The sequence below is a fragment of the Manacus candei genome, unplaced genomic scaffold, assembly GCF_025592945.1.
Source record: "Manacus candei isolate 608988 ecotype Guabito, Panama unplaced genomic scaffold, ASM2559294v1 h1tg000056l, whole genome shotgun sequence".
NCBI classification, from domain to species: Eukaryota; Metazoa; Chordata; class Aves; order Passeriformes; family Pipridae; genus Manacus; species Manacus candei.
The window spans coordinates 9473380-9534327 of NW_026138104.1; the positions used below are offsets into that span (position 1 = coordinate 9473380).

Below are 60948 nucleotides of genomic sequence, written 5' to 3' on the forward strand. Positions count from 1 at the left end.
AATGGGGTGAAAAAAATCCACCGTTTTTTTAAGGATAAATTCTCACGATTCAAATTATTCCATAACTGTGTATTGCTGGACTTCTGGTACTTCCCATACATCACTAATTATTTGACATAGAAAGGCTTTCCTGTTGCCCCTGTGGCCACTTTCCTGGACAGAAAGAGTGTAGAAGAAGAAAGGAGTGAAGAAGCCTACCCCCAAGTGATGCAGAACTGGTCATGCTGTCTTTGTGGGGACCATCCCAGTGAGCTCCTACAGAAAATGGTCTTGTGGAACTCTGGCTTGACAGAGGTGAAAGTTCAGCTAAAACTCAACCTGGCCATGGCCTGTGAAAGATAATAAAAGGTGTTGTTTTAAATACATCAACAAAAAAGGAGGGCCAAGGAAAATCTTCATCCCTTATTGGACTTGGAGGAGAACATTGTCGCCAAGGATTAAGAAAAGGTTGATGTACTCAATGCTTTCTTTGCCTCAGTTTTTAACAGAAAGGCTGCTTATCCTCAAAGCAACCAGCCCTGTGAGCTGGTAGACAGGAATGGGGAGCAGAATCAACCCTCTGCAATCCAGGAGCAAGTAGTTAGTGACCTGTTGAGCCATTTAGGCACACACAAGTCTATGGGTCCGAATAGCACTCGCTCAAGGGTACAGAAGGAGCTGGCAAAGAGGTTGCCAAGTCACTCCTGATAATTTATCGTTAGTCCTGGTTAACTGTGGAGGTTCCAAACAGTTGGAAGTTAGCCAGTGTGGTGCTCATCTACCAGAAGGGTTGGAAGAAGGATCCAGGGATCTACAGGCCTGTCAGCCTGACTTCAGTGCCGTGGAAGGTTATGGAACAGATCATCTTGAGTGCCATCACATGGCACACACAGAACAACCCAGGGGATCATGCCCAGCCAGCACTGGTTTAGGAAAGGCAGGTCCTGCCTGACTGACCTGATCTCCTTTTATGACCAGGTGACCTGGCTAGCAGATGAGGGAAAGGCTGCGGATGTAGTCTACCTGGACTTAAATAAAGCCTTTGATGCTGTCTTGCACAGCATCCTGCTGGAGAAGCTGGTAGCCCATAGCTTGGACAGGTGCACTCTCTGCTGGGTAAAAGGCTGTCTGAATGGCCAGGCCCAGGGAGTCTTGGTGAATAGTGCCACATCCAGTTGGCAGCTGTCACCAGTGGTGTTCCAGAAGGCTCAATATTGGGGTCAGTCCTGTTTAATCAATGATCTGGATGAGGAGATCGAGTGCACTATGAGTCAGTTGGTGGAAGAGACTTAGTAGGGCAGGAGTATTGATTTCCTGGAGGGTAGGAAGGCTCTGCAAAGGTATCTGGACAAGCTGCATCAGTGGGCTGAGGCCACCAGTGTGAGGTTCAACAAGGCAAATTGCTGGACCCTGCACTTGGATCACAACAACCCCATGCAGCGCTACAGGCTGGAGGAACAGTGGCTGGAAAGCACAAAATAACCTGGCACTGCTGGTTGACAGCAGTTGAATGTGAACTGCCAGAGTGCCCAGGTAGCCAAGAAGGCCAATGGCATTCTGGTTTGTATTAGAAATATAGCATGGCCAGCAGGACTAGGGAAGGTGATTATCCCTTCTGTGATTTTCAGTCTGGAGAAAAGGACGCTGAGGGGAGACCTTATCACTCTTTACAACTACCTGAAAGGAGGTTGTAGCCAGGTGGGGGTCAACCTCTTCTTCCAGGCACCTAGTGACAGAACAAGAAGACGTGCCAGGGGAAGTTCAGATTGGACATCAGGAGGAATTTTTTCACTGCAAATGTTGTTAAGCATTGGAACGGGTTGCCCATGGAGGTGATGGAGTCACTATCCCTGCTAGTGTTCAAGAAATGATTGGATGTGGCACTTAATGCCATAATCTAGTTGACATGGTGGTTTTTGGTCAATGGTTGGACTCAATGATCTTGGAGGTCTTTTCCAACCTTAATGATTTTGTGATTCTGTGATCCCGTTGACTGCAGGCTCTCATGCGTGGGATGCTACCATGGAAAATTCTAATATGCACAAGGACCCAGCATACAAAGTTAAAATAACTCACCCAAAATCACATATCAAATCAAGGGGAAACCCCCAGGCCTCAGGAGATCCCTATCACCAAGTGTGTACTTCAGCCGGTGCCGCCTGTCTCCTGCCACGCAAACGCAGCTAAGAAGAAGGAGGGTGGCGCTGTGTGAGCTCTTTCCCTACGCATGTGATCAGATATGTCCCTTACCCCTCTCGGCCCGCTTCAAACAGCACGTCAAACACCCCTCCGCCTAGTGCCACCCCTCCCTGCCCAGGTCGTGTGCCCACATGTGGCAGAGAACCATCCGGGATTGAGAGAACCTCCTCCTCGCCCCGCGGCTCGTTTACAGCATCCTCACCGCCCGCGCCCCCCTCCCGCGGGGCCCGTCCTGTGTTCCGGGGGCAGAGCGGTCCCGACGGCCGGGAAAGCGCCGCCACCTGCCGACAGCCGGGAGCGCGGCCCCTCCCCAAAACACCCCGGCGACAGAGATTCCTGGCAAACCCGGCAGTCAGCGGGGAAAGGTTCTCCCGTCCCCAAAACCACCGCTTGGAAAAGTGCGGGGCAAAGGGAGGGCGATGGTGCCTAGGTGAGAGTAGAGCGATGCCCAGGAATCCCCAAGCAGAATATGAAGGGGAGGATGACCCCTGATAAGGGAACAGCGTGGTGGCATTCACAAAATGCAGAGAAGAAGCGCAAGGAGAAATGAGCCTGGTCAGGGCCGAAGTGCTGCAAAACCAGGAGCCAGGTCTGCCTCCCTCTGGGGCCTGACACCAGCTTACAAAGTTTCCTAATGCAGACCTGGAGATTATGGGGTGATTTCCAGCCTCTGGCAGCTTAAGGCACACAAACTTCATAGCAGTGGACATATCTTGCAGCCATCGGGACTAGACTATTTTTGATGAAAAGCAAAATTTTCATAAATATTTGCTGACTCCAAGAGTGTAAAAAATCCAAGCTATTGCATAATTTGGGGTAATCTTTAAACTTTAGTGTTGCAACAACATTAATAGAGAGGTATTGTTATTTAAAGAGAGAGGAAAGTTTTATTAAGTGTTTTAGGGGTGGGTTTAAATGTCTTTAAATATAACAACTAATTTCCCTGTCTGAGGATTTTCACCCTATAGTCACACCAGACAAAAAGTTTTGTGAAGATATGTATTAGGTCAGCAGACACTACATTTTGTTTTATCTCCCAAAGAAGTTAATTCATGTTAGAGATTTGTAAGCTTTGTAAGATTTTAATTTTTTAATGAAAGCATTATCAGTGTTTAGCTTTGTAAATGCTTTTGTATGGAAGTGACGCACAAGCGTCCTCGCTAAACCAGTTCCCAAACCCAGATTGCCTAGATGGCGAGCTCACCTATGCAGAAAATGTCAACATGATATTCCCACAAGATCCATCATGAAAACCACCACACAGCCTTCCAACCTCCCAGTGCCAGTTCATCCCCACTTCAACCCAAAACAAAAATCTTAATGGTAAATGTGTTATTTTCACTTAGTCCTAAATAGAAGTTAACCATTTCTGCTCAAATTACAAAAAAAACCCCTGACCACTTTCCCCCAAACCCCAGGAAATATCAGTACGAAAGATTCAGCAAGGTAGAATTGGTGAAAACTTACATGGATTTCAGAGCTGCTCCTAAAATCAGCTGCTAATGACAGACTTAGAGGCTCCTAAACCAACATAGCTATAAAAAATATGAATAGTGAAAAAAAATCAGAAACCTGCAAGTGACTGAGGACTTTTCAATGGAAACCACTGAAAGCTAAAGCTTTGCTAAGGGGTCAGTGGTAAGTGGTTTGTGTACAACTTTTATCGAGATACAAGTTCCAGGCTTATAGAAGAAAGGTCTGGTGGTTTATACTTTGAGGAAATGACGTTGTACACTGATGATTATTTTATAGGTCTTGTTGTTGCTATTGAAACATGAAAGCACTTATCTTTATGTAGTTTCCTCTATCAACTAGTTGTAAACTCTGTTTGATTTTCCAGATCCTTTTCAGTCAAATGTTATTTAATAAGGACTGTAGTGTATGCAGAGCAGAGCAGCCAAAGGGCAGTTTTTAATTTGCAGGCTGAAGGAGGTTGTATTATAGCCAGGCAGGGAGGAACTTCCTGGCCATTTTTTTATAAATTAATAAAGTTTTTTGAGAGAAGGCAGCTAATCTTCTTCTTACTGTATGATTTCTCTTCACTTGGAACATGAACCCTCTGCCAACAAAAGCAAAGCTGGTTGTAGAAAAAGGCTCTGCTCAGCCTTCCTGACTCTGTCTGCAGATAAAAGGGGGAAGTAGTAGAATATGTTGCATATATGTAAGTCCTTGCATCGTTGTCAAGGAAATGCTATGAGCTTCTGGGAAATCCATAGTTCCTCTTTAATATGTCAACAGGTTAACAGTGTTGTGCAGACTCTATCTGACTGTGCAAGCAAGATGACGTTCATATGGCTGGATAGTGGTAACAATGACTGGATGGGATAAGTTCTGATTCCTTCAGGAAATATCATCTTTCCATATGAGACGTAAGCACAGGTGTTGACTTAATTTACCCTTACTGGCACGCTTTTGTTACACAACACCAATTCATTCAGCAAATTCCACCTATAAGAGTGGAATGTCTTTGTATTTGCTCAAAACCCACACAGTCTTTTTCCTTCATAAGACATTTTGAGTTTGAGAACAAGTGCTCTTTTTAAAATCCTCTCGTTACCAAATGCTGGGGAAGTCTTTGAAAACTCGGAAGTTCCAAATGATGCAACATTTTTCCTCTTGTTTTCTGCTTGTGAAGAGCCACTTGGCTGCAGCACAGTATTGGGGGGAGCCTCTAGGAAGAGTTCTTGGGTGCTGCCCACCCTTCCACCACCCACACGTGGAGAGGGTGGTCTGTGCTGCACATCAAGGCCCCACTGCAGGGCAGGTACAGGCTGGGGACTGTACGGGCTACTAGTGAGAGAGGTCAGAATGACTTTCTGTGCTATTTTTTGTCCTTTCCGTCCCCTCCTATGAGGGCATGTGCTCTGAAAAACAGTTACATCACAGCACAAGAAAGTACTGCCACCCCGTGAGATGCCTGCATAGCTCAGGCCTTCTGCAAGCAGAAGGAATAACTTGATTATTTTTCAGTGCTAGGAGAGGAAAAGCCAAGGACAGCCCACGACAAGAACTGAATCAATACTCAAGAAGGATTCGGAAAATTATTTTTTCTGATCACAAATTTTTCAGAAGTAGCTAATTGATGAGGGATGGGTATTTTCTCATATCTTGAGGTTATTTGCCAAATGCTGAAGGAGGAATTCTGAATAATTTTTGGTCTGTAGGGTTTTTTCCTGTGTCGTTCACAATGAATACACCATGTCTAAGATTTTGATCTCTTTGGGCAAAACAACAACAGTCAACATTTATGTTTTGAGAAATTTCAGTGGGTTGTGGGTTTGGGGGTCACAGCTACCTTCTTACATTCCTTCTGCACTACTGGCTTAGAATGCACTGGAAATCCCCTCCACTTATTGGGTGTTATTTTGCCCATGAACACATTTCCTGAATACTACTTTGAAGTGGTGACACAAGCTAAGAACAATCCCAAAGACCTTGTTTTACAATTCTGACAAGGATTAAAGCATAAATAAATTAAACCAGTTCGTCTCTGGGAACTGTAAATAAGCTTTTTATTCCATTATCTATTTCTTTGTAGCTCTCCTTGTTTTCAAAGGTTTCTTCTTTCAGTTTATTTCTTTTTATGCCTGCTTTTGTGGTTTTGTCCCTTGCCTTCCATCATGAGTGACCTCACTAGAAAATCCAAGAAAGTCTCAACATAAAGTTTATGAGCTCTCCCAAGGCAAGAAACACCCCAACCTCCCACCCCCCCTTATTTTCCATTTGGTTTCATCAGTGTTCTTTCCACTGTTGACCCCAGGCACCAGAAATGTCCTGTGGCCAGTCTGATCTCAGCCTACAAGAGCAAATGCCTGCTTCCTCCTGTGCTGTGCGAAGAGGGAACCAACTGGGGCTGAGTCATGCCTGGTGAAACTCTGGGTGGTGTTATTCTAGGGCAAAAGTCATTTGGATGAAAGTGAGACCCAGAACCAAGGGGAGAAGTAGAACTGCTGCGTATCAGCAGAGGTGCAGAAAGTAGAAAGTACCAGGATTTGCACAGCAGTGTGGCGAATCAGTGGCATGGATGTGCCCAGCATGCCCAGAAACCTCTCGGTGCCACCCAGCCACCAGCACCAGTGAGCGCCCAGAGCTGCACTTGGGTATCTCATGGCGAAGTAGATGAGGGAGAAAACTGGAATGGAAGAAAAGAGGATTTGAAAGAAAATGGATTTGGGCTCCAAAATAGAATAAAAGCAAGCCACAGTTGTCAGGGTGTCCTTTCACAGCACTCTGAGACTGCAGGGTTGGGATCAGAGCAGAAAGCTCTCCAGTTCTCTATTCCTGCCTATTCACTCCCATATTTATTCAATTTTATTGTGACATCATTTTAAAATCAGTCCCAATCTCTAGCAGGAGTAAGAGACACATTCTGCATGGGGATGGGAACAAATGCCTGGGGCAGGGCCAAGAGATGTGCTCACGTAACTTCACCTGTGTGAACTGCACCAGCTGGTAGCAAGGAAGGACAGAGCAATAAGCTAGTCATACTTTTATTTGACTTTTTTTGTGTATCTATTTTTTTCATCTTGTGAACCTGGATCCTCCTGCTCCTACTGCACAAATATTTTGGGTCATCTCTTAAGAGTTTTCTGTTTCATAAAATTCAACTGTCTTGGATTAAGTTTACTTCACTGGTGAATTGACAAGTGCTTGCCATTTTCTAATGAACAGCTTAATGAGTTTATTTTTGCACAGAGGACATTTACGTGCTTCGTGGTTCATGTTTCTTCTCTGTGCCACATTAATTCTTGCATCTGAGGTTTGTCCTATATTTTGTAGCAGTAAGGCTGGACTGCACATAAAATGCTTGTAACACCAAATTATCAGGATATTTATATTTCTCATCTAACTCGTGAAACACAAGAGAGGTCATGCTGCACTTGAGGATTTAAACTGAGCACTGATCCTATGCTGCCCCTCGGCAGGTGACCGCTGGTTCGTGTTTCCTGGCTGCCACAGCCACGTGTCTGCTGCCGGCAGAGCAGAGGTGACAAGGTGGCAGCCACTGGCAGCACGTAACCCCTGTGCCCTCCCTGCAGGCTCAGCCACAGTTTAGACCCGTAGCATTGCCAGAGGAAAGCAGGGAGCTGGTGCAGTCGCGATCCAGCCCACCCGTCCCGCGGGGAGGCGGCTGTGGCTGCCCCGCTTCCAGCTGCCCTTTCCTCTCTCCCTTGGGAAATTCAGGGCTCCAGGGGAGCCCTCCAGCCGTGCAGCTCCCCAGCGTGTGATTCTCGCAGGGTCATCACTAGATGGCGACAGAAGTTTTCAAACTGAGTCTAGTCTCCCGAGGTTTGCACAAGACTAAGAGATGAGGTTCAGGCTTTAGCCGAATATTAAGAGGCAGGATCTACAGCTTGGGCTGCTGATGGGCCTCTTTAGCTCCAGCCATCATCCCCTTTCCCTCACAGAGAGACAAATAAGCCACATTATGCTACACTTACCTTTGTTTCAAGGTGAGAATCCAGAATGCTGGGCTGGAGATACAGAGGGGGCTGGAGGGCCTTTTGTCTGCCAGCAAGGCAATGCAAATAATCACCTCACATTGCACCTACTGCAGCTCCTGAACGTGGCTGAGTAACCTGAGCTTGGTCAACGGGCTGAAATAATAACACTGAGGTGTCAAGAGTGGCATTTGCCACATCATTCAGGAATAAAAGTCTTTGAAAGTCTTTGGGCTCACTCCCAGGCTGCAGCAGCAGTCATCCATCCCTCCAGCCCTGACCTGGCACATCTCTATGCTGTGCCCAGGCTCAGGCTTAATGTAATTCCATGCAAAAAGGGTGAGGGGGAAAAAAAAAGAGAGGCCAAGAAAAATTAAAATTAACTGCATATAAAATAAAAGTGTTCTGCGAGGAAGTCGCTTGCCGTTTTGGGTGTTAAGCTACTCCCTGGGGAAGATGTGGGAGGCATATCTCCTGATTATATGCTGTAAACATGATTAACTTGTTTTTCTGTATAAATGAACCCTGTGATTCATTGCTGTCAGACAACCTACAGGGTTTCAGTTCCAGCTGTTTTTAAAAACTGGGTTGAGCAAATTGTTGGTGTTTTCTGACCTGTGATGCAAAATTGTAAAGTCACAAAAGGGTTGATTATTGAAACTGCTTTGGAATATTACTTAAGTTATTATATTACTGCTGCTTGCTGTGCTCTGCTAGGGAAGCAGAAGTGGCATCCTGAAGTGATGACAGTTCACTGCCTCACAGCAGGGACAGCAGGACCTGTTGGGGTGATGAAACTTGCCCGCTGCTCTTCCAGTTCCTATCATCTTCAAAGTCATATTTGTGGGCTTACAGGGACATACTTTGACAGCTTTACGTGTACCCATTCCCCAGATTTCCCCAAAGAAACTCAGAAAACAACATATCTCCCTATGTGCAGGTTGTCTTCTCCCAGGAGTCAAGGTTGAATGTAGGCACAGGCAGGGTCTGGTGGTCTCTTTGCAGCATGGAAATGAGTCCTTTCAGTGCCAGGGTGAAATCCAGGACAAAAGCAATTTGCCATGGGCTGGACATTCTCATACCACATTCTAACTGCCAAGTCTATTTTACGTACATTGAAACCCCACATCACACAGTGAAGGTCTGGATGAAATTGGATAGAAAACATAGAAAGAAGAGGCCATGGGCTAGATGACAGTCTTTTGGTTTCTAACTGCTAAGTCTCAGCCAGAGAGTCCATCTGCACAGACTTCCAAGTTTTTATCTTCTCAATGGCTTTATGAGCAGGAAAGTGCAGATGGACACAGAGGCATTGGGAACAGGAGTGACCCACCAGCATCCTGGGAACCTACTGCAGAGAAGGGAGTTGCACCAGCCACTGAATCACCCTTTCAGTCCTGGTTGGGTCATTTTCAGGAAAAAGAGTCTCTTGGTGGTGCTGAGAACAGAGAAGATTCATTGCCCCAGCAAAAGTGGTTCGGCCGCTGCAAGGTTCAGTAGGCAGGACACTGCCCTGCAGCACCCTGGGAAATGCACTGGTGAACATCTCTCATGCTGGGGAGAGAACCTGGCACGTGCCATTATTACCAGCTTGGTATCAGCATGGCTTTGAGTAAGGATGGTGCTCACAGGTGACAGTCCCAGTAGTTGCTCTGTTTTTCCCCAAAAGTGGAAACCCAAACCACAACCCCCCCTACCTTCCATCGCTGTTCATAATCCAGGTGTTTCTTAGAAAACATGCTGTTGAACTGTTCAAGAGAATTTTAGGTGGGTTTCTGATACTGTTTCTCATCTTTTGTGGCAATCCAAGTGTGTTAGTACCCACCAAGAATCTAACTGCGCTGTGGAAGTGTTGGAAATCCTGGAATATCACAAAAGCCATTCAAACCCATTTCTGTGTTTCTAAGGTGATTTATAGAAAGAGGATGAAACTGTGTTGTGTCATTCCTGACACACTGCTTAAACTGGTAAAAGGAGCTGAAAGGCAGGAGCAACATGAGAAGTGGACAAGAAGAGGCACAGTCCAGTGTTGTGAGGGCTGGATGCAGGAGAGGAGCCATTGGTGGGGGAGCACTGAGGAGACAGACGGCAAAACCCTTAGGAAACATCTGGTGTGGCTGCAAGAGCAGAAGGTTACTTCACTTCTTAGGAAGAAATTTTTTACGGAGAGAGTAATCAGATATGGAATGGGCTGCCCAGGGAGGTGGTGGATTTTCTGTCCCTGGAGGTTTATAAGATGACATTGGATGTGGCACTTAGTGCCATGGTCTGGTAACCACGGGTGTTGCATCAAGGGTTGGACTTGATGATCTTGGAGGTATTTTCCAACTTGATTGAGTCTATGATTCTATAATTCTATGATTTAAAAGGCTGGGGAAAGCTCATCTACTTTCTGGGATGGGTTCCTGCCACAGACAAGTGTGCTGCTGGGCACTTCCCATGGTTCTAGAGGGTTGTCTGAAGGAAGGTCAGAATTGCACCTCATGCTTTTAATACAGGTAGAAACTGCTCACAACCCTCTACTGACCCTGACAGGACTCAGGCTGACCTAGCAAGCAGTGTTCTACCAAAACAAGGGGATTGGGATCAAATGCCCGCTTCTTGGTGCCAAATCAAGATCCTGGGAATTCCTCCCTGAAGGACATGTGTACCTGGAAAAGGGAAAAGTCCTTCAAGATCCAAAGCTGTGGTTTTGCCACTCACAGTCAGTGTCAGTGATTCAGATTTAATCCCTGCATCTGGGTGGGCAATCGCCAGCCAGGCTGCAGGCAAATAACCTGGCCCTGTACCCTGGTACAAATAACTGCAGTCACAACAGCCGCCTCCCTTCAGGCTCCACTGAAAGTTCAGACCAATCTGGGAAGTTTTAGCTTTTTTTCCCACTGGTAGTTAAAAGGAGTGAATGTAATTCTCTTTCTCCCACCACTACTGTTTTCGTATGCACTGGAGCTTCTGGTTTCCAGTTACCACCGAAAGCAGAAGTGAAAAGCAGCAAGAAAAGCTGTTCTCAGGGTATTTTAAGTTCATGCAACGTCAGGAGATTTTTGGAAACAAAACAGGGGCACTATGAGATAATTTGGCTTGTACTTAGCTAAAGGTAAGTCAAACTTTGACACCTGCCTATCCCTATGAACCAGTCACATACTTTCTCCTCCCTCTCAAATACCTGTTTGATATCAGCATCCACAGCTCAGTCCCAGTTTTGCCTAGCAGAAAGTGTTTATGAATAATAATGTTTTGCTGTTGAGTCAAAACTCATGTCTGAAAGCTTCAAAATAACTGCAAAATTTAAATTTTGCCAAAGTAAGAGCTGAGTAACAACAGATTTTCAGAAAACAAGGCCTTACCCTATTCGCCCAAACTTATGCTCCATTTCTGGGATAGAGTCCTACTATCTTGTTTCCTTAAGTAGGAAATATTTCTTCACATTTTTCTTCATAGAGTAGGCACGTTTTAATACATGTAGTAACTATCTCTTTTTCACAGTCACTCTTTTGTACTGATTTGGTGTTACCCAGGGAGGCAGTGACAGAGCTGAAAAAAATATTGGAGGGTCTTAGCCAGGGGCACAGTTGTGCTTCAGCAGTTCACCCAGCTGTCCTCCCAGCTGTCCTCCTACTATGGACCAAGGATGAATGGGAAGGACCAAGTCTTGCTACAGCCACTGATTCCGTCAGTCACTCAGATATCATGAGAAGTGTTGGAATAGATCCAAGAGAAAGGCTCTGATGTTTGCTGTTGGTCTTAATCAGCACTGTGTACGATGCTGCCATGTAGTGAAGATGGTCAGGACCTGGAAACCAAAGATGAATAAAGAGGTCTCAGAAAACAAACAAACAAACAAACAAACAAAAAACTGGTTAGGATGGAGACATGGGATTCAGATTAATTTATCTGCCTGTGCACTTCTTATGAGGGAGGTTGAAAAGTTTCTCTGCAGAGCAAACATTTGCCAAGAGCAATGACAACAAGTGAAGATTTGAAAGTGCAACGATCATCTGAGAGCAGTGAAAGCCTGCGGGTTTTCTTTGTTAGACCAAATGACTGTGAGCAATTCATAGTGGAGTAGGCAATGGAAGATGCTCAGTGAAGAAGTTTAGGTGACGTCCCGTGGACTTTTCCGGCCACAGAAAGACTGTGAAGCCCTGATTGCAGAGTGAAAACAAAGAGTTGTTTCAAGACTTCATGCTCTAAGGACACTTTGGGAATGTGAGGACTTAAATGACATTCACAACATGAAATCTATGTAGCTGAAAGACTAGACTTTAGGGGCTGTATCTGACCCAGTGCATCCTAGTTGATACTTCAGGTTTAAAAAAAAAAAAAAAAAAGAAGAAAACTTTGAAACTTAGATCTGGGCAGGGAATTGTTCTTGCAGCCTATGACGTATTGTCAAAGCACTTCCCATTTAGCTCCAACTTTCAACTGTGATAAAGCTTTGTTTGCTGTGCCTACTTCTACTAGACAGGAAAAGAAAAGTAAGAAAGAGTCAGATATACAAGAGGGCAGGGGAATATGCATCAAGGAGAAAGGAAGTAGTCGTGCTGATAAGGACAGCTATTAAGGAAATGTTACAGTAAAAGAGAGAACTGTGTCTCTTTCCATTAAGAAATATGGAGAGGAAAGAAAGAAGGAAGGGGAGAAAGCAGGAAGGAGAGAAAGAGAGAAGGAAGGAAAGAGAAAGAATGAGGAAGAGAAAAGAAAGAAAGAAAAGGAAAAATGGAAGGAAGAAAGAAAGAAAGAAAGAGAGAAAGAAAGAATGAAAAAGAAAGAAAGAAAAAAGAAATAAATAAAGAAAGAAAGAAAGAAAGAAAGAAAAAGAAAGAAAGAAGGAAAGAAAGAAAGAAAGAAAGAAAGAAAGAATGAAAAAGAAAGAAAGAAAAAAGAAAGAAAGAAAGAAAGAAAGAAAGAAAGAAAGAATGAAAAAGAAAGAAAGAAAAAAGAAAGAAAGAAAGAAAGAAAGAAAGAAAGAAAGAAAAAGAAAGAAAGAAAGAAAGAAAGAAAAAGAATCATAGAAAAATGCAGGCAGCCAAGGTAACAAAATAGAAGAGTATCTTGATATTCCAAAGAAAGACATGAAATCAGCTATAACAGCAGCAGGAATCTCACTTAGGGTTGTAGGGTCAATATAGAGCAGGGAAGAGAATAGTACTAGAAGAGGGGATGGAATGCTTTCCTCACTTTGGGAATGAGAAAGAAAGTAGTTTTGCTGTGGGTAAAAATTGATTTGTTGAACCAGTCATAAAGAAGTTCTAACAGGGTAATGTTGGAAGGTCAAATTTGCATTGTGATCCACTCTCCAGACAGGGGGCAACAGTGACAATTTTGGAGGTCAGCAGTTTTTCTTTCCCTTGTGGACTTGATGTGCCAAGGTGCAGGGCCCGTGTGTGATGTCCTTCCCTGCTGCAGAACCAGACATGTCCCTGCCACACTTGCCCACATCTTCCAGATGTGTGGATGGGCAGCTGTTGCATGCCCAAGAGATCTCTGTTTGGTTGCATAACAGATGCTCACAGGTCACGTAGGAGATCAAAAACACAAAGGCCTTGGTAGACAGAGCGGCAGGCAATGGGCCGAGGGCTGGCAGGGCAAATCCAGGAGTAAGTGTTGACAACCTTCTGGGCTATATGCTATCCTAATGTCAACCAAGCAAAAGATGCTTGAGATGTTTGAAGAAACACCTCTTCAGAAAAATAAGAAGGTGTGGAAAGGCTCCAGCCCTAATGGAATGAGTCAGTAGTTGAGTGAGGGTTTCAGGTGTAGAGCAGGGGCCTACAGAGATGAGGAAAAGACACGGAGCAGACGAGTTCATGAGTGCAAGGGGAAAGTAAAGTTGTCATGAGACACATAAAATCAATCAAAGGACATTAAAACAAACTACAGAGTATGGGTTAAATTAAGCGGAAAAAGAACTCAACAGCTGGAACTCTTCCTCTTTTATGCAAGGGCTGCTTTATGATGCAGCAGTGCCAGGGGTGTTGCAAAAACCAGCACTATTGTACAGACATTTTCCCTGACAGTATTTTTACTACATCCTCTTAGTTTTTCGGTAGTTCTAGATTTCCTCCATTTTCTAGGGAAGTCTGGGCATAAAGAAAAAATAGGCAACCTTTAGACAGGATCAAGGGTCGGCATCAGCTGATCAGGTGCTGGACATCATTTCCTATGTCCTTTTTAGGGTCTAGTTCCAGGCACCTTCCTCCTTAAAGCTCTCAGGAAATCCCCAAGCTAGAAGGGCTGAAAATAAAACTAGCCTACATTTGCCAGAGTTCAGAAAGGCACCTGAAAATATAGCAGAAAAAGAAGTTTTCACTGCATTCAGCTAAGTCTGAAAGTGGTTCTTAAAGCAAACTTTCCTCACTGTCAACTCATTTCTGCACTGACCTCATTCATAATGGAACATCAGTCTGAGACAGACTTTTCCAAGAAAGTGGTCAAGGGGGTGCAAAATGGAAGCAGCTCCTTGCTGAGGGGTCACCTCCCTTTCCCCTTTCATATAGGTTCTCGTTGACCAAGGAAGGTCGGTGGTCAGAGAGGGTGAGTCACAGGGAAGTTGGGCAGGGGAATACCAACATTTTGGTTCCAGTGACTGCTCATGCAGCTGCTGGGAGAGCACCAAAAACCACTGGGGCACCAAGTAGCAGCCTGAGAGAGAAGGAGGCAAAGCCTAGGGCTCATCGGTCTGTACAGAAGGATGAGAGTGGAGCAGGTCTGGGATTGCAAAAACGTGAAGACACTGGATGAGACGGTAAGCACAGGCAGGGATGTGGCTCCTAGGGTGGCTAGCAGTAAGCTAGGGGCATGGAATGGACTAGAGACAGTAGCCAGTTCCTGTATCCTTCTGACATAACACTTCCATTGCCATCAGCAGAGGCAGGAGAGGACCTTCTGTTGCAGGTGCCCCATCCCAGGGATGTTTGCAGTGCCCACACTGCCCAGCCCTGCTCAGGCATCCTGCTGCACTGCTCTGCTTGCAACAGAAATGCACACAGCTCATGTCCATCAGGCCAGTTTTCACAGCTGGTATCCCTCAGCCGTGGCATTTGGGTCTTCTTGTATTTCTAAAGTAGTTCATCCACTGCTCTCTATCCCTCCTGCTCCAGGGGAAGGGCAGGGCAGAGGAGTTTGAGTTTCTGCAACGAGTTTCCTTTAGCTTGTGATATGCAAAAGGCTGGACAAAATGATAATTATCCCTTTCACTTTTTAGGGTTCTGAACCATTTCTTGTCTCTATCTCACACATCTGCTCTGTTCATTTTGTCCCACGATAGAGCTTTCTCCTCTGTCCAAGCTGGTTTGCAGCAAAGTCTGATCCCCGAGACATTTCCACCACCTGACAGGAACTCCACAAAACCTCTCTTTGGAAAGCACCTCGAAGGCTGGGGAACCACACCAGAGGGAGGGGAAGACAGGGAACATACCATTGCTGAAATGCCTAGCCCAAACTGGAGGGAAATGCAATCCTTCTCAGGTCCTGAGGGCCACAGCTTTCCTCTCAGGGAGTGAGGCTGTGAGCGCTGCCTTGCTTGGGGCACATGGACACACTGCTCTACAGACACGAGCCTTTCCTTCCCACACCCTGTGAAAGGTGAGACAGGCTCCAGGCACAAATAAATAAACATTGTACCGTACTTGGCTCTCAACAGCAAGGAAATAAGATGAGGGCTCCAGTGTACATGGCTGAGAAAACATTTACCATCCAGGACAAATGCAGAAAGGTATCCCGTCCCTGGCAGTGTGCCCGTACAGTCAGCGGCGTGACACGGGGAGTCAGCTACACACCAGGAGTGAGTCCATGGGAGTTGTGGAAGTTGTGAATAATCCTGCATGCACCACTCTGGGATGGAAAGCTGTGTGAAACTCATCACTAGCAGCAATATAACTCCTTAAGTATATGTGGCTGCCTGTTGACCCAACAGACGCAAAACAGGTGGGCTCTGTATGGGGTATCTGAGGTGCATGCCCAGGACTGTGCTACTGGCTGCCAGGGAAGAGATATTTGTAAGGATGGTGCTGCAAATGAGTGGCTCAGAGCTCAAGAGTCTGAGTGACAGGAGACAGCTCAGCTGCCATGGCTGGGCTGGGGTAGGAGCCAGGCTCACTGAATGCAGGCAGCTTGCCTGTTTTGCTGGCTAGAGAGCTCCATACAGGCTGCTTGGGATGTGGCCAGATGCAAGGCAAGGGGCATGGAAGCATCACCCTAGCAAAGATGTAAGTGTCTTACTGTACCTGAGGGCAGGGTGGCACAAACTGCACTGTTACTTTTCTCAGAAGAGGGATTTAAAGTCAGAAACACCAGCCTGCTCAGTGCAATGCAGAAGGAGTGCTGCTAGTGTCCTGCAAAATGTGTGGTGCTAGATAAACACCTGAAAAAGTCTTATTTGAAACAAAAGAGAAACTTGTGTGGATGCTACGGGTAAATGCACTAAGCAAATTAACAGTCAGACTATATAGCTTATCTCAGGACAGCTTCTGCATCCCTGTTCCCTTTTGTGTTTGACTCACAAGTTGGCAGTGGAACAGCTTTGGATGTACTGTCTCATGTCCTGAGAGGAGACAAGGTGGAGGCACTGACATTGCTTGGAAAGTGGAAATAATCTTTAATCATTCTGCTCTGTATTACAGCAATATCCTGGTGCTCCTGCAGGAGAACCAGCTCCTGCTGGGAACCATACTCAGCATACCAGCTGGTGGGTAGCACAGGACCTGATCCCGCAGCAATCGGCTTCCCAAATTCCCTGACATCTGAGCCAGCCCAGCACTGACAGCGCACTGGCTTAGGGCAAGCACAGTGTACAGGCCACCTCTTCTCTTCAGTGTGTTTTGGTGCAAATGCAAATATTGTACCTATACTAAAGGATTATGTCCTTCCAGGGAAGCATAGGGGGACAAAGCCTCAGAACATGTCAAAAGTTGCCTGGATGGGATAAACAAATCTTCTTCTGTAGCTTCATCCAGGTACAAGGAATAACCTGGGAGAGCTACAGGGAGAAGGAGTAAAAGACTGTGTCATGAGAAGGTGGAATTTATAAAAGCCATTCCTGAGATCTTGCAAGACTGAGAAGGAAGGTGAGGCAACAAAACACAGGAAGAGGAAGATCCCAGTGCTGTGGGACATCAAACGGAGATGAGATTCCAGGCAGATGCTCAAGGAAAACAAGGTTTGCCTTGCGTCTGCCTTTTTGGCAGACTTCTACTTTGTATCCAAAACATGGGTCAGTGTGACTCAGCTTTCTCCTGCTGCCTCTCAACATTCAGATCCACATGGATCAGGAGGTATCTCTAGTCCAACTCCACACAGGACAGATTGCAAAGTCACACTCATTTGGGCTATCCCATTCAAGCTTTGAAAACATATCCCCATGTCTGTAAAAACAACAGTTTACAAACTTATAAAGCTACTGACCTTATAAATTAGACTTGAAATTGTTCATGCAATCTTATATGCACCCAGGTGGTTGCTTGTATTTTCAAAACTCTGGTCTGAAACTGTTATGTCACTGTCAGTGCATGACTTCAGCTGAAGGACTTGGGACAGAAGCACCCAGCCAGGAGTGTTACTGAGACGAGTCATACTCAACAGGCCCGTATTTAATAGCTGGACATGTTTCCCTGGTGTCTAACCTCTGCCTCATTTCTTAATCCTTCAGGGGCAGAGGTGATGGTACCTGGGACTTTTGCAAATACAACACCGTCAGTATCATTTCTGAGAAGATGATCTGTCTTGATGGCTTCTGGAACTAATTACTCCTATGAGAATCTTGACTCTGACGTGATGTCTTTTCATATAGAAGCACTGTCCAGTTCACTAAAACAACCTCATAGATATAAATAAGACCTTTTCTGATTAAAAAGGCCCAATGAGTTACTGTAACCACCACTATTGCATAACCCAGAATAGTATCTGCTGAAATATGAAGGCTGAGCATGCAAAACATTTAAGTCTAAGGGAAGGCAAAATTCCAGCATACAGCCGCTGGAGTTAGCTGAGGTTTGCAAGGAGCTGAAGTTTGGAAGGAAAACCATATTTCCTTGAGTAAATCCAGAATTTTTCTCCTTTCCCCAGGCAGCTGAATGATGAGAGGTCTCTGTTGCTGCTCATCTCCAGCATCCTTCTTACCATGCTGGTTTGATTTCCCATGTGTCCTAACAAGTGATCTGGAGGGGAAAAAAATAACAAACAAAAAAAGTGGCTCTTGCCCAAGACCTGCCTATGGAGAGGTTTGCTGTGTGGTCCCTCCTGTGCTCTGGTATGGCAGAACACAGCATGTACAGGGACAGGCACAGACATTAATTCTGGCTTCAGGTGTCTGAATGTGCAACTCTGCTCAAGCAATCACCTGATAAATTAGCTCCGAAGTCATTCCCCCTTCACCATGGAAGAAGGAATGGTTCTGGCTCAGTTTATGAATTTCATGGGGTGCAGGAGGAAATACCACACCTCTCTTTGAGATATGTGTGCTCAGAGACACACCTTGAGGCCTCCTCCTTTCAGGTGATTTCTGACTTGTTATCAAATCTGCACCTGTCCACAAGCACTACAGAGAAGACCAAGAGAAGATGACACAGTTAATACTGGAGTCTTGCTGCAAGGCTGGAAAATACAACCTAACTGGGGTATTAGTTGCATAAAACAGCGCGGAAAGGGAGATGGACCTTCCCGAACATTTTAACATATTTGGGTTATTTCCCTTCCCTGAAATGTTGCTCTTTTGGCAAAATGAGTTGTTGATATGTTGCTGCCAAGGATGGTTTCATATTTCTGAGGAAAAGCCAGCTTAACTTCAAAGTGTACTTTTTGCTTAGGATCTTTCAACGATCCTTTTTTTACACAGAAAATGGTTTTTCCTGAAGACAACCCAGTGCTATGTGGAAATGGTGTCTGGCTAACTCTGCCTAAGGCAGCAAAGCCTGGTCTTCCGTTCTTTCAAAACCACCTACACTCAAACCCACATGGATGCAGCATACGTGTCCCTCCTCAGCAAGTCTGCAGGGTGAGCAGGGAGCCAGTTAGACCAGTCATTTTTATAGGGGGTTTTAGACCCTATTTCAAGCATATCCCTTAGTGGAAGTCTTTGCTGGCTTCCCAGGTCTTACCATCTCTGTATGCCAGAAAGCACAGCCATGGTCCTCACAGTGCCCAGCCCCATAGCTCCCAGGGATCCAGATTGTCCTTGGGCCATCGGCATCTTGGGGATGGGAGCACAGTGCCACTGGGCTGTTGTCATCCCCAGGGCATGGCCATGCTCCTGGCCCTGCTCAGGACAGCAGTTGAAAACCACTCCCTCCTGCCCAGGAGCTCAATGAGCGAGCGGTCCCCAAACACCTCCACCTGTGCCACTACTGACAGAGGACATCCCAGTGCCGGGGCACAGCCATAGTGTCAGCCTCCTGTAAAGTCCCCCTGCATCTGTACCAGAGGGCCACCAGGCTGGCTGGTACTGTGGGATATGCTGGGCAGACAGGGACTCATGGGGACCAGATAGTGTTGCAGAGCGAGGGCAGATACTGTGAGGTAGGAGGGAAGCTGTTCATGGGAAGCTATATGGGGACACCAGGTCAGGCTTGGAAACTACTATCATTATGCACAAAAATGAGGCACAACAGCTCAATGGCTGGAGGGGATTTTTATTCCACAGGTGAATAAAGGCTCCTGAAGGATCATCCACAGTGACACTGTGATACAGGCACAGGCTGTGCTCAAAGTCAGCTCTGCCATGAGCTTACATGTACCCAGATCATACACAGCAGCTCCTGTTCACTTGCAATTTAAAAAGGCAAGAGAAGAGTTGACAAAAGGAAAAGACTAACACTGGAAATTCACGCACTAATTTTGCAGATTTCCTCTTTGGGCAAACAGTGTTTTGTTTTCTTCTTTTCAGGGGGAAGGTATCCTGGTTTCAGCTGGGATAATGTTAGTTTTCTTCTTAGTAGCTGGTACAGTGCTGTGTTTTGGATTTAGAATGAGAATGATGTTGATAACACACTGATGTTTTGGTTGTTGCTAAGTAGTGCTTACACTCAGTCAAGGACTTCCCAGTGCCTCATGCTCTGCCAGTGAGGAGGTGCACAAAATGCTAGGAGGGAGCATAACCAGGAGAGCTCGCTCTAAGTGGGCCAAGGGATGTTCTACACCGTAGAAAATCAAGCTTAATATATGAACTGGGGGGTGTTGTTCAGAAGGGGTCAATTGCTTCTTGCTGGTGGGCTGGGCAGCAGTCAGCATGTGTGCGTCAGACTTACGGGTGAGCGTGAGGCTGCCATTGCATGTAGCTTTGATGAGGGTCAGCCACGTGCATCCTTTTTCTCTGTACACCTCACTCAGGGAGCATCCCTGGCTCTCCTCCCTCTGACAGCTTCTCTCCAGACAAACCCACCTTCTTCTGAACTGATGCTGTGGCCATTCCTCCCCACTGCTCAGGTGGCACATGCTGCTGCCTCGCCAGGAGGTTGCATAAAACCTTGCAGGTGAGCAAAGGCGCGTGGTTGTCACAGCAGTTCACCTCCTTCCTGGTGAGTCACCATGTCCCAGTATCTGTCAGCATGGCTGTATCTGGTGACCAGCCTGAAGCAGCACGAGTGTGCCCATGGGACTATAATGAGCCACTCCCAAGGTCCAGCTGGAATTTTTTGGGCGTTGCTGAGTTTGGTCAGCACACACTGTTTATAAAGGACTTGTTTTCCCTTTGCCCAAATGATTAGCTATGGATGGTGACAGTTTTAGAAATGGACCTTGCTGGGCCTTTCCTGTAAGGAAAGAAAAGGTTGCTCAGGCTCCAGACAGTGCTTTGGTGCTCCCTTACTGGGAATTTGCAAAGTCCCTGTGTATGGGATGCAAAGCGAAGCACAGGAAGCAAAGTCTTTCTCCATGGTATCTGAGCCTGCCTTGGAAGCAGCTAGTGTAGCCCTAAGGGAAGCTATTTCCAGCCTTCCCAATTTTGGCCATACACAGCACCATGCAGCTCCCTACATCCCAGGCCGTCCAATCAACCAGTGTGGTCTTCCCAGCTGCAGCAGGGTCACGTCTCCAGTGACTCTTCCTCAACTGCTTCTTTGCTCCTGCCATTTAGCCAGAAGAGCAACACACTTCTTTCCCCAATGTCCCAACAAAGGGACTAATTCTTGGCCAAGGGCCACACATTTGTATTTTCCTTTGCAGTTAGTCTGACTCTCAGTATTCCCCCAAGAGAAAATGAAACTACACACCAGAAATCAACACGAACAGAGGCAAACCATTTGCAAAATCGAGCTCAGTGCTGACCAGCCATTCCCCTAGGGCTTATGCCGGCAGGGTTTTCTCACCACCCATTTTCATTCCCTCCTCTTCACCTCCAGACTCCGTTGCTCCAAGTACACAGCTGCTCAGGCAACCAGATTAGAGAAATAATCTTTCCCCTCCCAGGATATTTCTAACCCAGTTCATTTCCCTGACCTCATTCCCCAGGTGTTGGCACAAACAGGTGAACCTACACAACACAGGGATCAACCACTGTGGGATACGCTTGAGGGATGTGATATGCTTGGGATATGACATACTGCTCCAGAGAGAAATCCCTGCTTAGCTGCAGCCTGAGGCTCACCTGAAAAACAGTCCTCAGCTATTAAAAAGATCACAGAGCTGAGAGCAATGCTTGGTGTTTGGTGTGCCTAAACAGCTACTTGTTGATTGTGTGGCAGTTCTCTGAAGTGATATTTATCATGAAGCTCTCACACTTTTTAGGCATGTGGATGTGTCTATAAAGAGCTATTGATTCACTCAGCCAAACCTTATCATTTATGTCTGGCAATACATAAACTGTAATTATTTTGGATAATCTGATTAGTTATTACTTTCTTACTGAGCAGATATATAACAGCAATATACTAATGCAAATATTAAATAGTGTCTATATTAAATAGTGTCCCCATAGACAGATTTCTATGGTAAATCATTTAACTTTGTGGGGGAAAGGAGAATGGCATAACAGAAAACAATAAGAGGAAAAATCAGTGTAAGGTTTTTTAAGCAAAGGTAGAAGTCCCCTGTAGCAGCCTGTAATTTTGACATGGATCTCATTGTTGAAGTATACAGGCACTTGATAAGCATTTGCGAAACACCCATGCATTATTTACTGAGAATAAATACCTGAGTTTTATTGAAGGGAAACTGGGGAAGAGATCATAAACCCATCTCCAGTTACCTGAAAAACTGCTTCCTACTAATTTTATGAATCTCCTTAAAGGTCAAAAGCTATCAGCAAAAGATCCAAAAATTGAAACCAGGTCTCTCAAAGCACAGGTGAGCATCCAAACCACTAGATCATGTTTTCTTTAAGTCAGCTGCACTGAAAATCTGATCCCTGAATATCCTGATCACTACAGTTAGTATAAATACTAAGCAGCTAGTCATCTAGAGAATTTGCACAAAGCACTGGAGCAAGTGGGTTATTCCCAGGAGAAATTTTTGCAGCAATTAACATCAGGACTGAATCACTGCATGTTGTACACAACCACTGTGCAACATCCAGGCAGTCCATAAGGATCACTGGGGTGTGAGAATAAGATTTTATCAGAAACACTTATCATCTATTACCAGACATCCAAACATCCATCAACAATCACCTTCACCCAACTTGCCAATACATGGAATGATGCCTGTAGTGTACCTGGACCACAGCAGGGGAGATTGGCCCAAGTATAGTCACAGCCCCACACTGTTTTCAAAGATGAAGGAACAGAGTGACTATGTCTCAAGCCACTGAGCTGGATTTATTCATATGACAATATCAGTATCAAACTAGAAATCATCTGTTTAAGATCATGTATTAGACAGGAACAGCATTAAATAACAGACATATGAAAAAGAGACCGTGCTTCAGAACAGATTCAGTGTACAACATACACAGTATGCCATTAAACACAAATGCTTATAAAGAGTCATCCTAAGCATCAAAGAGAGTTTTATAAAAGTTTACGTTCTCATCCCATGGGATGTACAGAACTATGCAGTTTACATAGTTTTACTATCATCCAAAACATCATGTTTCAAATGTATGAGGCACAGCAAAAACAATATAATTCCATTTCCATAGGAACATAAACACCGTTTGTCACTAATGACACGCTTTCCAAACTGTAGCACTCACAGCAATTATACATGTGTACAATTTTAAAGTATTAAAAAGCAAGAGTGTGGAGCCTGCCCATTGTTACTGTGCAATAGGGAATAACATTTGATCTACCCTTGAAAACTATCATAAATATCCTTGCAGTAGCTGTAACAGAGGAAGCAGGTGGAATCACTGCCACGTTTTGCCAGGGCCAGCTTGCTGTGCTACTCCCAAAGCTAGCCAATACAGCCAGTGAAGGATTCCCTCCACCCACAGAGAAATGGACAGCAACCTGCTTAGCTCCGCAGCCCAGGGAAGATGCAAAGTTCACACAAATCTGTAACCAAGTGATGCTTTGACTCCAGAGACAGCTGGTAGAAATTAGCTCAGCTTAAGGGATGCCCTGATTTCCAACAAGAATGACCAGAGATGGCCAAATCTTAAAGAGAGAACAAGACTGAACCAGTCTTTGACCGGCTAAATCAAAGATTATTTTTTTTTTGGGGTGGGGGAGGGTTTACTCTAAGGACAGCTCAGAGAGACTGAATCTTATAGCCCACATGTTCAATTATTATTATATTTTTTCATGACATTATTTGCAAGCATATATTATAAGTTTTATAAAAGTGCAAGGCCCAGCACAGGAAGATATCCTGGATTAAGACATTCCTAGCAGTGTTCTTTTTGCCATCTTCTTGTCGGTCAACCAGCAGCCGCACAAGTACCGTTGCTTGGGATCAGCTTATCAGAGCCCCTAAGGGTTTAGCTTAATCATCTGTGCAATTAAACACTATTCACATTTGACAGCCTACAATGGCAATAGTTTTATGTACAAATTTGAAAATCAAGTCTTAAAATCAAATTTTAAGAGGTAGAGGTCCATTTCTGACCCGTCAACATAAAATGCTACCGAGTCAGTCATATTCTAAGGCTGGTGGTCCCCTAACAATATTGAAGTAACCAGCTAGAGCTCCAAGGTCTATGTAGAGTGATCTTTGCCTCTTTAGCAGGTCTGACTCTTCCATGCTCCCGTTACACAATGAGGAATCTAAAAAGGAAAAAGAGAAAGCACGTCATTATTGCACAAATAGCTACAGCAGTTTATTTTCGTGACTGTAGGTATTACTGGAATAATTGGCCTATTATTTGATTTTACTAATCTGTGGTTTAGAAAATTTCATTTTTAAGGACAACATAAATCAAACCTCACGAAGTATAACAAATCAACTCTAGGGTAAAGAGAGGTAAGCAGTTAGCAAGTGAAAACAGCAAGTGCGTTCAACTATTTCAAAAAAAGCCTCCATCAGCTGGGACAGCTTCCTCATCCACGGAGCTATAGTGATAAAGGAGAGTGTGGTACAAAGAAAAAACCTGCTAACTTTCTGCCAGCTGAAAATTCTGCTTCATCATAGGGCAATTTTCATCTAAACAGATGACATCATCTTTGTCTGGGTGTGACAATACAGAACGAATATGGGACTGTCAGTCTCAGTTTCTTTAGGTCTTTTAAGTCAAGGTCTGAAGAAACCAGACCTGGTTTGCAATAGCAGAATTCCCCTGAATACTTGTATAATGAGTATCTTGGAATCTCAAGTACCTACACTAAAGTTCTAGTTTAATGGTCAAATATTTTTTTCGTGTTCAAAACAATTGATTCAGATGGTCTGAGCCTGTCAAAGGATTATGCAACCTCAAGGCAAAATCCAGAAGGTACAATGCCATTCTAAATTCAAAGACTATGATTGATTTAAATGTTAAGTAAATTTGTTGCAACAATCATGCATTACAGCACCCAAAACTTTGCATAGATATCTTTTCAAATACTTATCCCAATTAAATAAACCCCTTATCTGGGGTGACTCTTTTCATGTCTTTTGTCAGAACCCTCCTAATGTATTTTATAAGTAGAAGAAAATAATTTTGAAGCCTGTTCACAGGTTGCTGGCACTAAATCTCCCTTGGTCTTGATACAATCCAAGGGCACACTGAGTTTCCTACCTGGTTCGTGTATTATCCTCATAAACCACTTACTAATGCACAAGGGCAACTGTGTTCTATCCTACAGTCATTTTTGTTTTTAAAACAAAGGGCTTGTACTGCTGATGCTCAGCAACCTTAGTATGGCTTTGCGTGCATCTTTCTCCTCAAGGAGGCAAAAAGATTTGGTGGTGGTGTCTGTTGGACTTTGCTGTTGTTGACAAATCACTAGTATCTATAAAACATCTCTAGTACTGTGGCAAATTAAGGCAATTTGGGACAACCATCTATACTTCATGAAGTGCCTTGAATGATTGCCAGGGTTTTTTCAAGAGCCAGTCCTTCCGGAGCTGCAGAATTCAGGCTGAGTTCCTACCCATTGAAGTCAATGGGCGTTTTACAGATCACTTAATGACCTCTGGGTCTGATCTCATCCGATTGGGATTTTCACTGGTCTCTTTCCAGACGCGTTTTGAGTTTCGTTGGCTTCTTAACACTCACTCAAATCAAGATTTGACGCGAAGTAAAATCTAAACGTGCAAGGTAAGCAAGCCTGATACCATTACCTGTAATGTTTTCTGGCAACTGCAGCTCCTTCCTCGCAAGTAGTCTTTTCCTTTCAAACAATGCCGAGTCCAGACTCTGGCACCGTGGCTGCTCCTCTGGGGGTGGGTGCAAGGCTTCGTGTTTCAGTAAGTCGGCTGCAGACAGCCTGTGATTAGGATTCCTTTCCAGAGCTGCTTCTAGCAACTCTCTCATGGAAGTGCTGCAGTCTTCAGCAATGTCCTCTAAGGGGGGAGCTTGCTTGTGTATCTGTTGGAATGCAAAAAAGACCACTGAAACAGTTATTCCAAAAACAATGGAAGAGGAAGTCACAGATAATCACATGAGTGGTCTGGGAATTCCCCAATTACAACTCATCACCTCCCTAAGTTGAGCTGATCAATTAGAAAAGAACATGCAACTGCACAAAATCCACCTTCATAAAATCAGATTTTATAATGAATTTAAAAACTCCAAGAAACTTCAAGCAGCCTAAAATCCAGTGCAATGCAGAATCACCAGGTTTCTGTGCCACACTGGAAGAACCAGAGATCAAATTTTGCCAGGCTCCAGTTTTTAACTGCAACTTCTAAGCAAAACAGACAAGTAAAAGACAGATGGGCTTGTTTCAATCAAGTCTCACACTGTTCTAACCCTGTCCTTGCAGTAAACCCACGGTCTGTAAATTGCAACACAAATCACAGAGATGACTCCAGCTCAGCCTCTATTTTCCCCTAAATGATCAAAACCCACCTCTTCCCTCCCTCCCCCGAAGCAAAAAAGATGATATCATCTCTCTGACAAATATTTTGGTAGTTTTTATATGACTGGAGTTTTCCCAACACGAGTACAGGAAACTCTTCAACTGAAACTGAGCTACGGTTTTGCTAAGGACACTTACAATGTAGAGGTAGGATGGATATGCAGAACGAGGATATCTGTTCACCCAGGGTGGGATTCCCGTTTGCATATGAATGATTGTAGCTCCCATGCTGTAGATGTCTGCTTTTGTTGTGTGGCCTCTGCAGAGGATAACTTCAGGGCTCATGTAAATCTGTGGAGAACAGTAAAAACAAAGATTAGTCATTAAGGGAAAACAACAAGCAAAGATTAATTGTGACATTTTGTGATCCGAGAAACCCCCCTCTAAATGGATGCATGCCAATAGTACCTGAAGCCTAAAGACCAAGCACCATCTGGGGAATGAGATTTTTGTGCTCTGCACAATACCACAGTCAAAGATATAGCACCTGGACAAACTCATATTCCAAGTCTGCCCTCCCCAGACAGACCACAGCTCAGCAGCTATGGGACTTGGCTGAGCTGCTCAAGCCATGGCTCTGCTTCTTTCAGCTGGGCAGCAGAAACCTCGTCCCTCCACAGCAAAAGGAGTGCCAGTTTGGTTTGTGGGGCACTGCTGGCATTGCTCCATTCTACATGAACAACATGGGTGTGCACTTGGCTAAAGAGAGAGGGAGACCTGCACTGACAGCTATTGAGGTGTGGGTAGGAGTCCACTCTTCAAATCCCTGTTACACTGGATACCATACAACTCTTATAAACAGAACTGACAGATAAACAGCCTCCCGACTTCCTTACTCATCTTCTTATCCAATAACCTGCATATTGAAGCATTATCCTAAGAAATGGGATAATGAGGAACAAGCCAGGTCTAGGCAAAGTATAAATTAAAAGTCAGGTCCCTTAAGCCCTGTTGCATGCCCTTTCCACCAGATTACCCCCCAGAGCACCTGGCACAAGAATCCATCTTCTATCCTTTTTTCAAACCAAAAATTTGAATCTTGTCTAAACCAAAATACAGTTTTCATTCAAACATTTCACTGAAACATTCGAATTTGTCAAGACTGAAGAAGGACCTGCTGGGAAGCTCCTGCCAGCTCCAAGCAGTTCGGAGTGCTGCTGGAGGAGAACCAGACAGACAGGATGCAGGAGGCACACCCCATGGCTGGCAGGAGCTGCCTGCACATTTCTGCCACCGCCACTGGATCGGGGAGCAGATTTCAACACAACGTGGGCACAGCCCATGGCACACTAGGTTAGCAAGCCACAGTATTTGCTTCTGGTTTCTACTTTTCCCTCAGCCAATTTCCCTCTAAAGGAGTCAAACAAACTTTAATTAGTTCAAGTCATCCTGTCACAAAGAATCACATTAAAAGTCATTAACTGACACAAGGGCAGGAAGTTAAGTCATCACCACATGGTTCAACTACTTATTAGCACAGATCGAGAACAGCTGCAGGGCTCACGCAAATTCCAAGGAATATTTCCCAGTAAATCACATACCAAATCTGCAAACAGAACTTCTGATTGGGATTGTGTGCAAAGGTTCAACAAGAGTCTGCAGCTGCTACTGACTCTTATCCACTGCTTTCCTCAGGGCTAAGACAGAATCTCAGTGTGACTGCACCTCTACCTTTAAGTCTCATAAGGAGCAAAGGACAGAATTTCTCATCTCGTAAAAAAAAGTCTTTGGCAAATACAGCACAACTTGAGTGAAATCTATATAAACAAAAAGCAGCTGCCTTTATGAGGGGAAAAAGGATGCTGGTACAAGATCCTGTCTGCAGTTAAAGTGTGAAAATGGTCAGGATGCACCTGGATTGCACAGGGACAAAATGCAGAAATGATATGGGCACCCAAGCTCTGATTTCAGACTGATCTAAGACTCTGTTGTCACCAAAGCAGACAGCCCAAGCCATGGATACCTTCCCATTTTCATTCCTTCTGAATGCTGGGCTGGCACTTGCCTGCCAGTCAGACCAAGACACAGCCCAGCTAAAAACCAGTCCTTTCTTCATGCTGGGCTAGTTTTGGTTTAGCATTCCTAAAAATGAATCACACCTTCCACACTCAAACTTTAGCAGACAACTTTTTTCTCCCCTCAAATAGTGATAAACTGAAGCTTACATCTTTTAACAAAGTGACAGAGGCATAACAGAAAGTGTAGCAACTGCCTAGCAAAAGTATTTCCTGCAGAGCTTCATCACAACCACAGTTTATTGTGCTGTATGACTTGTACACAAAAGCAGAAATACCAGGTTTTTCAAAATACACAAACTAAACAAAATTTAACTACCTTTCAATCATTTTGGCCCAAACTGTAACTACTCATTTTCACAAACACAATGAAGATTCACTATATTCAGACTTCCTTTGCTATAGAAATGAACAAAGATCCTAACTCCCAGAGGAGAACACACACAGAAGAAAGATAACTCCACCTGCTGCTTCCCTCAAGGACACAACTCCCTGCCAATACAGATGTAAAAGAAAACAGCCAGCTCTCAGGCACGATGCTGCATGGCAGTGACAGTCCTAATCACAACTGTATGAAGAAACAGCACTCTTGAACAACTGCATCACTTCTTAAGGTTGCATAATAGAGGTATGCAAAATGTGGGAGGACTTTGGAGAGTCAAGACCTTACTTTGAAAAAAAAAATAAAATCAAGAAATCCAGACTACAGAAGGCATTTATGGGGGACTGGACTAGGCACTGTGGAGAGGAAGTTGCCTAGAAGGAAGACTGTGAGCAGAAAAGCCTATAGGAACATCATGAATCCTAGTCTATAAGTCTTTGATTGGTATCTGAAAATCCCCTTTCCCAGTGCTCTCTCTCCAACCTCACTTCCAACCTGCAGTGCTGTGGCAGGATTGCTGCTTCCAAGGACTAGCTACTGCTCCTGAGACACTAAACACCAAACACAGCCATATTTCAGGGTTGTGGGGATTATCAGCTTTCTGTGGACATGACTGCAGTTGCTCGACTGTGCAGAATCATTTTCCTCCTGCTAAATGAAAGGCTAAGTGTCACTTGGTAAAGTGAAAACAGTGAAGTGTTTTTCACTTTTCATTTGTTCTTACCACCATGAACTTCACCTGCCCTCCAAGACCCAGGAATTGATCATCACCAGTCTGCTCCACAAAACTGGAAATTTCCTGTTTACACAAATCTCCATCCTTGGGAAATACCCTACCAGGGCTTCCAACACATTGTTCTTATTTTCATTAACAGCACCCAAAATCCCCTTAAACAAACAAAAACCCCAAACCAAACCAAAGTAAAAAACCAACAAAGCATACACATTAAACATCAGAAAGCGTGCTGCTTCCAGTTCAGTAAGCATTTTAAGCTCTTACCTCCCCTGACTAGAAGGCCAGTGAAAAAAAACATTCAAGTGCTTCCTCAATTATCTTAAAAATAAACAAGCCTGACCTTCTGTGAAATCTTAATTTATCCTACTCTTCCAAGGAGCAAAATGCTCTTTGTCGGTTACACAAGTATCTCCTCTTGACACATGTGGTAGACTATCAAAGTGGTTAAGTGCCAACATTTCAGCTGAGGTTTCCTGTAAACAATCTCCTCCAGCAACAGAGAGCACGCGAAGCCACATCTGCAGCAGCTATCCAACCTAATTCTTGCTGCTTGGTTGTTTGTTAAAGCTCCAGCCCTGGAAACACTTTGGCATGAATGCAGCCCAAGTGGTGTGCAGGACCTCTGTGCACACTCAAAGTCACTGAGAACATTTAAAAGGCCCCCACCTCCATCAGTGTTATGCCTAAAAGCAAATTTATCAGCTAATAATCAACTGTGCCACACATAACCCTCAAAGAACCAAAGAGCTTAGAAATGCTAAAAGATGAAACACAGATATGTGTAATTTCTGCAGACTTGATGGAGGAGTCAAAGCACTGTGTTGAGTAGGTCACCCCAGTCCATAGTGGATATCTCAGAAGAAATCTTTGCTAGAGCAAAGAACAAATTCCTGTTTGAAGTGTCTCTGACCAGCAGCAAACAACCCTCCCCAGAGTACTGTTTGACTTCAGTGAATAACTGCTAACAAACGGGACTGCAGAGAAAGGGATATGCCTTTCAAAGCCTAACACTTGGTTCTCCATTCAGCAAGTTGAAAAGAAGAATATAATTGAGACCATATTAATGTTTGTAACTTTTCTGTAAATTTTATAATAACTCTTTTATGCACACTTCTAACCCTCAAGCTTCGAATACGAGCCTAAGTATCACAACCACAAGAGTAATACAAGGTAAGAGCTTCTCTCCCTCCAGCTTCTTACCTCTGTTCCCCTAAGGTCTTTGGGATAGTAAACATCTTCAGTCATTTGAACACTTAGGCCAAAATCCACCAAAACAGCCTTAGTTGACATAAAGACAATGTTGCTTGCTAAAAGAAAAACAAAATTGACAACATTTAATTTCTAGCACTGGCATTTATTTCACAACATGCCTGTTTCATTCAGATGCTGGCCTGAAAAGGAAGAGAGATTAGCACAACCAGTCTCTACAGCCAATAGCCCTTCTAGCCAAAACAGATCAGGTAGTCATTTGGTCCAATTTTAAATCATATCTTCAAATCAAACTGGACTGCTTTATGTAAAAGAAGAATCAACAGTCATTTTCCTAGCTTAAAATAAAAAAAAGGAAAAAAGAGAGGGAGAAAAAGCTGAGGGTAAAGGAGGAAAGTGGAAGACTGGTAGGCATCTCAGCACAGTACTCTCAAAATACTTAATGGTCTCCAAGGTGGAGGGCATGCTGTGCAGGTCTGGCTATGAACAGCACAGCTGTTGGTCACTAAGAGGTGTCTCTACACTACCAATTTAAGTGAAGACAGAAACAGAATAACTCAGGCCCCTCCACAGCAGCCACACCAGTCTCCTGCACTGGTCAGTGAGAGCAGCTCAGTGTGACAGTGGAGAACAGACTATGGCTGCAAAAATAATGAAAGACCAAATGTTCCCAACTCCCACTGAACTGCAGCAGTATCTGCTTAATTCACTTTCCTTCACAGAACTCTGCCTAAGGCACAGATTTGTACTCCGAGGTTTTGTTTGTAGCTTTATTTCTGATCAAATATTTATGAATGTAGTGCTCTGTGAGAGCCTGGAGAAATTCCTGTTTGCTGTTTCAGAAGATGTGGTAAAAAAAGGTCTCCAAATTACACAACAGAAACACATTTTCTCCCAGAGGAAACTGTGGGCCATTTTCCATCTTGACAGTGCCCACCATGACCATCCAGTGGGAAGACACAAGTTTAATTTCTGCAGTACCAACTCCTGAAGCAATGCTTACCAGTGCTACAAAACTACCTAAGTCTGTAGTTTTAGGGATACCTTTGAAGACATGGATTTTAAACATCCCATAACAGACAGTGCAGAGGGCCACACTGCCACAGCACAGCAGGCTCTGCTGCCTGCCTGGGATTCAACCCAGCCCTAGTTTGTTTTGGACTGAAACAGTCCAAACAGCCTCACAGTTTAACTGCTCTCCAACCAAGGGTTAAAATGAGTGGCAGCACTGAACACCTCCCAAGAGTCAGAATGTCCTTCTCCCTTTCTTGGCTCAGGGCAGTTTTTCCTCTCAATAAAATCCCCACCTCCTTCTGTATCACTGGGACAGACTCAATAGCAGCTCAATAGCAGCAGATGGAGTGAGGAAGAAATGAGAGGTGTTTGGGAAACAGCCTTTTCTATTGATTCCACCTGGCAAGGGAAAACACCTCCGCTCCCTTGCCAGGCAGTGGGCATGGCTGCCATTTCAGGCCCAGGCTTCCCAGTTCACCCTCAGGCACTTGGCAACCATCAGCCCTGGAGGACCTCTGCCTCAGCACCTGCCCTGCATTCAGCAACACAGGAAAAGGCTGAGAAAATAGAAACACACTCATATCCATTGCATTCAAAATGGACTGGTTCTCCTATCTACTATCTAGGTGCAGTAGGCTTTGGACTGGTTTGTTTTTTAGACCTTTTAATTAATGTCATTGTTACTGCCAATTACAATAAACCCATGGGAAAGATTCTTACTATAAGTGAGAAGAATAATTAAGGGAAAAATTAAGCAGTTTTATAGTTGTAAGCCTCTGAGGTTGTGACATCTAAAGTACTGACCTATATTAAATTTTAAAAAAAGTGCAAAACCGAAATAAAAATCTAGCAATTCCTGATAATCATCTTCTGTCAACTATCTATTATAATGCTTCAGTTTGAATATTTCTATTTCAAACCCTCAAGTTTAAGTAAATAAACTCACAGAGATACATCTTTATTAGAGGCACTGTTACTAGAAATACCTGTCTTTAGAGTGAGGTTGTGCTGGGAGAAACAGCATTTAGTATTAAGTTAAATGTAATGAATTAAAATGTAATTTTTAAGCAATTTAATATTAGTGTATTTAATTTAGATTTAAATATGTTTAAATATTTTTTATTAAATATATATATTTTAAAAGCAAATATATACTAAAATTTCCTGTAATTGTTGAAAGAAAAAAAAAAACAGCACAAATTATGTATTTAGTTCCAAAGTGGCACAAACTGAGGAACAGCCATGTAGAAATGTAAAACTTAAAAGAAGATGCAAGCCAAAGGTGAGCATGGAAACACTCAGGATGAATATACATGGAAAGCTGGAAACCTCTGTCTTAACACAGACTGATAATTTCAGTCTTTAGGTTTTTATTTAAATTGAGTTTCTCACAAACAGCAAAGTATCTATGACATTCTAATTATCCTCCCCACTGAAGTGAATTAATAAATAATGTAAATAACTATTACCTCCGGAACCTGATCTTACCACTTGTTCAGCATTATCCATCCCTCCCTCCCAGAGACATGAAGCTATGTGCCCCAGCTTAGTCCCAGGCTCTCCCTCAGGGTCCCAGCCCAGCCTGGACCCAAAAGTACCCCAAGGAATCACACAGACGTACGTTTGATATCATGGTGGATAATCCTCTTGGAGTGGAGAAAGTCAAGTCCTTTCAGAATATGCTTTGTCACCCAAATGATTTCAAACTCTCTCATAGGACCACAACTTTCCAGCTTTTCCATGACAGATCCTCCTTCTCCGGCTTCCATAAAGAGATGGATTGTCTCATCCCACAAAATAGCGCCGTATAATTCAGCAATGTTTTCGTGACGGAAACATGCCTGTATTTCAACATCTGATGGTTTGAACTGTTCCACTGGCACCTAGGACATTGAAACAAAACCACAGAAGAGCAGTTCAAAAAACAAGTTATCCATACTAACACTAGTTATGCTACTGATTAATATGAAAGAAAGTAGCAAAGCACTCCTATCCACTTGTTAAAATACAGAGCTTTACTTTGATCCTGTGACTTGTTCTTCCTTTGCAGTTGACAGACATCCTGTTAAAAGCTGAGAGAGATTTTGGAATCATGCCCAAATAAAAAGTGCAATCTTCCAGAAAAAGCAATGTAGCAAGAGTTATTCCCGTCAAAATCCAGTGGTTATGCAAAAGCTTTATGCAAACTTCCCGGTGAAGGAGATAAAATTCCCACTGCTTTCTCCATTAGCTTTGTTCAGTCTCATCTGCTCTACCAGAACTATACACCCACCTGACAGGTGGATCAGTGCTTGCCATGCTCAGCATAGTCTGCAGACTAACCCTGCTCAGGACCATTACTGACCTCAATTCAGTCCTTATCAGCACTGTTTTATGGCTTGTGAGAAATCAAACCTGCTTTAAAGTGAGCACCCAGCAGCACTTTATTTCTTCAAAAAGTACTGATGGCAGATTGCTAAGACAATGAAAGCAGTGTTTGCTTACACGCAGAAAACCTACTACCACCCTTTTTATTCTCCTTCCCTCAGACTCATGTCTGTGAACCGAGTAAGAGTTTTTTATTTCAAAGCAAAATATTGTTTGTGTTTTCAGAAACATTATGATGCTTTAATTCTGCAGTGGGTTATGCGGGAGCAACAAACTCAGTCTGTCCTCAAATGGACACACTGGCTGCAAGAGAAGGACACACAACTGCCTCCCCAACTCTTCCACACAAAAGTAATACAAGTACTTATTCATGAGCTGGGGGACACAGAGCAATGACCTAGCTGAGCTTTTACGGCCCTGAATATTTACTGCTCCATTCAGAATAGTATGCTAAAAGGCAAAGCTGAAAGAAAATGTTGGCTTGCATAAAAGTAGGGCAGTGCTCAGCAGTTTTCTTGAGACATGTCTCAACCTTAACTCAGTGCCCAAAACACAGTAAGAGTTGCGTGTACTGAGCTCTCAGGGACTTTAATGGCACTGGAGTAAAGAAAATCTTAGTTAAAGGACAAGAGCGTAAAACCATCTGCAGCAACAGGGTTTTGCTATCACCTTCAGCAGGGACTTGATCTCACACTGATATTTTACCATGTGAGTACAGTAGAACAAGCAGAAAATTTACTCCCACACTACAGCCCATGTGTCAGTTACATATACTTAGAGATACTTTCAAAACTCAGAAACTTTTGCAGTCTCAGAGCCAAAAAATTAAAACAAGTTAACAGTTAAAAATGTGCATTTTTCCTACCTTGTGTAGGCCAACAAAACCAAGATGATCATCAGCCAACAGTGGAATTTGATGCAGACATATTTGAAAATATACTCTATGCATTACATCGTACAATATTTGCTCAGAGATAAAATTACCGAACTAACATACCAGTTTGCATGCCATTCGTTTCTTGGTTTCTCTGTCTTGGGCTAAGTACACCTTCCCAAAAGCTCCCCGAGGAATAAAATCAGAGCCAATGTTCCTGTAAGTCAGCTTCCATGGAAACAGGAGCACATCTGAGTCAATCTGATAGCGCCCATTCTTGGGTGTGATCTGTGGAGTTAAATAAATAATTAAAAAATCACAATGAAGTTAAAACTACTTCAAACCTAATTAATTTTATACATGTAGTCAGAAAAAAAAATTAATATATCACTTATATATTTGCATGACTGCTCAGCAGTCTTTATTTAGAAACATCAAATGGGAACAGCATGTGAGGTGTGGCACTCATTCACAGAGCAGGCATCCACGTTTCTCTCCAGTGACTAACTTTCAAAGTGTAAGTTGCAATTAATTGTCTTGAAACAACAACAACAGCAGCTGGGTTAATGAAATTACCCACCTCTTGTTATTAGATTTACCTGCACATGTTTGTCCTTCCTGTAATCTGTTAACTTGTTGTGCCACATACCTGTTACTCACAACTTATCTTATACAATGTGAGCAAGAGTTTCAGCATTTCCTAATATCACATGTACTGCTAGGGGAGCTCATTTTAATTTTCCATCTTGTATCAGAGTTTCTGCTGGTTAGTAGAAGGTTGAAGAAGCCTGCCGTGATTTTACCAGCCACCTTCCTCTAGTTTTATACCATAGTTTAAAGAAAAAGAAAAAAAAAAAAGCAGGAGTGACACTGCTTTATGTGGGTAATGCTGGGAGCTTTTGCTCTTTTGTATCATCAACTAGGCAAGGAGGGTTTCTCCAGGAAGCAATTCAGGGCACCTAAGTCAGTATCTCGCTCTAAATCTTTCTTCCAGTCAGCTCCCTCACTCTGCATGTGACAGAGAGAGGGACCAAACACCTAACTACAGCCATGTGAGTACTGCCTGAGGTCTGATGTTATTTCTTCAGTCTCTTAATCTCTCAGCTAAAGAATTAATAATGTTTTCCATGAATATTCTTCTAATTAATTCAGAGGTATATGGTATTGTCAGTATTTGGAATGTCATTAACCTGTTTACTGCTACTTTATCAAGATTCTTGAAGAGATATAAAACCAGATCAAGGATATTTATCACTTCATGTCTGTCACATGGCCTCATATTCAGCTCTTCAGTTACCCTTTTTAAGATAACAGCATATTAAGATTATTAAGATTATTTGGTTTAGATTTCTTTTTCAGATTTAACACACACAGTCTTTCATGCTTAACCTACCTTCATGTTTTTCAATTAGGAAAGTATTTTCTTGACTCCTAAAATTGTCATTTGTGATTAGTATCTACATGAAATAAATTAATTCTTTGAAGTTCCTAAATTTGGGGAGGATAAGTTCTTAACCTTTGGCAGCAGGGGGGATGTCTTTTAATAAACAGTATTTTGCTTAGGATATAGAGAATGAGCCCTCCTTGTACTTATTGTGAAGCAATCCGTACACCTCTAGCAATCTGTACATCTTGCTTGCCTTCTGCATTTCAAGGGATTGAGACTTTCTAATCCACCATGGGTTACACCTTATCCTGGAAGGGATAGTAGTCTGAGTAGAGTGGATTTGCAGAGCTAGAAAGCAACAACCCCGACACTATTCACATTTCCAGGAGGCTTTCAGGACTAGTTCCCAGCCGGGCCCTGTGAATGTTACTTAGTGGCTGCAATGCATCCTTCAGTTTAGTTTCAACTCAAAGAAATTCAGCTTGTGCACTTTAAGACCCTTTGTGATGTGAGCCACGGATGCAGTCAGTGAGGGTCACCAGGCAATCAGAAACATTCCTGATCCTAACTAAAATGCTATAGGTATTTACAATGTAGATGCCCCTGCTGAAATGCATGCAGCCTGCCTCCAGCCCTCAGTTGCTTAATGGGATCACGTGGACCTAATAGTACTTGGTTCATACCAATTGTATGCATCTGCAGAAACAATGTACAAGCAAAACAACCATGAGTATGTAGAACAGTGTCTACCCTAAGTATAGGAAACATTTAATATTACTAAGTGTCATTTCAATGGTACAGAGTTGAAAAGTGATTGTTTTGCAACACTGCAATACTCCCTCCAAATCGGAATAAAGTAATAATACCCTGTGCTATTTTACACCTGAGCAACCAGTAAGCCTCAGCAACCAGTGTTCACATATAAAACATAATACATACAAGATATTTAAGATGACAGAAGTGGAACATCTTAAGAAAATGTAGCAGCAGCACAACCATATATGAACAAACTTCCATTTCATAATTGATTGTTTCTAGAGCAACTGATCTTAAACAGAAGTCAAATGATACTAATATCCAAAGATGCTTGTAGAGCACAAATAATTTTAGGGAAAAAGTGAACACATCTCAAAACAACACATCTATACTTGAATTTACTAGCGTGAGATATTACATAATATTGTAATTCTTAAAACCACATTTGATACTATGTGCTTTTTCTCATTATGTTACTATTATTAACATTTTATGCAGATAGAGTGAATTTAGTAATGATATCAATAGATCCTAGATCTTTATTTTTGGGAGTTTGCATAATGAACTCTTTTTACTGCATGAACACAAGGCACTGGAAGACCCTTACTGTCTCCCAAACCTGTAAAACATCATAGTTCACAGAATCATAAAAAAGGCTTGGTTTGGAAAAGACCTTTAAGGTCATCTAGTTCCAACTCCCCTGCCATGGGCAGGGGATGCCACACACTAGATCAAGTTGCTCAGAGCCCCATCCTACCTGGCCTTGAACACTTCCAGGGATGGGGCATCCACAACTTCTCTGGGTAGTCTGTTCCAGTGCCTTACCACCCTCGGAGTAAAGAATTTCTCCCTAACATCTAATCTAAATCTCTCCTCCTTTAGTTCAAAACCATTCCTCCTCATCCAGTCACTACATGCCCTTGTAAAAAGTCACTCTCCCTCTTTTTTATATGAGTTGTGAATTTTATAAGCCCCCTTTAAGTACTGAAAGCACAGTGAGTTGTGTATTTTGCCTTTTTACTGCTGGTCTCAAGTTTGTATTCAATACTGGGAGATATCTTCTAATCTCCAAGAATAACCAAGAGGTAACATAAAGTGGATCCTCCTGAAGAACAGATCTTTCTCCATAGCTCCCTGAGACTGCAGGGGCTAGGCTTGGTGGTCTCAGAGCTTCCTCCAGCCCCAGGATTGCATAAGAAACCACAGCCTGACTTTTATCCCTGGGACTGGGGTGATCTTTATTTACACTCATTAAAACCTTCTAATTCCTTAGTTCTACTAAATGTCAAGTAAAAAGAAAATGGACATACCACATTCAAAAGGATTCCAGATTCTTGTTGTCTGCATCCTTTAAATTGTTTTGCAGTGTTAGACACCTGATTTGCAAAAGCCAGCAGGTCTTCCACAGTCCCGTATTTGACAGAGGACATAAAAGAAACCTCCCTTTCACAAAACAGTAAAGATTCTGAACGTTCATCATTTTGATTTGCCTCTTCACACATTGTTAATAAGCTGTCTTCATAGACTGCGATGTCTTCAAGGTTTTCCATGATGTCTATCACCTTAGACATATTTAGATCAGTCAGCAAAAAGTCAATTTCCTCTTTGCTATCACTGCCTGTGCTCATATACTCCATTACTGTCCACTTTGTAAAACCACTCCTGAAAAAAAAAAAAAAGAAACAAACCTGAAAACACTTTTCACATAAATTTGTTTTACGAAACTAAGAATGAAAAGAAGTGATGAGGGTGATCAACAGCTCATCATTATACAGTTAGATTTAAAATTAATCAAGAAAATTAAATTATTAAATTAAAATTATGAAGAAAATCATAACTAGTGGCCTGAGTGAAGAAAAAATGGAAATCACTTTGCTAGTGAAATGTATTTAGAAGTTATTAGTGAACCTCCCCTATCATTCATTCTTGTAATTTATTATGATAAAGCTTTTCATTAGAGGAACTGGTACAGTAAGGATACACCACTGTGATGGATATGCATCCCTTAATACAAATGAAGGAATTCACTGTTTGGAAAGGAATGATAGAGATATTAACATTCTCAATTAGTTTATGTCCAACTTTTTACTGGCAATTCATGTGATGTATCCAGAAAGAAGGGAAGGTCATGGAGCATCTGTTAATATCATTGTACAAAGCACAAGTAAGCCCCCACCTAAGATACACAACCTATATTGTTTTTGTAAATAACTGATCAGAACTAGACTCAAACTAAAATTTTCACCAGTTTCAGAAGAAAGTCAGAAATTGAGTAATCATAAAAGCAATGAGCTTTTGAAGCAGTGTCCAGTAGTTTGTTCTGCTCCCACTAGTCATAAAAATAACTTTTTAGGTTACTATTACAACTATTTTGCTGAAGTTGATTTATAGTTTAGGTTACTATTACAACTATTTTGCTGAAGTGGATTTATAGGAAACTGGGTTTGTTATCCCAAAAAGTCCCCTCCTATCCCAGATTTCTACTTTATGTCTGAGAGAGTTACTTCTTCAAATTAAAAATGTATGCATAGTCAGTCATTAAAATACTGACACAAACAGTTTTCAACACATAAATGTCTAGAGCACTTACCCCGTATTTAACCTGGTTACATCACTCAAAACCATTAAAAACGTCTCAATATAATCCCTGAAGTCGTCATGGTTTTTGAACTCGTATTTACCTCCGATGATAATTTCGCAGCGTTCTGTGTCAGTCTATTAAAAAAGCAAAACAAATAAAGACATCGCATACCAGCTCAAGCAGAAGGACTGGTTTGTACTTACATAGATCATTTGCTTCACGGAAAGAAAAACTAGTAATCACAAGGCTGAGATAACAGGGGATTTTTCTGCAGAAAAAGATGACAGCTCAAAAAAGAATCAAGCTACTGCATGATCATCCAGATTTCCAAGTAGTAGTGAAAAATAGTTTTTCCATGGTTAGGTCCCGAGTTTTATTCTCTCTGCCTCATGCTTGTTTATAGCAAAGAGAGAAGAATCTCCTTTTCCTTTAGCAGAACTAAGCAGAGCATGGCCTCTTCAGAGAGCTCTCATTTCCCTTTTTCATAATCCACTGCAACCATCTATTTTGGGCAAGAGATAACAACCAGACTAAAAGACACTTAAAAAGTAAGAAGAAAAAAAAGGAAAAAAGAAAAGCAGCAAACACAACCTTATCTCAAGGACAAGCAGCAGACTCGGTCCCCTGAGGCCATGAAGCAATGCCATTTACCCAGGTACAGTTTCTGGTTATGATCACTATCTTTCTTACCCGCACCGCAAGGAGGTGGAAGCTTTGTGGCGCATATTTCTCATGGGTTAGAGTATTTACGTCAGCTCTAATGTGAGGGAAACCAAGTAAAATGACGTGTCTGACTTGGCAAAGAATTCAGACCACGTGCCGAAAATTCAAAAGGCAGGACAGGACAGCAGATGCAGCGTCAGAAAAGGCAAGAAGAGTGTTTGTTCCTTTTCCAACTCAGACCCAAACCCTGAGAGTGACAGCGGCAGAGTAGTACTGTGCCCCCCCATTGCCCCAAGATGGACAGAGTGACTTTCACCAGCACTCTACACCAGTTCACCCAGACTCCAGTCAACCTGCACCCTCAGCATTAGGGCAGCCAGGTTGGAAACCTTGTGGTCACTAGCACTAGTCAATCAGAAAGGACACAGGCTTTGTATCCGGGATGCTCAGAGAGATAAGGTTTTCCAACCTACACAAAAAGTAAAAGATGATATGGGTGTTTCTTAACCCCTATCACCCCATCTTCCTGCTCCATGACCAAGCTATAGGCTGTTAACAAAGCCTGAAAATGATTACTCTTCATTATAAAGGAGATTTCTACTTTTCCCCACTGCATGACTTCTATTCGTTGTGCTTTTTCGGTGCTGAATTAGCAGGGGTGGAAAGAAAAGAAACGGTGCAGTCATAAAAGGAACTGAGAGGCAACATGTGTAAAGTCAGGTAAAGCTACAAACTAGTCCTGAGGGACTTCCTGAAGAAAAACATGAGCCTCTAGATGCTCTGGTCTTTTGTGGATAAAGTCAAGTACATACCACAATTAAACTAATTTACTCTGATAGCATTTCCATGTACATGGCAACTGTACAGATTAGACCAAATGTAACTTTCTGTAAGTGCCAGCTCTGCTCTGTTCCTCAAAATATCCCCAAACTACAGCAAAATACTACTAATATTCTTGGCAGTTTCACTACTACCCAAAAAGCTCTGAATAACTAGAAAAAGTGACTACAACCTGCATATTCTCAGTTCTGTGCTTTTAGTGCTTGAGAAAAGCTGCAAACCCTTCACCTTCACAACTACCTGAAAGGAAGCGGTAGAGAGGTGGAGGTCAGTCTCTTCTCCCAAATAACAAATGATGGGACATGGGGAAATTGTCGCAAGTTGTGCCAGGAGCAATTTACACTGGATATTAGGAAAAATTTCTTTACTGAAAGGGTTGTCAAACACTGAAACAGGCTGCCCAGGGAAGTGGTGGAGTCACCATCCCTGGGGGGATTTAAAAGACAGGTAGACATAATTGCACTTTGGGACATGGTTTAGTGGTAGGCTCGGTGGTGCCAGGTTAAGGGTTGGACTCAACAATCTTACAGGTCTTTTCCAACCTAAACGATTTTATGATTCTATTTGTCCCTATATCTAGCAAATTCTAAACACTAAATGTTTACATAATGAAAGCACTATCTAGACTATAAAAGCTGATTTTTTAAATTATGCAGCAATTTAGTATTATATTTCCACCACTGGCAAAAAAGGTGTCAATTTACCAACACAGAATTCACTCCTCCTTTTATCCCTAAAATTCTGTACTAGTATCAGTGGTGAGCACTCACATAATATTTTAACCATTCTATATAACCCAGGTTCATGAAGAAATTACATCACTAAGTAGGTTTTACTTAGATTCTCAGCTAAAAAACTGGTCTTACCTGCACTAGAAAAATAAAACTATATGCAAGCACTTAAGTCAGTTGCTAAAGCAAAAGACTCTTTCTCCAGTTCTGCCAATATTTCAACATCATCACATGAGTAATTTGCAAGCCAAAGGTTTATTTCTCTATTTATCATGCACAGCTTTTCAACCCCTTTTGCCTGAGAAGTGTGCTGCCTGAGAGCATACTTATATCCATCATATTAAATAAGAGTAATTGGATACCAGAATTCTGAGCCTCTGTGGGACTTTCTGGGTGTCAAGGATCAACAAAGCAAAAAATTTAAAAAAACTACAATAAAAATAAAATTAAAAAAACCACAAACAAACGGACAAAAACCCCCAAAACCCAAAATGAAAAAAACTAGCCAAAAACTGCATAGACTGGCTCAACACAATCATACACCCATAATAAAGATCTCTCCTGCTGCTTTTAGGGAATAATGTTTTGATCTAAGTGACAAGTCATTTCCCATCAGCGATGAAAAAAGTCCTTATGTGCCTTTAAGAAAACTTATCGACAGACTTCGAAAAGCACAATCCCACTGGAAGAAAAGTTCTACTGCTAAGGAACACGAAATGTCAACAACCTCAATTTCGACAGCACTGAACATGTTCACTTGGAAGAAGAAAATCCCCAACTCCCCCAGCGCTGCCAGCGGCAGAGCCCAGCTCCAGCTCCAGCCCCTTCCTGCCCTGCAGCCCCCGGGGACAGCGCAGGTGCCGCAGACCCAGTGACCCCCGCGGACACACGGCGGGGCTCGGGAGGCCGAGGGCGGACAGAGACCGACCCCAGGACAGCACTGCAGCCCCAGCCCTCTGTCCGCCGGCCGAGCTGGGGGCGAGCGCAGTGGGACCCGACCACCTCCGCCCCGGCAGCGCAGCCCCGTCCCGTCCCGCTCCATCCCGCCAGGGATCCCGGCGCCTCTCCCAGCGCTGCCCCCTCCCGTCTCGACCCCCACAGCCCCGTCCCCGCTCACCCTCGGGCCGCCAGGAGCGCGCTCGCCGCCGGTCCGCCCGCTCCCAGCGCCGCTCGGCCGCGTCCCGCGGGAAACTCCCGGGGGCGGGGAAGGGCGCAGGTAGCACCGCCCGCCCCTCGCCGAGGGCGGGGGACCGGGGCGGCCCCGGTCGCAGTTTCTATTTCGGTTTCCCGGCAGAGGACGGCCAGCGCCGCCCTGCCCCGGCCTGGCCGTAACCCCGGCCAGCGCTCGTCTCCTGCCCCGGCGGGGGCATCGCTGAACCCCTCTCCTACAGCCCCTCGCGTTCCCGTGTGCACATAGAAGGGATCCCTCAGCTGCACGCATTCATCAAGTTTAAGCATTATCTGAATCAAACCAGCTGACGCTCGGGTGGAATTTAGGACAACAATTTTAAGAATTTGTTACTGGCAGTAGGATTAAAACACTGCAGGACACGGTAGTGTGAATTTGGCAATTGCTAAAATTGGGCAGGACTACTTTTTATTTCTCATCCAAAAGGCAGTAACTGTTGCAGAACTGTGCTGCACAGTAGCTCCTCTTCAGTCCGTTTTTAGAGACAAGTAGCACCTTTACGAAAGCCAGCTGCCACAGCATTAGAAGCTGATGAGTTGAACTTGTCTCAAGGTGTCAAGAGACAAGATGCATTTTTTGTTTATTATCTGCAGTGTAATGACTATCTGCTTACTGAAGTCAGTGGCAAAACTTTCATTATAAAGTTTCAGGACAAACATTCACCTTAGGCTTCAGTGTTTACTAGTTTATACAAATCCTTTTCTGTTGATATGATCCAGACACACTGACTCCCTTGTTTAAAGGTTTTATGTTTGCTACCTCTCCTATGTTGTACAAAATGGTCCAAAGTATGTCACAAATGACATTCTGAAATGTGCAGGGACTTGGACTCACTACAGGACTTCCTTTTCCTTAGCATCATAATTATGTATGTGGAACACTGCTAGCAGGGTTAACCTTTGCTCACACACAGTGTCTTCTCCAGACTATACAGATGATAGATACATTGGCAAGCCTCCACAAAAAAATACGTGCGTTGTTTGTTGTTCAACTCAGTGCATCTGCTAAAAAATGGCTGTGAGAAAAAGGTAAGAAAGCCGAAGATTATTAAAGAAAGACAAAAGAGAGGAAGAAAATTAAGGGAACTGAGGAAGAAGTTAAGCTATAGGAGAGGCCAGGCCAAGGAAAGGGCGGAATTGGCAGCACCTTGAAAGTGGGAGGTTAAGGAGGCTGAGTAACACATCCTTAACGTGCAGCACCTCTCACGCTAGGGTACTTGAGGTATCCTCTTTCAGGAACTTGCTTGTGCTATTAGTTTCCCCAAACCTACAATTAATTTTAATTAAACCATTTTCTTTTTTTAGACCAACTTCAAAGGGGGAAAGAGGAGGAGTTTCTCTTTCCACATCAATGAATTTAGGCAGGACAAGTCATAGGATTCCAGAGGAAACTCACCAGAGAGAGAGAGGGAGGAAACACAAGTTTCTGCTCCATGGTGTGCATATGTAGGATATAAATTGAATGGCTGTATTTTAGGTCAATCTACTCTGTCTTAATGATCATCCTGGGATACAAACCCAAGATCATTAGAGCACAGCAATTATTTACAGATCCTGACTTACTAGGAGGCTACCAAGAGTATATAGAGCTCTGCAGTGAAGACCTACTAACACACAAAGTAGCCACATGGTCCCTAACATAGACTACAGATGCACCCACATGTTTTATATAGATGCCTGTTATTAAATACTAAAGAAAATGACTTTTTCTTCAGTCCATACCGGGGGAACCATGCTGCAGGCCAATAACTACTTGCTGGGCACCCTGCAGCTCTCTGCCCCAACCACTGCATTTTTGATCCCACAGAACATGTCCTGGCATGGGACTAGACAAACAGAATCACAGAATCAATTAAGTTGGAAAAGACCTCTGAGATCATCAAGACCAACCTATGACTGAACACTGAGTGCCACATCCAGTCTTTCCTTAAACACCTCCAGGAACAGTGATTCCATTCCCTCTCTGGGTAGCCTGTTCCAATGTCTAATCACCCTTTCTGTGAATAAATTCCTCCTAATGTCCAATCTAAACCTCCTCTGGCTCTTAAGACTATATCCTGTCATCCTGTTGCTAGTTGCCTGGGAGAAAAGGCTGACCTCCACCTGGCTCCAACCTCCTTTCAGGTAGTTGTAGAGTGTGATAAGGTCACTCCTGAGCCTCCTCTTTAGGCTAAATACCCCCAGCTCCCTCAGCCACTCCTCAATGGATTTGGGCTCTATACCCTTCCCCAGCTTTGTTGCCCTTCTCTAGACTCACTTCAACATCTCAATGTCCTTCCTGAACTGAGGGACCCAGAACTGGACACAGTACTTGAGGTGTGGCCTCACCAGTGCCAAGTACTGATGGAGAATCACTTCCCTAGTCCTGCTGGCCACACTATTCCTGGTAAGACCAAATGGTTTACATCCCCTTTTCAAGTAGCCAGTCTGCCAAAACCTACATTAGGTCTCCATCACCTTGGCCATGCAACCCTTTGGGTTCACCTCCATGCCCCCTCTCACTCTCCTGCCCTTGGCTGGTAGGGCTCATGCAAGGGGTCAAAGCCGGCCCTGGCCTGGGCTGTGGGTGCTTCCTCACACAGGTCAGGCAGCTGCCCACAGCCCACACCTCAGGCCTGGCTTGGGAAGCTCACAGAGTATCTTGAATTGGAAGGAACCCACAAGGATCATGGAAGTCCATCTCCTGGCCCTGCACAGGACAGCCCAGAGAGTCACACCGTGTGCCTGAGAGCATTGTCCAAACACTTCTTCAACTCTGTCAGGCTTGGTGCTGTGACCCCTTTCCCGGGGAGCCTGTTCCAGTGCCAAACCACCCTCTGGGTGGAGAACACTTTCCTAATATCCAACCTTAATTCTCTCCTGACACAGGTTCATGCCACTCCCTCAGGTTCTGTCAGCAGTCACCACAGAGAAGAGATCAGTGTCTGCCCCTCTTCATCCCTCACGAGGAAGTTGTAAGTGCAGTGAGGTCTCCCCTCAGTCTCTTCAGCTGAACAGACCAAGTGCCCTCAGCCGCTCCTCGTACGGCTTCATCTCCAGGCCCTTCACCGTCCTTGTTACCCTCCTTAGGACGTTCTCTAATAGCTTAATGTCTTTTTTATACTGTGGTGCCCAAAACTGCACACAATATTCAAGGTGAGGCCGCGCCAGTGCAGAGCAAAGCGGGACAATCCCCCACCTGGACCGGCTGTCGATGCCCCCCAGGACACGGTTGGCCCTTCTGGCTGCCAGGTCACACTGCCGACAGCTCAGTTTGTTCCCTCTGCGTGCAGCAGGCAGCTGTCCGCACCCTGGGGCTGGCTGCGTAGGTCTGCTCCCTGCTGCCGGAGCTCTGCACGCCTCGGGCAGCAGCAGCACCAGCCACAACAAGATCCCTTTCCCCCCCCGCCGCCGGCGCTGCGGGGCCGCTCCGCGCCCGACGGAACCGGGCTGAGCCTCGGCGGCCGCCGTGGAAAGCGGCGCCTGCGCAGAGCGGCGCGGCCGTGCGGGCCATGGCGCTGTGGCTGCTGCGGCGACGCCTGCGCCTCCCCGGGCCCGGCGGCCGCGGGCACGCCCGGCTCGGCCCCTCCGGCGCCGCCGCCGCCCAGCCCGCTGCCGAGGAGCCGGCCGAAGGTACGGAGGGGCTGCCGCGGGGCCGTGCGGGGCCGGGCAGCATGGCGGGCGCTGCCGGGGCGCGTGGGGACGGGAGCGGCCGCATGTCCCGCATGTCCCGCATGTTCCGCCTGTCCCGCTCGGCCCCGAGAGAGGCGCCGGGGCAGTGCCGGTGTCCCGGGCGGGAGGAGCTCTCAGGGCCCGGGCAGACCGGCCGGGCTGTGCCTTCCCGGATGTAGCCCGAGGGGCAGAGTCCGCTGTCAGTGCCCGGGGCTCGGTTTATTTACCTCAGCTAGGGGTAAATCAGGTGACAGAGGTTGTCCTGGGAGACCCCCTCTGAAAGGCATAGGAAAGGCGTGACTGACGTGGTGCCTTTGATGCAAGCCAAAAACTGGTGAGAAGTGTCCATCGCTGCTGTGCTGTAGCAGTCCATGTGGGTGTGAGCCTGAGGCCTGTGCTCGTGTTCATGTTTCACAGCTTGAAAACGTGAGGTAGCAAGCGTTTCTTGAGGAGAGGAGACGATGAGGCAGTATTATCACAGCTTCTCAAAGCCAACAAGTCTTTTGCTGTTTATATCCTTGTACTTGCAGATGTGCAGCAAAGTGGATTAAGAAACAACTCCAGATTACAGTTAATCATTCTTGTTTTGCTGCATAACTTTGATCATTAGTCTCATTTGGTTTGCTGCATGACTGTGTAAATGCTTACATTAGCATCAGCAGGCAGAGAGCAGCATATGGGGTATGGGGCTGTTTCTTTTAGCAGCAGTGCTGGTGTATGCATCTTTAAAACGACTGTGAAACTCTGGCACTAACTGGAAATGTTTTGTGGAACAGGGGAAGAAAGCAAAGTGGACTACCTGTCATGCATTTGAAATACTTACAACCACCATTTGGATGTGAACGTGTGAATTTGTGCCATGCTCAGACTGTGCAAAAGACAGAGGCAGAAAATGTCGGAGCACATCTGCTCTAGTAACTAAGTGTGTACAGGCAGTAAATCAGGCAAGAATCACAACCATTCTGGCCTAATGCAGAGGGCTGTGAGAGTGAGAAGATCTGGTTTTACCTTCTGATCATGCAACTCATCCAATGGACTTGTGCTTTCTGCATCTTGGTTACTTCACCCTTCTCTGCTCCTATGGAAACGAGGCTATGTGTCATCTTCATAAAGTGTTTCATTGGTCTTCTGATGAAAAATGGTATAAAAAACTAAGCCATTGAAACAACTACTTTGGTGACTATTTACTAGTCTCCATGAGAGCTCAATAGACTTACAAAATAAAAGATTTTTAAAAAATAAATAAAAGTAATACTAACAAGTATCATTTCATGATAGTTAAGATTTTCATGAAGCAGCTATATCACATGGGTTCCTCAATATCAAAAACATAGAATAAGGAGCTCTCTGCTGAATCTTCCTGTGGCAGATAGTGCTGGGAAATGCTCCACAGCTTCCCAGTCTGAATGTCAGTATTAATAGGTAGCAGCTTCACAGACTCTGCTGATGGGATGTGGTCAGTGGATTAGTTTGAGAGTTATGCAGGGAAGTGATTATAATTTTGGATTTGGGACATGGCCCCCTTGCCTGTATGCAATGAGGAAAAAAGTTTCCATGTTTCTGGATGTTCAGTATGTCTCGATTCCACGTGGATTCTGTAGGCTGTCAGCAACAGTACAGGTTGCCAGTAGTGTGGTGAGATACAACTGATCTGTGGGTTTATTGTAGTGGAGCAGATGAAAGTGTATTATTAAATGAAATTTTTGAGTAGGAGTTTACTGTAAAGGAAGGCGCTGAGTTGTAAAAATATCAAGTGTTGAAATGTTCCGAAGGTAAAAGTGCTGGTTTTGTGGTAGCAGAGAGAGGTTATGTTTTTAGTGCAGCTTGCCAAAGGTCTACCTCATAGCCTAGCTGACAGTTCCAGGCTCTTATGTGTGTGCTAAGTTTTTTGGTGGTGAACAGCAAATTAAAGAACAAAGACTCCTTGTATCATCAAGCTTCCCATGGCATCAAGGGAAGTCAGTATTGCTTTCTTCCTACATTTCCTACTCCTTATTATTACAAATCTATGCATTTGTTACACAAGCACACTTATATTTCAGTCTTTTATTATTTCTTCATGGTTTTCTCTTTTGCACCATCTTGGAGAACCAGGACAAACATTTATTCAGTTGTTCAATGCAGAGGAAGAGATTAAGTGTACTAAAAATCAGTTTTACATCTTTCTGTTTATGTAGAAGAACCTTGATGCTCATTTCTTCTTACAGATGCTGAAGTCAATACCAGAAAGAAGACATTCACTGAGGTCCAAACAGAACGACTGGATCAAGCTGAACGGACTGTTTTAATTAAGTGCCCATCAAAACTTAATGAAAAAAAGTTATTGCAGTATTTATCCAGTCATGGAAACGTTAGAAGTCACTTCTTCTTTGAAAATCGTGTAAGTAATTAACAATGTGAACTAAAATCTAGGCTCAGATAAAAAGAAATACCGGCATTTGGTTATGTCCTCATACATGCAAGTTATGCAAATTATATATAATTAGTATATTAAATCAGTTTTTATCTGTGCTAATGTTTACAAGTTGCTCAGCAGCAGGTTTTTATTCAGAAGTCATCTAAGCAACACCTCTGAGGGGTAGCCAGCAACCCGTTTTGCAGTAAATCTTTGAAACTTTGATGTTGCACTGTTCTTTGTTCAAACAGTAGTGATAACTATTTTTTGTGTGTTTTGAGCATTTCAGTTGTGAAGATAAGTAGATTTCAGAACTTTATGTTTAGTGTTTACTGCCAACAATGGCACATCATAAATATTTTTAACCTCTTGTAGAAGTGTCTAAAACAGGTTGAGATACAGAACCTTGTATTCAGTTTCAGGGCTGGCATATTAAACTGTCTCAGTACTCCCAGGAACATCTGAATAATATCAGTACAATGAGTTCAAGGCTTGTATGCATTTATCTAACCCTGTATTTGCATTCTTAATGTTTTAGGGCATCAATGCTTTAGTAGAGTTTTCAGAAAAGAGCAGTATAGCCTCGTTGCAGGATGCTGTTGGAATCCCAAATGCTGCAGAGCATCATGTTGTCCCGTTTAAATCAAGACTTTTTACTTTCACGCTGAAAAACCCAGTGAGTCAACCTGCTGAAGAGACACCACTTCACCTCTCTCCTCAGTGTCACATTCCAGTGACAGGCCTTATTCAAAAGCTTTGTCTTGCAGACAATGTAAGTAGAGGTTTCTAGATCTCTCTCAATTAAAAATGAACCATCTTCATTTCAGATTTTCAAGTGGTCATGTGAAACTTAAAAAGCAATTTATTTCTAGTAAAAAAAAGTAACCCGTATTAGAATTTTATCTGTTTCTCCTACATTGAAACAAATCAATTACATTAGTCTTTTTAATTGTGAACATAATTTTTCCGTATGAAAGAAACTTGTTTGAAAGTTTAAAAAATAATCTTCTAATTGCAGTGATATTAAGTGGATGAAAATATATGTTAATAGATAGAAGACCGGTTATTGTATGTTTACAGTTTTTATTTTCTGATCTAGATAAGCAGTCAGATGTACATTCTACTGAATGAGTATCAGCTTACAGAAGAAAATATCAGGCTCCGATTTCTGGCCTGTTCTTTGGTTCGGGATTTTGCACGGGCATATTTTCCAGACAGCACAGTAAAGCCATTTGGCTCTTCAGTCAACACCTTTGGCAAACTGGGATGCGATGTGGACATGTTTCTGGACTTCCATGATACACAAAAGAGTCCTACAAAAATGGTAAGATTATGCTGTGCATCTTCAGTTTATTGGATTTCTTCAACAGAGCAGCTCATTCACACACAGGAATCAGTTTATTTATATTCAGGTTTTACATGAGTTCATACTATAGATTGTGAACAAGTTAATTTGAATGTTTGGACTTGAAGACTTTCAAAAGCTGGATGTGACATGAAAGAGATCTTTCTTGCAATAGGAAGAAAATGGTTTGGTGTTTATATAAACTTTGTACTGTTAGGGTGAATTTCACTATGAAAAAAACCCCTCATCCTCCAAAATTGATTCAGCAGAGTTAGAGCTTCTCATTCTACTATTGCATTTTCTTCTCTGGAGCTGCTGGGTCTCATATCCATGCTCTGGTAAAGCTTGGCTTTGATTTTTAAGGTCCTCCATGTTCTAAAGCATAGTAAGTTTGTGCATGTGTGAGCATGTGCATTTTGAGAGGGTTGTCAGATTCTTTTCCTTAGCTGAAAGAGCTGACTTTATGCTCCAGGAAAGTTACTGGATTATGTACTGAGGTGCGTATATATATGTGTGTGTATATATATATGTGTACACACACACAATAAGAGTGTGTGGAGGTGTGAAGGCTTAGAACCTGGGATAGTGCTAGTGAGTAGTTACAGTGACACAAATGTTCATATTTTTGTTGTCTGTCCTGAGAAAATTACCATGTTAACAGCATCTGATTTTCACTGTGGAGGAGCTTGAGGATTAGCTGGAATATGTGAACTGTAGATGTTTTGGGGCCCAGGACCAAATAGGAACTGAATCAGATCAATAATCAGATACTTTCAGTTGTCAGACTTTCTGTAAGATACTTACTAGTTACTTGAATGCCTCATTGATAATACAACAGTAAGCATCAAGACAAGCAGGGATTACTAAGCAAGTGCAGAGGCTTGAAGTTGAAATACAGTCACTTGAATTTGTTGACCAAAGTACAGAATTTGCACCACTGCCTCAGGAAGCTGAGGGTTACAAGACCAACAGTAAGCAAAGTGATTGGCCAAGTTACTATCTTTTTCTTTCTGTTACCTACCTCAATGCTGAATAGTTACAGGCTCCTTTCACTTTGAGCCAGTCCTACTGTAGCATGCAGCTACACAGCCAGAGGGGATTAGGGACCTCTGTCCTCACATGTTCCAGCACACGTGCTGACTGGAGAGCTGTTGGCAGGAGGAGAGCAGGAACGGTCACCTTGGTGATTGCCAGAGCCACTCAGAAATTCAGCACCTAAAGTGAGTTTGTTGGAAAGGCTGCAAGGTCCATAACTTCTGAATTGTTTCACCCAACTGTGAGTGCACGTTTTCTCTGCACCAATCTGGTGACAAGAAAAATAACCTCTGTGTCTCAGCTGATGAGTTAGGTCACTGTAATGCTGTTTGCATAGTATGCATTCACCCATGACATGTCCCAAGGGGAAGGATAAGTCAGTGTCAAGTATTGGATTAGCAAACAAAATTATCCGAGGTTTAAAAACACAGAGAGACTATGAAGAGAACAGACATTTCATAAGTATGAAGTTATTTTATTGAGGTAAAAACTACAAATATGGCAAATCAAACTAGAAAGACCTACAGGACAATTAATTTCTGATGTTGTTAAATATATCTTCACAATATTTTTGTCAGAAAAACTATGTGATGTGAAGTGATTATTTCAAGTCTTACAGAGGCTTATCTTAATTTTGAAGGATTAAGTAATTTGCATGCTAAATTTTTTTACATTTTTAATGAAAAAGACATTTTCGTTTGCATTGCTGGTTGATTCACTAACAACTCGGTGTTCTCTGAGGATTTGAAATGGAATCACTGGTGGCTTGAAATTAACAGTAGTTTGGTTATGTTCTACCCCTCTTTAATTGTATGCTCCTCTTTTGCAGTTGGAGCATATATGCTCTCTTGGGAATTCCAGAATTACTTGTTTTAGCCACTAGTGATACATAGTAGTATTATACCTTCATTTGAACAAGTAACTTTACAGTAAGTTCATCACTATTAGCCTGGAAGAATTTAATCACTGAAAAAGAATATAAAAGAGAGAGCAATATGTTTTTACCTATTTTAAGCTCCGTGGATTTTACTTTGAATAATTCTTGTCTTTCAATCTCTAGTTGTACAAGCTCCTTTGTAAATTGTTGTAGTCTTTCAGAAGTATTTTTAAATGTCTCTTTTGTTCTAGAGTTAACAGATTGCTTTTAAAATTCTGTGTTAGAAAAAAGGTCCCTTTGAAATGGAGTTTCAGATGAAAAGATTACCATCTGAAAGATTAGCGACTCAGAGGATTCTTTCTGTGATTGGTGATTGCCTTGATAATTTTGGTCCTGGATGTGTGAGTGTACAGAAGATACTCAACGCTCGCTGCCCTCTGGTGAAATTTTCCCATCAACCGACAGGATTCCAGTGTGATCTGTCAGTGAGCAACAGGTGAGACCTGATTTCAAAAAGTTTAGAAAGAATTCCAAAGTACCTAAAGTGTTCTGAAAACCTGTAACGACAACTGTTTGAGTCTGCTCCTTTCTGTGTTCTTAACAAATGTTAAGAACAAATGTTGGCTCTGAAGGTAAAAAGGGTATTTTTTAACTCCTAGAGCTCAGGTTTTGCTGTGGTTATCTTTCTCTAGCATAGGAAATAGACCCTTTCCTTCTTCCTAAGGGCCTGCATTCACCTGTTTTCTGGGAAGATCCCTGGAAAAGGAGTCTGTGGTCTTCCTGCGGTGCCGCCAGGGGGCGCGGGCTGCCTGGGAATGCCCGTCACGGCTCCGCTCCCTCCGCGCCCGTTCGGTGACAGCAAAGCGCGGAAACTGTCCTGAATTACCCGAAGTTCTGTTTCAGAACGTGCAGAGGTTATTAAGGCAAGATTGAACAAATGTCTTGCAGTAAAATTGCTTTTCTATATGCAGCCACAGTGAAAGTTGGGATGCAGTTCTGTGCAAGCATCCTTGTAATTCACTGCTGGATGGTTTGGCTGGTTGGGACTGCACGTCTTGTCTTCTTGTTGCTTGGAGTAATAACAAACCTCTGTGGACACCATAAGGCACCTCACGGTTGAAATTTCAGAAGTCCAGGTGTTACAAAATGTTGACCTAGCAAACATCTCCAAAAGGCTATGCTGAATTTTTAAAAGAATTCAACGCAAGTTTTGGGGTAAAATCTGCAACTATAGTTCAACGAGCACTTCAGGCTAAAACTGAACCAAAATAAGTTTTACTCTAACACCGTGCTTCCATTTTTTTTCTACTTTTTCTTGCCCTCCCATTTGTACACTACAAGAAGGTTTGTATAACAATGTGATGAAGCAGATCAAAACCTGACCCATCTGAAAACCTTTATCCTTCCAGATTACTGTTTGGTCCTGCAGAAGAAAACAAGTAATCATTTGAAAATTACAAAATTGAATTGGTTTGCAGATTCATTGTGTCTCTGCACTTAGTGTATTTTTCAGTGCAGCATTTCATTACTCTTTAGATGAAAGTTGTAAAAGAAGTATTTTATTATATAGTAGGATAGAGATATTATCTAATATACCTTGAAGGCAGTTGTGGCTAAATTATTTTTCACCTCGATTTTTCGTAGCTTGACTCCTGAGTACTTGATGGTAGTTTTTTGGTTTTGGTTTTTTTCTTCTACTGTGATGTGGAACAAGGAAATGGGAAACAGTGCAAATGCAGTATTATTATTTACCCAAAACCATAGTTTTCTTACTGGGGAAAAGTACATGTATTTCATCCTGGACAATTTCAAGCATTCCAGCCCAAACCGTTCTACAATTCTATAATTCTTTTTCTATTTTCTAAAATGCATAAATGTTACTTTTTTTTTTTTTTAATGGATACCACCTTATAATTAACAATGAACATTGCATCTGATACGTCACAATTCTCTGGTCATTTACATGTCTTTTATTCTTCATTTCTTCTTCAGCATTGCTATCAGAAGCTCAGAACTCTTGTATATCTATGGCTGTCTGGATTCCCGTGTGCGAGCGCTGGTGTTCACTATTCGGTGCTGGGCCCGTGTTCACGGACTTACCAACAGTGCTCCTGGTACCTGGATTACCAACTTCTCTCTGACCATGATGGTCATGTTTTTTCTGCAGAAGAGATCACCACCTATCATTCCAACACTCGACCAACTTAAAGAACTGGCAGGTAAGGACAGCTCTTTCTCTGTTTATTGCACTTTATTGTTTATTTCATCTTTGTTTTCTCTAAAGTGATAAATAAACCCAAGCCATCTCTTTGTGTTCTCAAATACTAATGGATATTATGTGTGCCTTAAGTTTGAGGGAATACACAAGTTTTACTTGTATTTTTTGTGAAAATAATGCATTCTTAAATGCAAAATAAATCCATTTTCAGTACAATAGTAAATTCTATATAGAAGGATTAGACTTACTCTGTGCCTCAGATAATTAAAAGTAATTTATTTGTTCAGTGCTCCTGTGCTGAATTTTTTGTTTATTTTGTATTTTATTTTTTAGAAGACTTGTAGGGTCTCAAATGTCTCTGAAGTTAAAGATTTTGTGCAGATTGATATGGTGTGTATTGTTTTATAGATATAACAAATGTTTAAAAGAAAGGCTGTATCTTCTCCTCACAATTTGTAATATCCTTGAGATTGTTCAGGCCGTCTGCAAATAATTCTTGTATCTTTGAAAACCAGCTGTTCTGGCTGTTTCATACACAGCTTTCAGGGTTGATTATCTTCAGAGAATCTTATGAAAGCACAGAGAATGACACCTCAAGTTCTTAATTCTTCATTCATGCCTTCTGCTTACTGGCATGCTTCCTTGGAAGCTTTGAGTGCTTTTAGTGGAGAAAAAGGTCTGTGTTCAGTTGCTTTAAAATAATTTTAAACATTTACATCAGAATTCTGTAGAATTTTTTACACATGAAATACCTCTTCTGAGATTTTACAACAATATTCCTAATTCTCTGAAGTTTTTCAGAAAAGGCAGTGGACGCTCTGGGTCTGATTTTTTTGCAACCCTCATGTAGGTATTAACCCAAGAGAGTTGTGCTGTTTAGTGTATAATACAGCCCTGTATGCAGATGTCATACCTTATTCCTGTAGGCTTTTGAAAATATACCATTTGCTCATGATTCTTTTCCTTTGCCTATCTGTAGACTTTTTTTCTTTTAAATCTTTTACCACTTTAAGTTGAATCTTTAACCTAAAAGTTCACTTGTGAACTCCTAATTTTTGTAATATGGTAGCATTCATTGATTTCAGTCATGTCTGTTATCTGAATTTCATTAAATACAATGGCATTTTATTGTTTATTGTGTCAAAATATGCCCATTTTTTTTCAGGTGCAAAAGACAAGCATATAATTGGAGGATATGATTGCTCATTTGTTAGTGATTTAAGGAAGATTAAACCTACAAAAAATACAGAAACACTTGGTAGGTAAATCTCCATCTTTTTTTTTTTAATGAGCATATTGAAAATAAACTTTTCCTTAATGTTACTCATGGCCCTTGTTTTTCTTTCCCTTAGATGTATTGTTGGGTGAGTTTTTTGAATATTTTGGAAACTTTGATTTCAGAAGGAATTCCATAAATCTTCGAAAGGTAAACGAATTTTAATTACTCATCATTATCAATTGAATCTCACCATCTGCCATTTGATAAACTACATATATTAAGCAACAATTTCTGTCATTTTTCATTGTATATAAAAAGTACATTTATCCAGAAACTGAGTTCTTTCTTTGAAGGAAGAGTGTTTTCCTCTCAGAGCCTAATAACTTACATACCATTAAGAACATCTACAGTGTCATTACCTGGATATGGTGGAAAGCACAAAATCATGTTAAGCCTGTATGATTTTACTTGAAAGCCCTGTAATGAAAGTGACAATTTGAAAAAGTCAAAGCTATTTTGCTTCTGTGAGGAAAACTTTTAAAATGTCGTGATGTATGTCACAGCAAAAGTCTGTGACAAACCCTGTACGCCAACAGGCTTTGCACTTAAAACTGGGAGTCCAGACCCAGTGAGAGTCTGCATTAAAACTTACAGCTGAGTTCTGAGTTTGCTTTTGACACTTGTGTTTTCCACTGCAGTTTGTATCAGCCTACGGTGGCTGTATGTACAACTCAGTAAGCAGGGCATACGTGATTATTCTGTGCTATTCACTTCAGCTTGCTTTATATGTTTAAGTCATTCTATTTATTGATCCATATGTGTGTGCATGCAAGTATAATAGAAATATATGAAAATATAACTACTCTAACTTGCATCTGTTCCTGCTGGGCTGCTGACAGGGTAGGGGTTCCAATGCCATGTTGCTGTGTGGGCACCCATTTGTGTCCTGTTTCCTGTTTGGGCGCTGTGGGTCACTGGCACAAGAGCTCTTTTTGCAGTTGCAGGTTGATCCTAGAAGCTGATTCATTAAGGTGGAGAACTTCTGTTTGCCACTAAGCCTTAAAAAGACAAGCAAAACCATGAGTTTGGAGCCTGAGCTAGTTAAGGGAAGTGTCTATGCTGCTGATTTTTTTCTGTTTAACTAGTCTGTCCTCTTGGTCCTGGGACAACACGTACATAGACACTTCCTGGACCAGGAGTAGCTGGTGGGTTCCTTCTAGAGCTTGTGATAGAAGGCTTAAAGAGGTTCTGGAATACCAAACAGGTCAGCTAAGTAGCACTGATAAGCACTGAAATGGAAGTGCATTTAAATAGCAAACCTACACAGTTGTCAACTATATGTGTTGTACAATACCAACTGACCAAAAGTAAACCATGACCTCAATAGCTCTGTGCTTAGAAGACAGACCGAACTGGGAGGGATTTCAGCCAAGGCAGTAATCTTGTTTAGTTACAGTAGCTCTGTGAGCTCTCTGAGTACTGTGGGATGAATGGTTTGAACAGTTCAAGTGCCTGCAATAGTTTATCAAACTGGGCTACACAGGTTCATATGACACACTCATGCTGCCCATACACAGACAGAGATAGGAGAAGGGGGTTGCAGTGGGTGAAGTCTGAGGTTTGTTGAAAAGCAAGTGGGAGAATGGCCAAAAAGACAGGTTAAGCTGTAGTTGCGTGTTCTTTGCCTTGAAGGAAATCTAAGCTGAATGTGGCAAGGAAAACCGCCACTAAGAGGATTCAGAGAACAGGAATCATTCAACAGTCAGGTTGACAGGAAAATTAACTTGATTAATAACGACTGGGTATTTTGCAAAAAGTTCTCTAGTAAGTCAAAACACTTTTAATGCTCGTGTAATAAGTCAAGTGATTTGTTATTTGCTCAGCCTATAGTACATATATGCAACTTCTGCTTTTTCTTTACACTGTCTGCAGGGAAAGGAAGTAAATAAACCTGAGTCATCTCCTCTTTATATCTGGAATCCCTTTGAACAAGACCTTAATATCAGCAAGAATGTTAATCAGCCACAGCTGGAGAAATTCATAGCTATGGCCAGAGAAAGTGCCTGGATTTTACAGAAGGAAGATAAAACTCAGAGAATAATCAGTAAAGAACCTTGGGGACTGGCAGCACTGCTGATACCGTTTGGAAAAAGTAATTCCAGCAAGATGAAGAATAGGATGAAAGGAATAGGAAGTGAAACAATCAGAAGCCTCTTGGACTCTTTAAAGTTAAATAATGCAAACAGCCAACAAAAAGCAGTGGGAAAATGACTTTCAGCACAGAAACACAGTAGCTAATATTCTGTTTTAGGAACTGTATGTGACATGCAGTCTGAAGAACATAACTTTTAATATTTCTGTTATGGGGAATGGAAAGTCAGATGGTCTCTGTTTTTCATTGTGATTCTTTTTGTACAGGTCTCCTTTCTGTACATTTTTCTCCTCCTTGCTCTTCACTTTTCCATCTGCTTTATGAATGAAGAATATTCAAATGGAAATTTTACTGGTACATTTTGGAAATAGCCTTCAGACTGACAGGAGCAGCATGGGAAAGAGCCTTTGGGAATTCTGTTGACTAACATACAAATGATATGCTAAGTAACAGCTCAAGAAACAGCCACCTTTCAGTGAAACCACAGTTTGAAAGAAGATGAATGTGTTGGAACTATTGCTTCCAATCCAGTCATGTACTGAAAGCCAGTAAAACCGAAGTGCATGCATCTATTTTTGCTATTGTTTTCCATTCATGTAGATAGTGCCAAGACAAAATAAAGATAATGGAATTAGATAGTAGGGTTTGCAGTTTCCTAAAGCATTGCTCTCCAAGGGTAGTGCAACTGTTTTGTGTTGGAAAAGTGGGTTTGCTCTTGTGTTTACCACCTGATTTCAAATTTATTTAGTCAGCTCTCCTTTGTTTTCTGTACCCATAGGACTGGTCCCCGCCCACATTTGTGTAATGTTTCTCATTTTACCTTCAGCTTCATTTTAAACCTGTATTTCAGGTTCAGGCAGGGGCTTTTGCATGCTCTTCTTGCTTCATCACTCTATTCAAAGTTGCTGCCTACTAAGTGACACCAAAGCCTTCCTGCAGAGGGATCTGTCCCATGCAGAGATCCATAGAAAATCACGTATCATGCTGGAGTCCTGTTCCCAGTCTTGCCTTGGTTTTCACATACTCAGCAGAGTGGTGACTGTCTCTCTTCCAGATCAGTTGGGCCAGTAGAGTCAATGCTTTTCACTGACTTAAAACACTGAGTGCTCTGCCTCTGTCCATCTGCCACAAAAAGGAGTGTTTTCAGAAGAAGGGGGAAAGGGGAGGGAAGGAAGGAAGGAAGGAAAGAAATCAAAAAGGGAAATGGAAAGCAGGCAAACATCAGACTTTACAAGTACATTTGTGAGTATTTCACCTGTCCAGTTTGAGAACCACTCATGGATTATAACTAAATGGCAATGGTGACAACTCCACAGATTGTTGTCTTTATTCTTAATAGAAATTCTGTAAATTAAATTACTTTGTTCAAATTATCATACAGCTGCAACATGATTACTGTTTCAATTTCAATATTTTTAGATTCTTTCATGTTGCAGTGGTAGATGATTTTTTGTAGACTTCCCTTCTAATTGTGTAGTCAGAAGTCTTTTCCCTCATGTATTATTCATTGAAAATACTGTAATAAGCAGTAATGCATACTTCCAAAGTACTGGTAAAAAATGGACAAGGAAAAGTATTTTCCAGCAGTTGACAGACTAAAGGGTTAGACCTTCAGATCAATTCCATATTAATTTATTCAGAGTTTAAAATAATACTCAGATATATCTTGTTTCTGATTAATAAGTGTTTTCTCGAATAGTGACTCCCGTAGTCATTATCTCAATTGCTGAAATTGATTCTCATTTTAACTTCTTCAAGATTAAGCCTTGAATTTGAAACTTAGTTTTCTTTCTAAATCTTGATATCAGAACTTCATTTTGAAGGCTGATATGCAGTTTATTGTAACTTTTTATTGGTGCTAACCCAAAGCCTTTGAAAACAAGCTTGGCACAATGCTGTAAGGAGCCTGTTGCTGCCTTAGTCTTTACAGGACCTAGAGGTACATTTTCTGCTGTTTACCCAGCAACAGACTTGAGAGCTTTTTGAAGACTAGGGCAGTACTCAAGTAGTTGTGAGTTTTCTTTTTTCTAGATAAACCAAATGGGTAAGGGTGCAATAATAAGAAAATGGGTTACCAGGGAGAGAAGCATGCAGCAGAACTGTGGCAGTGACTACCCACGTGTGTTATATTCACAGTCATCCACTGACATAGGTAGGAAAGTTTTTTTATGAATTTTGACACGTAGATACAGGACACTTGTAGACAAATAACAATACATTTTATATTCTGGTTATATGGTTGAGGCATGCTGAAGCACAGGCTTCATTTGTAAATGGTTATAGATGTTCGAGCTGCTTAGTATTCCTTAAAAGGCAGGGCAGAACACCATTACTGTACATGCAGTGTCTTTCAGCATCACTTTCTGTTTGGACTGCCTGTCCCTTTTGGGAATGGTTCTGAACCTTTGTCATGGCTGCAGGCCAGCTTCTGAAAAGAGGTGAAAGAAGCCAAAAGCAGTGTTGTAGCAATGGAATGCACAGGTGATTTTTTCAGATGTCTACAAGTCCAGGGGGCTGGAGACCAGGGAGCTGCTGACTGAAACCTTGAGGCTTTGAGGATCAGCTCTCATTGATGACGCCAATAGGCCCAGTGGGCAGCTTTCATAGAGGAGGATGGAGATGGAGATGGAGATGGATAGATGGAGATAGATAGATGGAGATGGAGGGCTGACCATGAGCTTCTCTAGAGCGTGAGCTGTGTCTGGGAGAAGAGCTTAGTGATGCTAGAGGAACTGAAACCACCTGTGGGAAGAGAACCAGACAAGAGAACCAAGATTTGAGGGAGTGTATTTATCAAATCAAGAGAGATGATGTGAATATAATTTCCTAGGGGATGCAGTCTTGAAGATAGTTAGAAAACACAAATATGGTTCTGTCAGTGAAAACAAGGGTTGGGTATTTGTCAAGAAAGGACTATGATTATGGTCTGCATTTGAGAGCTCATTCATATGGTCCAAAAGCATGTAAACAATGTCTCTTTGAGAGTGAGGCAGAAAGTTTTAGTTACTTCTCAAACTTGGTGCTGATATGCTGTATTGTATGGTGAGGCTGTTAGGGAGGTCACGTGTAAGGAACATGAGTGAATTAAACACGTTTTTGCCCCTCTGCCCCTTTTCCTTGCTGTGAATACTTTTTAGTGCAATCTCACATTTCCTGGCTCTTGAGTGGTTATGGAAACTGAAAACATTCAGAAGTTCCATGCCCTGAGAAAATACACTTCAAGACATTAACTTCAAGTTAACATTTATTGCCAGAGATTTTTATTTTTTTTCCCTAGACGTTGATGCTCACAAATGTTGCAGTCATAGGTTGTGCTGCAACTG

General features: G+C 42.8%; 2 protein-coding genes across 7 annotated transcripts; one reads left to right on the forward strand and one right to left on the reverse strand.

Annotated features, from left to right (window-relative positions):
* Nucleotides 1-22347: 22347 nt before the first annotated feature.
* Nucleotides 22348-46102, reverse strand: MAP3K8 (mitogen-activated protein kinase kinase kinase 8). Of its 5 annotated transcripts, none has more exons than XM_051802410.1 (9): nucleotides 45912-46102; nucleotides 39321-39445; nucleotides 38041-38392; nucleotides 34711-34875; nucleotides 32968-33229; nucleotides 30324-30430; nucleotides 26129-26281; nucleotides 25251-25497; nucleotides 22348-23755 (listed from the first exon to the last, which is right to left on the reverse strand). In XM_051802410.1, the coding sequence occupies exons 2-9, from the start codon at nucleotides 39353-39355 to the stop codon at nucleotides 23622-23624; spliced, it is 1455 nt and encodes a 484-aa protein (XP_051658370.1). In that variant the 5' UTR covers nucleotides 39356-39445; nucleotides 45912-46102; the 3' UTR covers nucleotides 22348-23621. The 5 variants fall into 5 exon arrangements, with proteins under 5 accessions (XP_051658370.1, XP_051658367.1, XP_051658369.1 ...); XM_051802407.1 differs by lacking the exon at nucleotides 45912-46102 and adding an exon at nucleotides 45581-45902; XM_051802409.1 differs by lacking the exon at nucleotides 45912-46102 and adding an exon at nucleotides 43398-43607.
* A 93-nt stretch (nucleotides 46103-46195) lies between these two features.
* Nucleotides 46196-60476, forward strand: MTPAP (mitochondrial poly(A) polymerase). 2 transcript variants are annotated; one of them, XM_051802439.1, is made up of 9 exons: nucleotides 46196-46345; nucleotides 48592-48764; nucleotides 49318-49551; nucleotides 49879-50103; nucleotides 52321-52532; nucleotides 54029-54255; nucleotides 55420-55512; nucleotides 55607-55680; nucleotides 57406-60476. In XM_051802439.1, the coding sequence occupies exons 1-9, from the start codon at nucleotides 46225-46227 to the stop codon at nucleotides 57742-57744; spliced, it is 1698 nt and encodes a 565-aa protein (XP_051658399.1). In that variant the 5' UTR covers nucleotides 46196-46224; the 3' UTR covers nucleotides 57745-60476. The 2 variants fall into 2 exon arrangements, with proteins under 2 accessions (XP_051658399.1, XP_051658398.1); XM_051802438.1 differs by lacking the exon at nucleotides 46196-46345 and adding an exon at nucleotides 47153-47525.
* The last annotated feature ends 472 nt before the right edge of the window (nucleotides 60477-60948 follow it).

What these genes read in the sequence shown, in the direction of transcription:
- MAP3K8 (XM_051802406.1), bottom strand. Translation starts at nt 42,986, where the DNA reads ATGCGTGCAGCTGAGGGATCCCTTCTATGTGCACACGGGAACGCGAGG. An exon ending in TATCCACCATGATATCAAAC is followed by an intron (nt 30,431 to 32,967) that starts GTACGTCTGTGT and finishes TTTTTCTTTTAG; the next exon opens with CAAGCAACATTGTCTTTATG. An exon ending in ATCCATCCTACCTCTACATT is followed by an intron (nt 25,498 to 26,128) that starts GTAAGTGTCCTT and finishes GCATTCCAACAG; the next exon opens with ATACACAAGCAAGCTCCCCC.
- MTPAP (XM_051802438.1), top strand. Translation starts at nt 47,402, where the DNA reads ATGCAACTCATCCAATGGACTTGTGCTTTCTGCATCTTGGTTACTTCA. An exon ending in AGCTTTGTCTTGCAGACAAT is followed by an intron (nt 49,552 to 49,878) that starts GTAAGTAGAGGT and finishes TTTCTGATCTAG; the next exon opens with ATAAGCAGTCAGATGTACAT. An exon ending in ATTCCATAAATCTTCGAAAG is followed by an intron (nt 55,681 to 57,405) that starts GTAAACGAATTT and finishes CACTGTCTGCAG; the next exon opens with GGAAAGGAAGTAAATAAACC.